The sequence below is a fragment of the Mya arenaria genome, chromosome 1 (genome assembly GCF_026914265.1).
Source record: "Mya arenaria isolate MELC-2E11 chromosome 1, ASM2691426v1".
Lineage (NCBI taxonomy): Eukaryota > Metazoa > Mollusca > Bivalvia > Myida > Myidae > Mya > Mya arenaria.
In genome coordinates this window covers 52,835,192-52,907,280 of record NC_069122.1, presented here as the reverse complement: position 1 = coordinate 52,907,280, position 72,089 = coordinate 52,835,192, and the positions used below count along the sequence as shown (strand labels likewise).

The following is a 72,089-nucleotide window of genomic DNA, read 5'->3' as shown; positions in this document are numbered from 1 at the left end:
TTATTTACGCAATTATATTTGAAATAAAAATACATATATGCGAAAACAACAAACAAGATATTTTGTACAGTAAGTCACATGTAAACAAAGCTCATAAGATATTTACACAGCACTGAAAATATAGATAACACATGAATAAAACATGAAGCACATCTGACTGTTGAAACATTTTAGCACTAAAATAAAATGCATGTTACCTGTTAAACTGCGTTAAAAATCACCATGCATGGAAATTACTATTGTAGTGAAACTATTAGGAAACTAGCTTTTTGTAATAGATCGAATGTCTTAATAAAAAACTGGTTGACGTAACCAATTATTTAAGAGGCAGCCGTTTGATTTATATGACAAATATTCCGTTTAAGCTGACAGTCTTGTTCCCTTAATACTTCAGGAAATTGACTATTCTTAATAACCCCCACTTAATTGGCTCTCCCGTATCGGTATTTATTGAAACATCTGGAATTGCTTGCTGTAATCCGTCAGTTTCAGAGAACCAATTTTAGAGAAATATGTCACTGGGGAAAGCCTTCTCTAAATTAAACTTTCAATCAAGTTGGATTAAGTTCTTTTCACGGTAATGCTTTGTTAGTAGAATTGGATGGCGATTATTTCTTTTTAAAAAAAAAGTCGCTGTCAAAACGTTTGTGTGTGTTTAACATGAATATTCTGCGAGGAAAACTAATTCAAACTAATAATACGTTAACATTTTATGTAACTGTTCGGAATTGTGTTGGTTTCCTTAACAACAAAAGCGATAGGCCGGGTGGAGTGAAAGATACTTTTCGAGCTTTAAATAAGCTATATAATGTTAACAATTATTGACTCAATGGAAATTTGGCGGATGAAATCTGCTTCATGGATTTTGATGTTTGGTCTCGTCGAAGCTCTTTTAAAGGATTACATGTGGAAATGTCCGGCGATCCTATTAGAAGAGACTTGAGCCTGAACACTAAATGTACCTATATGTATCATGGTTATACTTAAAGTTATATTAGAAATACCGTCAAATGAGTTGCTTTTTTTACTACGAATGGTCATTTAAGGCAAACATTTTAACCTAAATCACGCCATTAAAACGGTCGTAGGCCTGGCGTTGTTGTGTTTAAACCCTAGTGTATATTTCATTATTTAATTGCGTATCAAAAATTCGTTATTGATCGAGAGTTTCCGTCCGGTTCCGTACGATTTTCCGAACTTGCGCTCTCTGGTGTAAAAAAACGGAGTTGTTTTATTTTTTTCTTCGTGGCATGTTACTAAGTGCTTGCTTACATGTGATTTCAGGTCACTAGGAGAGCTTAGAGTTTCTTAATGATTTGTATACTCCTAAAAGAGCGACATGCGCATTAAAATAACAGAGTATAACAACTCCGCGATTAACTTCGAAAATAAACTGAATGGAATAAAGCATCAAGCAGCATGACCAATAAAACTTAACCCTACAGTTGCTCAGATGATGAATTAACATGATTACGAATGCAATAAAGCAATATGAAAATGTCAGAAAGCATAATGTTCAAGTCAGTCTGAACGCAATATGCGATGTTTGCTTCAATACCCTTCGACAGATTTCTCGCTTGCTGGGATACAAGCCAACGTCACCTACTGTGTTAGCCGTATCTATTAGTTACTCTCGAACGTGATAGATATCAGCTAAAATGCGCACAATGGAGGTTGATGGAACAATATTATTTCTAATTTTAATGCATGTCTATGTTTAACTCATTTGACATGTATGCTCAACACCAAATAGCAAGGGCAGTAATGGCAGGTGCGTCCAGGTTTCCTGGTTCATTGTGAAAAACGTCCTCGCAGAGAGATTTGAGGTACTTATCAAAATAACCCTTCTTATTCGTGTTATAGTACACATACATGGATTAGTAAAAAAAATGAGACGCCTTTTAATCGTTATTTAAGTGTGCCATAAATTTACCAGACTTGAGATGAACCTGGATTCTAAAAATGTACAGAATGAACCAGTAAGCATTTGCCAAAATGTGCCGATTTATCTCCAAAACTGGCGTTCTGCACTCGGACAACAATAACAATTCTTTTCGCTGACCAAATCAAGGTATCAGATGAGATTTTCACGAAAGAGAACGGTATAAAATCGTAATTTTGAAGAATAAAGTGCATTGAGTGAGTCGGGAAGCCATAAATGACAATAACTACCCTTGAATAAATCAAATGATTTCTGTACAAATAAAAAATGTAAGCGATATTTTGGCGCCTTTAACTGGGCTATTTATGGAAAAAAACAACATTTATATATATATATATATATATAAAGGCTTATATTTTTATCTGTACGAAATCATGTTTGTTTTTATTTGATCATTTATATCAAATGAATTATACAAACCAAAAAATGCATCAACCTTTATAGTGCCCCTTAAAGCTTGTTTTTATCTAGCTGAAATAAATGAGTTCAAACCAAGCAGAATGTAATTCATATTTTGATTTACACATTAAAATGTGTTAGTACATTTTGCCTTGTTAATCTGTTCGAGATGCCGCTTAGCCCAATACATAATTTAGTCTCCCTAAATTTATGTGACGATTGTGCCATTATTTTGATAATCCTACACGCATCCTAATAGCATTTCTATGTTGATTTTCCCTCGCTAATGCATAGGCGTAACTTTCGCCCATATTTATTTTATGGTGATGTTTGTGTGCATATATAGCCATTGCGCCAAGTAACGAGTGTTTTCACGTGTTTTCCCGCTATTACAGCTTCCCCAATGGCCAACAGCCGGTTGGAAGTTGCTTATTTTCCAGAACTTTATAAACGTGCTGTTGCAGTAAAACATGTTCTGTCAAATTACACACATTATCAATTACTAAAAATTTCATTTAAAAAGAAACGCATTTACAGAAACGTAATTGATTAAAACACTCTAGGAATTATAAGGGCGTACCGTCAGTGTATCGTTATTATTCAGAGTTTGCGATATACCATAAACTGTAGGACCCGGTATATAGTACGATAGAGAGACACCAGGGGAGGTATTCAATAAAAAACTTCATCTTAGGGTCTTACATCGTTGACTTCACTCACTTTATTTGTCAGATATAAATTACAATTACTCCGATTAGCTACATCGTTCAAAGATCCAAACAAGACCTGTTTTGAATACCAGTCCAGGCCGTACCCTAGCTCTTCCCGAATAGACGCCCCGAAAGCCACACTTAATTGATTACATGTTATATGGATGGTAGTTTAAAACAACTGTATTCCAATGAAAAATGCATTTTGCTTGTAATATAATATAGAAACAAGTAAACTATAAACCACATTTTGAGTTACCTGTAGTAGTAAAATTGTAAGTTACCTTTAGGCTTATGGAGGCTATTCGTTGCCAAAAGTCCAGACGTGTAATTCCCACAATGTGCTTCTTAATCGTACTAAATATCTCTTACATTTGTCAATGTAGACGTGCTATTTGTTGTTTCTATTCGTCAGTTTTTCCGTATTGATTTGTCATTTGTCATTATAGTAGCCAAAATGTATATTTGTCAGATCGACCCTGTATAAACTCACTAAAACATAGATCGTTTAACTTGCCTTTAACAATATGATGATGTAATTTAGAAAGCCGAATCATGCATATGTAAAACTGCAATCCTACAGTCGACACTCGCATTCGTAAAATGAACATTTGCAGTCCAACAAGTCCAGGTTTACAAAAGTCAATTGACAAGTTCAGAATTACAAAGATAGACAATTTCGCCTATACCTGATATGGTAAATGTCACCGAAAGAAACGAAGGTGAATGGGCGGAGCTAACGAATCAGATTTTCTTTCGTTTATTTCCGTCGAATCAAGCAAGGGAGATAACATATTCGCCTACCTCCTGTAAATTCCCGGTTGTAAGTCCGAGTACTCTCTCTTTATTTCACAATAAAAACTAAAATTAACTTCATCTTTTATTTTATTTTGACGATCAATGTTCCTAAATAGGTTATAAATCACCATATTATTTAGTCAATTGCAGTTGGGTGTATCTGAGCTTGGCTCACGGACACAGATTTATACTGCCACTGTCAGTTGTTTTTTTACTTATATACCCAAGTAAGCAAAAATTGTTCATTTATTTTATTTACAAGTGGACCATGGGCGGATCGTTCAGTGGGGGGGGGGGGGGCTGTAGGGCCTGTGCCCCCCCCCCCAGTTGGCCCGCAAGTAAACTTAAAGGTTTTTTTTTGTCAATATTTCTCAAAGAAAATACTTAATTACGCCATAATGCACCAATTCAGACTAAAAATATTTAAAATATTCTAGGGGGAGTACCCCTAAACCCCACTTCCCACATTTTAAACATATTTAAGTCATGCCCACTTGAGGGATCATGTCCAAAAAGTTGTGCCCCTAAGTAACGCCCCTCTAACGCAAGTCCCTGTTCAAAACCTGCTCCAGCAAACCCACTTTTGATGGACATCATAATGATATCCACCTAGTTTTTTCTGATGTTATATATTTACTATCTTAATAAGCATGTATGGTGTAAACGTGTAATTTCAAAACATCATTGAAACAAAATATCCATGTGGATGGAAGAACAGCCCTCCAACCCACTTGTGTCCCCCAGTTATGAATTACGGGATCTGCCACTGTGAACCATAACAATCAAGTGGGGGATTTCAAGAACATGAAAAATAGATATCGTGAGTCTTAGATTAGAAAAACAAATGCGCGATTTTTCCGCTCCAAAAGGGCTAGGTCCGCTTCACCTAAATGTGAAAAAAAGCCCTGACTGTTGAGTGTGGGTGGGGTATAAAAGGTAGCAGCAAGTAATAATTGTTTATTAGCAATAAATCATCATTAAAATACTTTATTAATTGCCTATAAAATAATATTCGTTACAGTATAATGTACGAGTTATATGAAGTTGTAATCTAAGTGTATTTTATCCATACAGTTCCAGCTACCTGGTAAGAAACCTCTGGGGCATCTTAGTGAATAATTTCAACTTAATGAAAATTTAGATTTTTTTCTTCGTAAATTTTATATTATCTAATATTACTTGCAATCTTAAACATTGCAAAAAGGCAAGAAAGTATCCTCTAATGGTAGAATTTAAAATAGTGTTTATAGTAATTTAAAGCTGCACTCTCACAGATTGACAGTTTTGACAACCTTTTTTGTCCCAGACTCGGCTGATTTTGGCAGCAATGCTTTCTATACAAATAATAAGATTTCTCACTAAAACAGATCTAAATTGTTTGAAAAACTGCTGACATTTTTCATTTTTCTTAAAACGTTACTGTAGTATCACTTTTAGCCATAAAACAACAATTTGCGAACGTAAAACTGAAAAACTGTATCTGATCTTTTGTCAGCAGTCTTATACCACTGGTATCCATACATTTACGCAAATTGGCTAATTCCAAAACAAAAAATAAAAATAGTTGTCAACACGGTCAATCTGTGAGAGTGCAGCTTTAAAAGAAAAATAAGACAATTGGACTTTTCATTCTTGAGGTATATTTTAATGCTAATGACTTACATTTTGTTGTGTTTGAGTCAAGTATCATTTTGCATACATCTCATTTCATGTCATATCTGCGTATTAATTACTATTATATAGACAAAAACATGTTGTAATATCATATATTATTTTATTCGACATGAAATAATTTATAATCCATCCTGTTTCCAAATCATAGTCCATAATGTCATAATATAGATGATTCGTAATGTCCATAATAACGTTCGCAATGTCCATGGTCCAAAGTATCCATAATTGGTTTAATTAGAGCCGAGTGATAGCGGAAATTTCCGAAAGACGTAAGGAGGAGTTAAGACATGGTTAAAGCGGAGTTAAGACACGGTAAAGGCGGAGCTATCTATAAATAAAATTAAATTCATCTCGTAAACATGTTTAACTGCGAATGAAAAGTCACCACCATACAATGTACTTTGTAGAACTACGAACTGAAATCTGTCTTCTACACACCGCAATGTAAAACTCAGCATGTGACTTTCACAGAATGAATCTGTTGAATAGATGCAACGAGAATAAAACTCCAATTGATACAATGAAAAATGAAAATGTGCAGTGTAAAATGTAAACATACAACCGATGAGTTGGCGGTTGTAAAATGTAAATTGGTAAATCATCAATGTTACAAACCTAAAATACACACATACACGTCTGGACTTTTGGCAACGAATAGCCTCCATATAGGCTTAACATTGTCGTCCGGCTTTTATATGTCATCGAAATTAAACTAAGCCTTTGAGGGCATTTTTGTTGGTAATAAACTAGTTTTGATTTATATTGGTTTCGCGAACTGTGTTTTGTTGTGACAGATCCAAATAGAACGAAAACCGGTTTTATCGTTTGTTTTATGAAAACCAAAACTGGCTTTTGAAACTATCGAAACACCTCCGGAGGCGGTTTCGTCGGTTCGTTTCATCCGAAACCTAGTTCACTTTGAAAAAACCAACATGGCAGACAGTGATCCAACACATGTGTTGAGACATCATTTAGATAAAACAGGAAAACGACCATCTACGGTATCATTGTTTTGAAGAAATTTAAAAATAATGTCTCAAGTTGTTGAAGTTGTACACAAAACCATGCAATTGTTACTTTAAGCATAACTTTCAAAACAGGTTTCCAGACCGCCCAAACCCTTGAAACCAAAACTGCAACTTTAGAGAAGAAATATGCATTGATCACAATGAATAATTGGCTTATGTCTTGCTGTAAAGCAGTACTCGTATTTATTCTGCAACATCTGCTGGAGAGCTATCCTTTAAACCCTAAGATGAAAAAAACAAACTCTCAAGGAAATCATATACGATTGATAAAGTTTCGTGATCTGCTTTCTTTAAATAATAGATAATTGTGTGTGATTGAAGTATGCCCGTTATCTGATATACTACTCTTCAGTTATTTTGAAAATGTTCTTACATAACTACATATATACCATTTTTGGTCGAGTAAAAACGTCTTCTTATAATGTTCAAACGGTTACCTCAAAAATGTTGAATCGATTTAAAAGAATAGCGATGGTGAGATGAAACACATTTACAATTTAACAGGCATTTTATCAGATATGGATACAAGATATCATAATCTTCTTTTAATCAGATGTATAATAATAATAAACATTAGTTCATTGAGCAATATCCAGACGTTTTAGTAACAATATATATTACATAAAATGGTTTGGCATATACATTATATAGCATAAATCATGATCCACTTTCTGTCAAAGGTAGATGAACATGTGTGGTTTTAATAAGCCCATATCTCATATTTCACAGATTGAGCACTAAAAGCTGTAGTTTACGAGTGGCATAGCTACGAGTCATTCGGAGCTCCTCGGCTATTCTTACCAAAAAAAAAAAACTCGGATGTATGCCGGTACATCAGTTGAATTAGTTCGTATTTTTTTTAAATTATATCACTAATTAAATGCAGTGTTTTAGCTTGAATGTATTCATCTAAGTTTAAATTGAATGCCAATGAAGTGTATTATTGAAAACATAATTAAGATTCCCATGAGTTTAGCCATTAAGTTTAACTGCTAAATTAAATTACTACGCGATCTACTTACATCGGACATACCGATTTCTAAGTATGTAAACCATCCAAATACATCCGAAGTTGTTTTCGATAGAAACTGGCCGAGGAGTTCCGAATGAGCCACGAGTGAAATATTTACTTGTGGTGTTCACAAGGGGAAGTTTCTTTTGCGATTATTTACTCTGGAACAAACAATATCGTTTCTTTTTTATTACATGCTTGAAAATGATATAAAATGACAGTTTATTGCAGTGTGTTTTTCCTTAAAAAGGGCACGCCAAATTGATGCCAATGGAACGTCCTTTACAAAAAGACATCGATATAGATATGTTCCAACCCTGCGCGCGCTATTTTAACGTTTGATTAGGTCTTTTGAGCGGGCTAGACTTTCAAAGCAGTAAAAATATGATGTCTCTATTAACCATCGGAAAGCATTTAATATATTTATATATATAAATTTAAGACATTGCAATAGTTCTGCAGAAAACTTAATCAATACATAGAGCCTTTAAATTTAGCTTAATATTGATCATGCAAACTAAAAGTCTGATAAGTGGTCACCAAGCCCCAATTTCTCGAAACTTCTTAAGCTTAGCAGGCTTAAGTCGCCTATTTCAATTAGCCAAAATACATACTGAAAATGGATTTTGATAAATGAAAAATGGTTTATTCTGATAATCATACAGATTTTTCCTATATAATTTCAAAAAAATCTTGAAGAAGTAAATATAACACATTTTATAGAACAACAAAAATAGTGAGATTAGCTTAATCCTGTTATAAGGGACTTAAGAAGTTTCGAGAAATTGGGGCAAAGCCAAACTAGTGGGGTTTTCATCGGGTACTGTTTCCCCCACAACACAAGACCACACTCTCGCGGACCATCGTGCCAATGAGAGTGATTAATATAATGTTGTAATAACTTGTTTCACAGCCGTTGATAAATAAATAAGTTTGAACTAAACAAACTAAAAGCAAGTATAATATAATTGTAGAAAGAATATAATATGAACTGTTGAATAGAACATATATTATTTTAATAATAATAATGTAAACGCCATCACATCATAATACACCATGTACAGAACACCTCAATGCGAGAAACAAACAATAATTATACAAGCAACATATTTACAGATAAATAATTTTAAACATAAACCCGGAAATAACTGTTGTACTCTCATTTGTATCGGTGTTTACTTACTGTACATTCATGTATTCGCCACAAATGTCAGTTGACAAGTAGCCAGTAGCGTTAGATAGACGTAAACGGTCAAGATTGGCGAGTAGAGAACTTTTCCTGTAGCTAGAAGTTGGATTTGAAACTATAGGAGTGCTGAGCTGAACGATGAAGAAAAATGCCTTTGGTACGGAAACATGTAGATTTGGTGAAATGAAAAATGGAGGCCCGTCATTTCAAGTTACCTGAATTGATAATGAGTTTAATATCAAGGTTCTTTTTTGAAAATGTCCTATTTGAAGTTTGTTTGATGGTATCGACCACAATTCCACCTTTTTTCATTTTATAAGAAACACCAAAATGCGACAATACCTGATATTTGGGTCCAAATTTATAATTATCATATGCGACAATTGAATAAGCTTGCATGCATATGAATTATACTTAAAGTGACATACTTGTTCCAAATTAATACATACACATTATAACAAACATAAATTTTGAGTGGTAAACCTTTAACTACTTACTAAATGGTGCATTTATGGAAAATATTAATTACTGATAACAATATTGTAACCGTATATTTAGTAGCTGAAAACACAAAAATATTAAATTATTGGTGAGTGCTAAAATATTTAGTACTATCTTCTGTCGTCTCATAAGGTAGAAATACCGTGTTTTCTGCACCTTTCTTTCAAATTAAGCACGGTTTCCTTCATAAGATCCCTTGTTTTCGATATTTAATCATGGTGTTTGGTAAATTAAAACAATTGTGGTACATCTTATTTGGGAGTAAGAATGCATCTTTAAAGCACACGCATGTCTGAATTAAATGAACATCTACTAATGTACATTGCACCCAAATACTTTTACCACACCGTTTCCACTATTTGTAATCAAAGAAGTACACCAACATTCAGGCTAAAAGTCTGTATTCCCTAAATGGCAATCAAATATGTCCCTTTATGTGAAAGTTTGAAAGATTAGTTTTTTTTAATTCAACTCAACTGTGCCATTCGTGTTCAATAGGAATCAGTAATAAGGTTTATGAAAAAAATGAATATTTACAGGAGTAATAAGCTTCTGGCAACATACTGCATACCGAAATGTTATTCGCATTTCAGTATGCACAATAAGTTAATTGTTGTTGTTGTTTTTCTCAAGTATTTATATAAACACTTATTCTATTTGTATGGCTGAAGCATTTACTCTCTGAAATGTTTACAGAAAAGAATGTTGTGATTAAAAGAATAAAAATAGAATGTTATAAAGCCCACAAGGAAATACAAGTAGATTGGTTAAGGAAAATAAACCTGTGTTTCGGGAAATTCCGGCACAAATCGGGAATTTCCGATCATGACGGGCCTCATATACCGCGTGATTACTTAAATCCATCCTTTCACTTCAACAAATACTGCACGAATCAGTAAGCGGTTCGACAGTCAACAAGTGAGTTGTATTTATTTATTCATCTATTTCTAATTTATTTTCATTATTACTTTATTTATTGTAAAGTTAAATCAATGTAGTTTATTTCGTGCAGGTATCATCTGACAAATGTGTATTAAGAAAACATGTATTTTTCAATTATTGTTATTGTTGAATTTGAGTTTTATTTTGAAGCTTTTACTTGCATTCAGAAATAGACTGTGAACAAAATTCTGTTCTATGAATATTTAAATTAGACAGTGTTCTAGCAATGATAGCGATATGGTTAAAATGTTATTTGCATAAATCCGAGCTATTTCTAGTAACACAGAACAGAACATTAATTTCCAGAAGGTCATAGACCGATCTGGCGAGATATGTTCATATGTACATACGCAATAGCGACTAAAAGTGACAACAACACAATAATCACAATATATGCGAACAATAAATAATAATAACAATTAATACATGATGATTCAGACACAGAGAGGTGCACTACACGTTTAATATGCCATTCATAAGAGTGCTTGATTCACTTAATTTAAACTATTTACAAAACTATTCAGAATACATGGAGTATAAATGATATATAACGTAGTGCATTATAATTCAAATGCTTTTAAAACAAACACTTTCATTTTCGATGGTAAAGAGTTCCTTAAACTGGACTCATTGATATAAAATCTAGCTCAACTCATTGCATTATTATATTTTACATGACCATGGTAAAAACAATCATGAAGTTGTAATAACTAAAATCCGTTACAACGCGAGAGAAATAAAGAATTCAATGTTAACGAGTCAGCAGCAAGTATTCCCATAACTTTCTTGCAACAAGAATTCGTTTTCTTTCTTCGAAAAGGAATCCATACAAAATTAATTTAAAACAAAAAAAGTGTTTCAGATAATAAACCCTCGTTCGCGTATGTAAAATGTTTAATATCAGCGGCACTTACAACAAATACTACTTGTTCTGAAACCTATAAAGAAGTTTCGACTAACTATATACAGTAATAAGCTGACGAAGGCATCTAACGTGCATTATACTGGCAAGGGCAAAGCAATTCAGTCTCATAATTGTAATATTAAAATGTTTGTAACATAGCCACTGCATCCGCTACGGCACTGACGTTACTGTGTTGTACTATGTTGTCAAGGGCAACGTTAAATAAAAGCGTACGGTTAATGTGTTTAGCATTGTTGTTTATCCATACGGTTATAACTGAACGGTTACGCGCTTTTTACTTGGCATTCTTCCGATATGTGAGTTAACGTGTACAGGAAAAACAAACAAAGAAAAATGTTACACTCATGATTGCTATATAATTGGTAATGTTGTTGTAGTAGTAGTAGTAGTTATAATTGTTGTTGTTAGACTTGCTGTGTTCCGGACTTCTGGCCCCAATTTCTCGAAACTTCTTAAGCTCAACAGGCTTAAAACAGGCGGTTATTTCAATTAGCCAAAATTCATACTGAAAATGGATTTAGATAAATAAAAAATGGTTTATTCTGATAATCAAACAGGTTATTCCTACATAATTTCTAAAAATTCTTGAAGAAGTAAATTTAACACATTTTATAGAACAACAAAATAGTGATATTAGCTTAATCCTGTTATAAGAGACTTAAGAAGTTTCGAGAAATTGGGGCCTGGTGTTTTGCCTGATAGTTTTAGCTACAGGAAATGAGCGTTTCAAGCATGTTTACACTAAATCCTATTATTGAGTAATGTTTTACAAAATTCATGTAGCTGTTTTTCTCCTTACCCAGAATGCGACTACTGGTGTTGGGCCTACTGGCCGTGTGCCTGATAGTCGGGATCTCCTGCCAGTATGTGTCGCAGGGGTATGGGCAACAAAGAAGCAGCGGTCGCACCGGGGGAATAAGTACGTAGACATGTTTTGTTGTCATTTCCGTGAGGTCATACTTAAGTATGATGTTTAGCGTCCGGTTCAGATATTAAAACCTGCCAACGCGGCAGGAAAAATAAAAAAGTGCTTAAGAAATAAAATCTTAATCTTTCGTGGGTTGGCGTATTTTTGAGTGAGTTAAGTAACAGAATTTATTTTTTATGGTATATATGAATAATTTCAAAAATAAGAGTTCCTCAGCATTCTACGACACTGGTATCTTTAGCAATTGCTTACAAGGTAGCTTATAGAAATTTCAAAGTATTTGAAATGCACCGACGGTCACGTTACGAAGGAAATCAGGAGACCAAAACAACAAGACCGGTCCCGACTTCCTAACATGCGCAGGGGCTGAGATATTTGCGACATTAACGTTCAATTATAAGGTATGGCAGGCCCCGTTGAAATTAATGTTTAGTTTAGGAGGCAATTTGCGCGTTAGAAACCGGTGACCCAATTACGCCCCAGGCGCCTCAAAGATCGCGTTACTTAGAGAGACCTAAAGAACAAGAGCTCTCTTGCCTTCCTAGCATGCGGGGTTCGAGTTCGATTAATTAAAATGTTGTTTTATATGTGCTCCATTTTATTATCCCATTACTTTATCAACTTACATATCGACATTTTCGGTTTTCATGCATGTTGTAGACTCTTCTTCATGTGTAAACTCTTTTTCATTGAAACTGTATGTAAACATTTTTCTTGGCAGTGCTATGATATGGATTATAATTCATTGTTAAACCCAAAAGAAAATAGAAACATTGTGATCGGTGGTATTGATCAAACATTAATAACCCTATCAGTGTTCGGTCAACACCGAACCGTTCATGACTTCTGAAAGGCATCATGTCTCGAAGATTGCTCATTTGAACAGTTTAGCTTACCTATTTGTTTTGGCTCACGGAGCTTGCTAAAAAACAAAGGACGCCATGGGCTCACTATATTGAGAACCAAAGTCAGTAAATCATGACAATGACAGTCACATTATTGACTGATCCCCAAACGTATGTACCGCCTTTTATCTTAAGGCCATATCGGATCAATTCAATTCGTATTCTCATTCTAAGGGAATCAGAGATACCAACAATTTCACTGTCCAATACGATAACCAAGCTTTCCATCAGTCATACGTCGTATGTTTATTGACTCCGATTTGAAAAAAAAGAACTTACAGTCGAACCCCGTTGGCTCGAAGTCCTAGGGACCGGCGAAATAACCTCGAGCCTCGGAAATTTCGAGCCAAGCGGGAATATTTACCTTCAGTACATAGAAATCGGTGCTTTACATCAAGTTCGAGCCAACGAGGAATTCGAGCCAAGCGAGTTCGAGCCAACAGGGTTCGACTGTATAAAATACAAAAAAGAGATATACTTTGCAACAACATGAACCCTTTCGTTTCAGTGGGTGCCATAGGCGCACTCGTGATCATGTCCGCCCTGTTTGGAAACAGAGGAACAAACTACAAGGTCGTGTTTGGAAACTTCACCACGCAAGACGTCGAGGTGTAAGTAAATCAGTTGTAAACTGCTTAATCCTTTTGCTTAGTCAAAGTTAACCGTTTATTGATGGTCAATATGTATCCAATTACTACTATAGTCTAATCAAATTATAGAAATGTGCAAGCTAAGAAAAAGATGAACAAAAGGGTATTACTCGATGGCGAGGGTAAATAAGCTCCACCCCCACCCACTCCGCCAAGATATCCTGTGAACAACTGAAACATTTGATTTTGACTGCAGTTTATGAAATGTCTAACGTCCGTTCATTGATAATGCAGCTACAATATATATATCTACATTTAGTGATCTGGGTCCACATTCACAAACTTCTTGAGTCTGAGTGAATCGGAAAACTGAACTCTTTAATATTTCAAAATATCGATAATTTCATTAGTGTTATCATACTTTCGACAAAAGATGTGTGTCTGATCAGATTATTTGTTACAGATACGGCAATTTTTATTATCTTCGCTCCTGTAATAGCAATTTTACAACAACATTAACACAAACTAAGACTAAATACGTTTATGAACTTGTATACAGAGCGATTTCAGACCTAGATAAAGAAAAAGTATCGCTCAATAAAGGCAACGAAAAACAGTCCCAATTTCAAATGGATTTGTTACTTATTCGGAAATGACGTTCCGTTCCGAACATCCGATTCTGAAATACTTGTAAGGACAAGAGGCCGTCCGTAGGATCCATAAAACCACATGTTACGTTGAGTTTACATTCATAAAACAAAATAATGATTTTCTTTTCAGGGGCGGCGGTTAAGAGATGTTCGGTTCCATGTACTCCTCGGTTATGTTATTCAGTCCATGCTTGAATTGTTCGTGAAGCAAGCCCATTTCCCAGACGATGCAGTAACGCTTTCCACTTGTCCCATGTTCCTTGTTGTTCTAATGATTTTATTTTTGCTTGTCTATCGGGTTATTGTTGATGTTTTATTCTTGTTCCTCATCCACGCTTGTGTCACATTGTTATGTAGTTGTAAAATGACTGTCTCCGCCTTGAAATAAAATGTTTGTCCTGCAGTCATAGTTTTTACAAAAAACAAACATTGGTGTTGTTTTCTTTTTATCCAGATACGTTCACTATATTACATCGTTTAAAGCTGCACTCTTAGAGATTGCCTCCGTTGTTTGACAACATTTTCGGTTTTTGTTTTGGAATTAGTCGATTGTTCGTATATGTCTCGAAACCAGTAATATAAGACTGCTGACAAATGATCGGATCGCAGTTTGCGTTTGAAAAATGATCGTTACTCACGCTTAATGAAAAAATGCTTTTTTTTCGGCAGTCAAGCAAACAATTGAGTTCTGTTCTATTGTGATTAATCTTATATGACTGAATTGAAGGTACATGTTCCAGATTGAGTTGACATCTGAGAAGAAAGAAAATTGTCAATTTGTGAGAGTGCAGCTTAAAAACAGTCACGTTCCATGTCGTCAAGGAGAAGAGAAGGCAACCATTTAAATGCCTAAATGCCCAAAATTCTGATCACAATCAATCAATACTGATCTTATCCTTAGACGTGCCTCAGGTATTCTATTCACCCTATTGGTCCGTTAAATATACAGGCAAATCAAAACACTTAGTTTTTAATCTTAATTTCAAGTTCAACCTTAGTTGCGTATTGAATACGGCCCCTTGCCAAAGTCAATGATTGGTACAACTGTCCAATCTAACTATCGTATGACGGAGATGACAGAGATGTTCCGATTGCGAGAAGCTTAGGGCTGGAATTCAATAGCTAACATAGGTAAACACTATGGCCATACATCATTGACTTCATTCACTCAATTTTTCAGAATTGAATTACAAATAATCTTATTAGCTACATCGTTTTGAGATCCAATTATGAACAATTTTGAATACCAGCCCTGGTCCCGGATCAGTCGCAAAGTTGTTTAAAGCTAACTAAAGTATGATGCTTTTTAAAAGGTTTTGACGGTAAATATGTTTCGAGAAAGTTGTTACCTGGGAAATTTGCGAAAAGAATGTTAAAGTCGGACAAGAATGAGTCAAATTGTTTCATCTTAAAAAAACTGGAAACCCGGTAAAATCTACGAGAGCTAACATAATATTTTTGATGCTTCAGTGCATGAAAGACAACTCAAATTGAAAATTCAGGAAGTTGACAGCAATTACGGTCCGATTCCGATCACTGTGTCGCATATGGACTTAGGTGAACATATATCAAGCAATGAGAAATTTAATATGCGCTCTGATTAATAATGTCTATTTCACTATTCTATATCCTGGCAGTGTTTTAACAAAATAATCATTAAAATAGTATCAAAAACGCATTTCAAGCTACATGTACAAGCCTACCCAAGTATTTGATTTTTAAGTGTGTTCTGGGGGATGCAACTAACACTGTAATTGAGTAAAGTATATTCATAAAGACTGAACGACAGCTTTTCATTTTGCGTATTATTAAGTTTTCTTAGTTTATTTTACAGGAAAGAGCTTTTACAGTTGCAGCTGATGTCAAAACGTTCAAAATGCTGTACAATGTATATTAAAAACGAGCGTGATAAATCCTTTCAGGTTTAATAAATGAAATCGCGAATTATCAAAGCTCCCCAAACAAGTGCAGGAAGGTGCTCGATAATTGTTATTGTCACATTTCATAATAATTTATCTATTCTGAGAGAGTCCACAATCTTAATATACATATATATAATTATACACAAAATATGTGTTCCACCATCGCCGACCTATGTTGGCTTCATCCATTGTAAATACTATACATTAATAATGGAACTAAAAGTAGAAGTAATCATTTTTGTTCTTCATCATTAAATCATAAACTGATATTACTGACAAAATAAATGTTATACAAAACTAAATAATTACCCAAAATGTTCTAATGACACGAATACATCCTGGTATAAAGATGTCAAATTTGGTAACACCAAAAATGCACACATTCTTCTTCTCAAAGCATTTACATGTACAAAATGTATATTGCATCAAAAATCGTGCACGAGAAATAAGTTCTGTGTATAATTGGTTTAAACAAGTTTCAAGTTTCAAGTTTCAACAATATTTACTGTATGTAGGTACATTACGCAAAGAAATAAAGACATATGTAAACATACATATAGAAGTTCTATCAATAACTATTTTACGTTTCCCCCTTGGTGAATTAACCCTGTCCATGAAACCAGTCATATTGGAGTGAATGTCAGCAAAGTCACAATAGGTAATCACAGGTATAAACATGTCTACATGCAAGTTGGATCTTGTGTTCGTTATCCGTGCATGAGTTCACTTTAAAACTTAAACAAAACCAACTCCATAGAATCACAGAATGGTTTGTATTGACAGCCAGCTCACATCTTGCTTGGCTGCACAGAATCGAGCCAGGAAAATGCCTGAAACAAATGTAATTGAAACATAATGAAATATCAAGGTTAATCTAGAATTACATTTGGCTATGAGCAATATGTAAAGTGCCAACATATACTTATAAATTATACTTTTAGGTGTCGAAAAAACGTTTGTGTACTTATTCAATATCTACAGTCTCAGTCATGGACATCATTATTGTGGAAAACAGTTCATTCTCAATCTTGCTGAGAAGATGTAAGATAAACTACTAAATTGGGAAATAAAGTCCCACACTTCATGTTTATCCTTGAATAGAAAAAATGAAAAGAGTAGCATGTATAAAGAGGATCATAAAATATAAAAGGATGACATTGATTGCACACTGTGGATCATAAAATATACAAGGATGACATTTATTGTATAATGTGGATCATAAAATATACAAGGATGACATTTATTGTACAATGTGGATCATAAAATATGCAAGGATGACATTTATTGTACAATGTGGATCATAAAATATGCAAGGATGACATTGATTGTATAATGTGGATCATAAAATATACAAGGATGACATTGATTGTACAATGTGGATCATAAAATATACAAGGATGACATTGATTGTATATTGTGGATCATAAAATATACAAGGATGACATTTATTGTATAATGTGGATCATAAAATATACAAGGATGACATTGATTGTACAATGTGGATCATAAAATATACAAGGATGACATTGATTGTACAATGTGGATCATAAAATATACAAGGATGACATTGATTGTACAATGTGGATCATAAAATATACAAGGATGACATTGATTGTATAATGTGGATCATAAAATATACAAGGATGACATTGATTGTATAATGTGGATCATAAAATATACAAGGATGACATTGATTGTACAATGTGAAATAAAAAGAGGACTTCACACATATAAGGGCAATGTTGTTTTTCACAAAATATAACTCAACACATTTCCATTATGATTCCAGTGTATGCAAATTCAAGGGGTATTTTGTAAGCAAAAGATGTTTGATTTTGCATGCAAGCACAACACTTGAGTGGAAAAAGTAAAAATGTTTTAAATGACTTTAAAATAAAGGCAGATACAACCCTTTCGCTTTCACCAGTCAGCACTGGAGAACCAGTGACATTCTTTACACACACATGCATAATTCAACAGTAACTAAGCTGTTGCATACATATGAAAAATGACTTTGTTGTTGCATGACTTTGATGTTAGGTAACCTTGACGTTGCATGTCTTTGATGCGATGTGACTTTGATGTTGCATGACTTTGATGTTATGTGACTTTGATGTTGCATAACTTTGATGTTACGTGACTTTGATGTTGCATAACTTTGATGTTACGTGACTTTGATGTTGCATGACTTTGATGTTGCATGACTTTGATGTTGCATGACTTTGATGCTGCATGCCTTTGGCGTTACGTGACTTTGATGTTGCATGACTTTGATGTTGCATGACCTCGTTGTTGCATGACTTTGATGTTGCATGGCTTTGATGTTGCATGACTTTGATCTTTCGTGACTTTGATGTTATGTGACTTTGACGTTGCATGACTTTGATGTTGTATGACTTTGATGTTGCATGACTTTGATGTTATGTGGCTTTGCTGTTACATGACATTGATGTTGCATGACATTGTTGTTGAATGACTTTGATGTTGCATGACTTTGATGTTGCATGCCTTTGTTGTTGCATGACTTTGTTGTTGCATGACTTTGTTGTTGCATGACTTTGATGTTACATGACTTTGACGCTGCATGCCTTTGTTGTTGCATGACTTTGACGCTGCATGCCTTTGTTGTTGCATGACTTTGATGTTGCATGACTTTGATGTTACATGACTTTGATGTTGCATGCCTTTGTTGTTGCATGACCTTTGATGTTGCATGACTTTGTTGTTGCATGACTTTGTTGTTGCATGACTTTGTTGTTGCATGACTTTGATGTTGCATGCCTTTGTTGTTGCATGGCTTTGATGTTGCATGACTTTGTTGTTGTGTGGATGAAAAAAGTGATGTGAAAAGTAAAAAGTTTTGCAGGGAAAATATTTCAGTAAAAACCACTCACCTGCTGCCTTCTATCAGCCATTGTGCTTATCATGATGTTAACCATGGAAGCTTGTTTCTTGTTGGCCATGGATTCTTTCAACGCTTTCTGAATTTCTTCCGGGGTGTTCACAAAGTAACCGTTGCCTCCAAATGCCTCTAGCACTTTTTCATACCGGGCATTGGGTGATAAAACTGTAGGCGGATGACTGTAAAAGGAAGGGAAGTAAATTATCAGTTTTATCAGGGGGTGTTCACAAAGTAACAGACACCTCCATGTAGCTCTTTACATAACTAGAGGCCAAATGGCAAAATTTTGAGCCCATTGGAAGACCCTTTCATGCAGGAATAATGCTCTTCCATGCAATTGCAATACAGAATAACTTTGAGGTTGAATAAAACATTGAACCTGCGACACTACGCCTCAGCATGGTGTACCTCCAGGGTAAGTATTTTGAAAAATTGAATTATGCATGGTAAAGAAACCAATCAGCAGTACTCATTTTGAAATTTAACTTTCTAAGTGACCTTAATCTTTGAGGTACAGACCTGGGTCTTGTGTGTGACATGCTGCCTCATCATGATGAACCTTCATGGCAAGTTGTTTTGAAAATCCTATAATGCATGTTAAAGATACAGCCCGGACAAGGATCATTTCAACCTTTGACCTCTAACCTTGACCTTTGACTTAGAGACACAGGTTTTGTGCATGACACACAATCTCATTACTGTGAACCTTCATGGTAAGTTAATTGAAAATTCTATATGCATGGCCAAGAATCTTGAAGATACAGCCCGGACAAATTCAATCTGGACACAAGCACAAGCACTCATGCACATCACATACATAGAACAGCCATTGTGACAAAAATGTCTTGCTCACCGCAGGATTGCTGGACAATAAAACAGTTGCAGAAAGCTATGAATGTTGCTCTCTGGACATTTTTATAGTTGCTTAAAATACCTATAATCTGTAACGCTACAATACATTGCCAAAACAGACATCAAGATATATAATTATTCATCTAATCTGTTGCATAGAAAATTTAGGTTTACAAATTAAGTGTTTGAATGCACTGCGTAAATCAAAGCCCATAAAATAACTAAATACAACAGACATATTTTTTGGACACCTTATTTACATGTTGTATCTTGACATCTTCTTATGGTATCAGCTTTAAAAGAATACTCTATAATTACAATTATTTAATGCCCAAGCTAACATAATAAAAAAGTATCTAAACCCTCATGTGTTTTACCTCAGAAGCCTGTCAGTTTCTTCCAGACTGTTGAAGACCTCTTCACCAAAGCTCTTACTGATGCCGTTGTTGTTGATGATGATGAAAACGATTGGCAATCGGTACCTGAAAGTGACAATTTATTTTTGTTAATTCTCTTTTACCTTTGTTTTAATAACAACAAGCACAGTTCAGTCAATTGCTTTTGACATTTTATTTTTTTGATACCATTATTTTGCCATTAGCAAACTAAGATTGATATAAAGGGCACTATAAATTAAGATTCTGTTAACTAACAGAACACAAGCCCGACAAATTCCACCCTGGCAAAATCCCTCCTCCTCAGAAAATAAAAAACTTGTTCACGCAAATGTAAAACCCATTCTAAACAATCAAACCTTACATTCAAAACAGCTAAGATAATGTCAGCTACCATGTCCGTTAAGATTATGTCAGCTACCATGTCAGCTACCATGTCAGCTAAGATAATGTCAGCTACCATGTCAGCTACCATGTCAGCTAAGATAATGTCAGCTACCATGTCAGCTACCATGTCAGCTAAGATAATGTCAGCTACCATGTCCGTTAAGATTATGTCAGCTACCATGTCAGCTACCATGTCAGCTAAGATAATGTCAGCTACCATGTCAGCTAAGGTAATGTCAGCTACCATGTCAGCTAAGATAATGTTAGCTACCATACAAAATGCTGCCTACCTGCACACTGTTTCCACCTCAAATCCAGAGAACCCGAATGCGCTGTCTCCTTGGATACAAATCACCCGTTTGTTTGGAGCATAGTCCCTACAGTACACGGCAGCCGCGATGGCAAACCCCACTCCCACACCCATGGTACCGAATGTGCCAGCATCCAGCCTGCAAGAAAGAGTTATCGTTTTCTGTAAAACTTTAAAAAAGAATACACCTAATTACAGATATTTGTGCCATTGTAATTTATTACTCCCTTTTGTTTCTCTCCCAAAGGAAGATGTTACCCATCTTCCATCGCCTACCAAACCGTTGAATACACAGCGTAGGCTGCAAACATTTCCTTGCAACAAGAATGATTCTGGGACCAATACAAGTTCCTATGACGATAGCATTACTCCCTATGTGATTCGGAAACGTAGGATCACCAACGTCGGATGAAACCAAATCTTGCATTAGGGACGGAACCAAGGGACTTTCCTGTTACACCTCAGCCTGCCCCCTCACAGACTGTCCAAGCTGTTATGCCCATCAGACTCGACGCAAGTCGTGAAATCACAGCAGGGACTTCTGGCAAACCATCAGGGTCGATGCAGCCCCTACAGGGCAATTCGCTTGAGGAATCCACAGATCACTCTGTGCCTCCACCACAACCGGAAACTGCTGTATTATCACTGACCCACTAATGTAGCAATCTCCTAGTCCGGCACATCATAGGAGACCCCCTGATCGCTATGGAGAATGGGTTACGCAATGTTCTGTGCAGGATCATGTTTGTTATGTTTAACTTATATCAACTGGTTTTAATATTTTCTGCTTTGTTTTAGGTTGTAATGGATAAAAATATGATCTAATGATTATATTTTATTACTCACATTTGATTGATTTATTAAACATTTAGTTTTCTGAACTTTAATTGCTTTAAATTATGTTGAGAGTTAGTTCCTTTTTTTTAACTAAGATATATGCAAAAGCGTATATTAAACATATAATTTAGTATTTGTAAATTTTCTATTTTAACTAGGCATTTTGCATTGTTTTAATTTTCATACAGTGTAAGGGAGACAACTTGAATAATACTTCATCGGTTGGCTTGTGATGAACATGGAATTGCCTTAATGTTGTTTATTATTATTATTGAGTAATTTGTTTCTTGAATTGCATTTTAAATAAATCAAAAACGAACTTTCACTTATGGTGGGAAGATGTAACAGAGTGTTATATTCATCAACTTATGTTTATTTATTATCATTGTCTGCTTGCGTTCAGATTGCCAGTTCATCATTATAGAGCGAGTGTGATATTGGTCAGTGTGTACACGCATCATAGTGGTCAAGCAACTTTCAATTTGTTAACTATTATTAGAGTTCAATTATGCATGAAACCACCTGTAACATTCCGGCCATTCTATCTCCCGTGCATTATGTCCTGGCATTCGTTAGGTTTACATCTTAGAAACATCTCATCTTTATGCATTGTTACAAGACAATACTCTTTACACCGTTGGCTTTTTCTCCTTGTGATTGTAAGAAAAAGAATCAGACCCAGAAAACCTGTCATACATATTACCCCGGTTACATCTGGCATCATGTGCATTATGTTTAATTTACATATCTCCAATGGTTTAGGTATAGGTGTCAGCCTCTCACCCAATATGTTGTGGGCTAGATCCCTACCAGATGTACTTTCTTTCTTTTTTATAGCCTAATGTGCTTTAGTCACAATTAATCTAAAATAAGACCAAAATATTACCTGTGCCTGGGGAGTGAATTTGGTATACAGGTTCTACTGATGTCCATTGTGTTGGCTCCTTCACTGATGACTATAGCATCCCTTGGTATTATTTTGTTCACCTAGACAGTAATACAAAAAAAATTACAAATTTGAAGAAGATGTTATTATTATATTTTCATGTTTGATAAGTACTATTTAACATGTAAAGATATTAAGATACAAACCATGGAACAAGAGTGTCATGGAGCAACCGTTAATGCTCGCCTGTTTTTGTTATTTTTGTCCGAAATGGTGTTTTACTCGTCTATTATTTAAATCAGACTTATGGGTTTTCCAGTTTCGAATGAACATATTGAACAGATGAAGAACTATGACTAAGATTAAAGCTCTAAACAACAATAATGCTGCAGGTAACGACATTAAGGATATCACATAACCTTGTCTCTTTTTCTTTAAGAAACAGTTAAGTACAACATGGTTTCTAAGCATGGAAAATTAAAAAAAATTGGTTTGCAAGCAGAAACAATTTCTCTTATTTTAGGCGTTACCAGTGCCCACGTTAATTCAGCAATTTATAAGACTAACCTCATCAAATGCAGCATAGTAGTTGAGCGGCACAGTTTTGTCCTCGGAGTTGTTCTGCACACTGATCCTATTCTTCTCAAGTTTCTCGTTCAGAGTTTTCCACCAATCAGAGCTTGAACTGAACACAAATTTCGGGGAGCGCCTAGATAATTCCTCGTTAAACTGGAAAGAGATCGTTGTTTCGTTAGTGAAATAATCATAAAATGTGAAAGATCAGAAGACTAAACCGTTCAAAAAGCCATTCTTGTGCTAGCATTGTATGGAAATGAAGTGTTTTCTGTGGTAGTCTATATAAATAAAGCCTAAGAGGCTCCTGTTTCTTGCCCATATCTTACACATCTTATGAGATGATGGCAATTAATGGTATGGTTTTTGCACATTGACAACAATGATTTTAAAGACGGCAACATCATGGTTATTGAAATCCTTCACATTTTTAAGAAAAAGATCACCTGAAGCATGATATTCTTACCTGTCCAAGAACGGATTTCAGATCGCCGACTAGACCCACTGCGGGGGGAACATTGTTTCCTATCTCTTCTGGGCAAATGTCAATCTGAAACAGTAATTAAAATTAAGAGATGTTGTAGCGCCTGAATAGGGTCTAAGGAATCAAAAGCATACAATAATGTATATGATACTACAAGTAAATTAGAATTTTGCAAACCAGATGTGTCTCCTGTTGGGAGTGCCCATCTAACAAAAATCACCATGACATTCACCTTTGACCTGGTGACCCCAAAGTTTAAAAAGTTCATGTGCTGACCATGACCAATGGGATTACCAACTTTGATAACACTGCATTTAGTCTTACAAAAGTTATTGGTCGGATATGAAAGTGTGACGCTGACACTGACACCTCAAAAGTCACCGGACAACATTTTCCCTATATGTTTGCTTTGTTTTGCAGGCAACACAAAAACATTTTTGTTCATATGTTTATAAGGTGCTTTATAAAATTTAATTTAAAAAAAAGGATATACTAAGTTATGCATATGTAAACATATCTTAATTATGTTAACTGTTGATCAAACATCTTTACTGTAATAGTAATAAGTATAAATAAAATGCACTCGGAAGTTGTACAAGTGTGGCAAATTGTCACAAGGTATGCTCTTAAAATCATGTCTGTGTATTACTAAGCTTGTGTAATTTAAGCAATTCAAGGGAGATCACTCTGAAGTGACTGGGGCGCCTGTTTGATGAAAGGTTATCGAACATGGTCAAGATATTCTGCCCAATCATATAATGTCTTCGTTTAAAGGGTGATTGGACAAAAGCTTTTCAAGTTTGATCTTTACAACTAAGTGGACGCTGCCCAGCCTCACACGGCAGATGAATCCATAATCTGTCTAGTGAGGAGCGAATGAAAAGAAAAAAAATCCACTAAAAAGCCTTCCAGGGACATGGCATGTATGTATTATTAGTGTGAATATTTCTATCATACATGTATTTTTTTAAACATCATGTTGCAGATATTAAAAAGCTAATATGTCATCTTAAAATCAAAATCTTGAACTCTGTTGAAGGAAAGTAGACTAAGTTTAATAAGAATTATTCTACTGATATACCTGTATGATCTTGACATCTGGTCTAAACCTAGGGGGAGCCCCAAAATGCAGGATCCAGTTGAGCCTGGCTCCTAGAAGTAACACCACATCCGCATCCTGTAGAGCCCTGCACAAAATGAAGAATATTGTGTTTATTTGTTAGGAATTAATACACCAACATTATCCTGAAATACTGCCTTTATAGTTCCTTGTTTATGTTTTATTTTCAAGCTGAAGACATCTTAAAGCTGCACTCTCACAGATTTACTGCTTTTAATTAACTTTTTTATTTTTTGTCTTGGAAAGAGCAAATTTTGCCTAAATATCTGCAAACCAATGATAAAAGATTGCTGACAAAAGATCAGAGCGCAGATTTGCATATTTCCGTTCGAAAAGTTAATATTTTATGGCTTAAACCGTTACTAACGGTTTAAGAAAAATGCATAAAACATGAATTTTTGAACTTAAATATAAAAATCTGCGATCTAATTTTTTGTCAGCAATCTTATATATCTGGTTTGCATGGATTTGCGCAAAAAATGGCTCGTTCCAAGACAAAAAGAGCAGCTATAAGATACATGTAAGTATTGTATTTGATAGAAAGTCTACAGCATATCATAAATGTTCAATGTGATATTTTCATCAATTTTATTTTTACCATTTATGGCCCTACCTTTTATAAATCTCAGTTAATACTATTTTCTTTAAGCTTGATTGTGAGGCAGGCTGGTACCTTATAGAACTATGATCAAGACAGTTTTCAGGGTAGAAACCAGTATTCAGGTATACATTTTGAGAGACCAAAGAGAACATACACCTTGTTGCGAATGGAACCAACAACCTCTAGGAAGAGTGGGTTGCACCTATACCACTTAATCAATCTGACCTGGCCTTGTACTTTCCAAATTTTACACAGAAAGCCAAACATAAAAACAAGCAGCTTATTGTTCATAACAGTGCCAGCAGTGTTTTAAACTTTTTATTGTAGATTTTCATTTCTGACACTTAGCCACTAACAATTTGAGACTCAGACTCCCAAAAGCAAAATATTCAATGTAAGATAAAATATTAAATTGATAGTTTATTTTGGCAAAATGTGTATAAACAACAGTTTACTATGTAACATATTATCCTTAAAAATGTTTTCAGTGTTTTCTTCCATCACAACTCTTCTCATAGCAAATTTAACCATGTTAATTGTAATTAATGTAATGTAATTAAGTAATGTAATTATTGTATTGTAATATAATGTAATTAAGATAAACAGTTTTGAGTTTTGTATTTCAGACTTAATTCAAGATGTAAGTGAAAATGTGCCCTGGGTTGGTATTCATAAAACATCTCAAGTCATTTCTTAACTTAAGTCAAATATTATTCCTAAACTTTTCATAGTCAAATTCAAAAAAGATCAGATCGCAGATTTGCATATTTCAATTCTAAAATTAATGTTTTATGGGTAAAAGCATTACTAATGGTTAAAGAAAAATGCATAAAACATTAATTTTTGAACTTAAATATAAAAATCTGCGATTTTATTTTTTGTCAGCAGTCTTATATGACTGGTTTACATGCATAATTGGCTCGTTCCAAGACAAAAAAATAGAAAAAAGTTGTAAAAAACATTCAATCTGTGAATGTGCAGCTTTAAGATGTTCTATGAATACTGACCAAGAACTGACTGTTAATATATCTTAATATATATACACATGTTAAATGGAAAACAACCTTCAGCTACACAATGATGAATAAATCAGGGGCGTACCTCTAGCATTCTGAACTGTATGAATGTGCACACGAGCAGGCTATCAACATGCGAAGGTTTTTCATAAGTTTGGTCTCAATATGTTATATTTATTCAGGTTTGTAGTTGCGTCCCTTCCCTTAGGAAATTTTAAAGAATCCAGCCAAGGAAGAACTATTTACAAGCACTCCCAACATTCAGCTCATTTTTTTTTGAAATAACAATAAAATATGTATGTGGAAGATTAGTTCTCTTATTCATTTTGAGTTTTATTCAATATGCCTTGCTTAGTTGTTCAGATATACACGCCCTCCATCTTTGTTTTGTTAACCTGTCTCAGGATTTAAGTACTTGCTGGTTTGGGATTTCCAAATTGAGGTACCCACAATTGATTGGTACATGTGTGCACACTTGAGCATGCCTAGGTTAGCCCCTTTTAACATGCATCAATGATCTATTCATCAAAAATATAATAATTCTGATATAATATTTGTCAGTCTGACAGTGTACTGAAATTCCATAGACATTTAGCGTACAAAAGCATATAAAAGTTAACAAATTAATTGTAGAAGCTCCTCCACAAACAGTTAAATTTTTGAAGCTTGCCCATGTTTTAGTGGGCAAGACTCAGATAAAGGAATATCTTATTTTGTATATCATCAACAACATATCGAGGGGTGAAAGCCTCTATCTTCTTTATTTAATGTCACTTAAAACCTTTCGCAATCACCCCTATATATATATATATACTTTACAGATATTTTAATATGTAGCAGATATTTTTTCATTTCTGAAAACTGAAACAGATTTTAAGGTTGAATTCTTAAGCTTTAATTGACTGCTGATGCTTGTTGGGTGTTAGTCCAACTACATGAACAAAAAGACTCCATTAAAACCAATTAAATTGAAATAAAATGTGAGAGTTTAAACATTTGTGCTAATATTTAGTCAACTAACAACCGACATAATAACCTTCAACTTGCCAGTTTTACATTATAACCCACATAAAAGTTAACAAGTAAACGTTCTTTGAGATAAGCAAAAGTTAAAAACAAGGATTGTTTACTATAGAGGTTAAATTCTAGGCACCAAGAAAAACTCTTATAAAAGTCCATGTCAATATTAGGGATTTCATATAAAGCCATAGCATATTATTTTTATCTTAATGTCAAATATTAGAATGTGGTCTTCAAGTCCTACAATTGTGACACAAATGATAGACACCGTCTATGTTATAAAGTAGGACTTGCTCTAATATTTACATGCTGTGATTTAAAATTCAATAGGGTAAAATGTAGAACTTTTCACAAAATTTTAGCACATGTAGATATGATTATGCAAACAATAGAATAAAAAAGCTAAACTTCAAGCAGTAAAGCAATCCTCAAAAACTATAAGTCAACAGTGACACAAGTCAGACTTATGTGAGTGTAAGGAGGTTGAAAGTAGGTTATATATTTCCACGACTAAATGAAACCACTATTCAATAAAAGAAAAACATGATACAATTTCCTTAATTGGTGCTAATTTGTCGGGACATCGATATTGAGAATTTCGAGCCACTTTCAACAAACATCCATTTAACTGACAGGAATGCATGTATCTTCACCCTAATCCCAAAAAATAACAGCTCATTCTAATAGAAGCAGATACTGCTTTATTGCATTAAGGTGTCTGTACGTTGATCCATTTGTGTAGCCATTTAAATAGAAAAGAAGAAAGATGGCCATTGCACTTCACATCTTCCCATTAACACATATAAATATAAGGCCTAAAAAATACATTTAGTTCAGGTTACCTGACTCTACCTACGAAAAAGGCACTGACCCTACCAGTTTTATAGTCAGCTAGTAAAAAAGCGCGTTTAAAGAAGTAGTTTTAAACCTTTAAAGCTTTATACAGACAATTACCTTATCACCATTCTCCATTGATGACAATTACGTTCTTATATAAAGCCTAATAAAAAATCCTACCAATCCTACCTTTTTTTGAAAGGATGTAACCCTAACTAAACTATTTATTTTTTTTGCCTAAGACCCGACTCACTTTGACCTGGCCGGAGCCACACACAATGGATGTTCATCTGGCAGGGTTCCTTTTCCCATTGGTGTAGGAAGAAAAGGGAGCTTACACCCTTCAACAAGGGTCTTTAACTCTGCTTCACATTGTCCATACGCAGCTCCTGGGGTAAGGGAAAATATGAGTTTCGAGTTAACATTATGTAACATGTACAATAATTATTTGACTGTGACAGTTTTCTTTCGCTCATTTTTGTTGCTGGATAAGGGATTAACAACCTACAGACAAACTGGTTACAAAATGTATGTTTTGTTTATCATAATATTTCATTTCTGAGGATTATTTTTTACAATTCCTTTTGGGGTATTATCTTTATTATTAGCCCTGAGGACTGTCCTAAAAGTTAAAGGTTATTCTTCTCGAAGGTCTAATACTCGTAATTTATTACAAATTGGTAAGGTTTGGAATTTAGAACCACTTAAGAAATAATAGTTTCCAAATGATAAAATAATGACATTGCAAATTTGAAAAAGAGCATCACTGAGCTAATGCCAACACTCGTATGTTTATTTTGAGTTGAGGAAGAGGAATAACTCGAATGGTTAAAACCAGAGCTATAGGCCTTGTTTTACGTGTGTGTTTCATCTCTGGCAACATGTTTACCAAGTTTCATATGAATTCCGTGAACTGCTTTTGAGTTATGGCCAATGTTGAAGTTTTGCCTATTGACGGCAAGAACCAAACAAAGCCTTCGACAATACCTCAACTTTTTTTTAAAAACAGGCCAGCCCGAATGACCTCACAATATTAAAATAAATCTACAGTATTTACCTTTCCCTACAATGACAAGAGGACTTTTTGCAGTTGACAACAAATCTATTGCTCTCTTTACATCAACGCCTGCAGCACACATCCTCGGTGGTGGTGGACATTGTGGGACGTAGCGTACAGTCTTCTCTGGCACTTGAGCCATAACCATGTTCCCGGGAATGTCAATGTATACTGGCCCTGGTCTACCATATATGCTGTTTCTGTAAGCCTGAAAATACAGGAAACACCTGGATATTACTTTAGTGGAAATGATAATATACGAAGCTTGCTCTATTGGCCTGGAAATGAACACTACATAATTTATTTATATACACAGGTGTTTCATAAACAACTTTCAAGTCTTAGAACACAGACAGGGCCTTTAGGGAATATATTAATGAATTGAGGAAGGGTGCTAATGGGGCTTCTTGTGGCCCTTTAGTACCTAAAATGTACAGAAAAATGTTTCTCTAAAGAAATCATGCAACATCTGCTATTTATAAAGTGAAAATAATTTTTTCCCGGAAATAAGCTAACAGTATTGAGTCCAACCAAGACACATACAAAGCTCCCAGAAAAATACTCAAGATAACTCTTCTTTAAAGTTGTTCAAGGAGCATATGTAAAGAGCATTGTAACCAGTGTAATAGGTTTTGCATGCATGTAAATCCTGACAGATGACAACAGTGCCGACATAATGGCAAAGATTAAAACTTATTATTAGTTACTACTCTGCAAAATCTACTTACGAGATTTTAAAAACAAAGAAGATAAGATTATTCAAATAAACTATTTACCTTTTCAACATAAAATGGAATTCTGGCAATACTGGAGGGTTGGCATGAAAACTTGCTGTATAGTCTGGAACACTCCACCTGAGGGTACTCTTGGAATGCACCCATCTTGTCCTGTTCCCTCTCTGAGGACCCACCTATCACTATCATCGGCCTGAGGTAATAAGGCTTTATCTGAATATGTGTGCATTGTTTAACCAGCATGTACATAACAGTTTACTCTAACCCTTTGACAGCTACTCCAAATTCATTGTAAAAAGGAAAACAACAGCACAGCAAAGAGATGTCATTCATTTTCCCCAGCCAGTCAAAGGGGACATCTCTTCAATTTGTAAATTTTATGCGACATGTAAATATCTTTGTTTTTGAGTTATAGTTAAGATTTAAGTTTTTACATGCCAAAACAAATTATCCAAGCTATAACCTATGACAATACCTTAGTTTATTTGTTTACTGCCAGCTAAATGTCGATTAATAATTCACATTTTATTCAATATCTTCTGTTTATACCAGCAGTTTTCCATGGCGTTGGACATTCCAGCAAATGCATGCACAAGGCCTGGTCCTGACACAACTAGGCATCCTGCGGGTCTGAAGTGTATATCACAGTTTATTATATATCCATCATGTATCCACACGCAATACATATCACAAAATATGGTAGTCAATATTCCACTCCAGTGCAATACAGCTGTATTCCACTCTTGTGAGGTCATGTCATAACAAGAATAATTGCACTTTGTTAAAATGACACCATAAAAAAAAAATAGTGTGTCATTAAAATGACATTTATAATGAAAACATGTGGCTTTTAACTGATCTTACCAGTAACGTATATAATAGAAGGGTTATTAGTACTGCGTTTTGATCCGGTTTTACTGGTAGTACGGGATTGCGGCTTTCGCCTCTTGAAATCTGAATCTGCAAAAACCCACTCGAGTCAAATACAACCTCCCATACTACCAGTAAAACCAGTAATAATAACCCTATTTTATTACACACTAGGTTAATGTTAGTTCATACAAACATTTTAAGCTTAATTATGAAGACAGCTTAAATCTGACATAAATCATCCTCGAGTCGATTTTCTGTTATAAGTAGAAAGGCACCGGAACTGGAATCATTTCTGAAAAATTAACAGAACTGGCCTCTTGTGGTGCTCGAACCCAGTACTTGTTGGATGAAAGGCAAACAAATATAATTCTACCTCACTCCCACCTTATCTTTTCCTTACAACATGTTTTCAAGAGGGACTTTTTTGCATTTCATAGTTAACTATTGTAAGGAATTGAGTTGACAGTTTGATGTTTATAATATAATGCAGCCTTACATACTTACTTGCATGCTAACATTCTTACTTACAGGCTAACATTCCTATGCACAGGCTTACAACCCTACTCGTAAGCTAACATACTTACTTGTATGCTAACATTTTTCCTGCAGGCTAACATTCTAACCTGCAGGCTTACACACATACTTGTATGCTAACATATTACAAACTTGTAGGCTAATATACCTACTTACAGGGTAACATATTTACTTGCGGGCTAACATACTTACTTGCAGGCTAACATACTTACTTGCGGGCTAACATACTTACTTGCGGGCTAACATACTTACTTGTGGACTAACATACTTACTTGTGGACTAACATACTTACTTGTGGACTAACATACTTACTTGTGGACTAACATACTTACTTGTGGACTAACATACTTACTTGCAGGCTAACATACTTACTTGCGGGCTAACATACTTACTTGCAGGCTAACATACTTACTTGTGGACTAACATACTTACTTGAGGACTAACATACTTACTTGTGGACTAACATACTTACTTGCAGGCTAACTTACTTACTTGCGGACTAACATACTTACTTGCAGGCTAACATACTTACTTGTGGACTAACATACTTACTTGCGGGCTAACATACTTACTTGTGGACTAACATACTTACTTGCAGGCTAACATACTTACTTGTGGACTAACATACTTACTTGCAGGCTAACATACTTACTTGTGGACTAACATACTTACTTGTGGACTAACATACTTACTTGTGGACTAACATACTTACTTGCAGGCTAACTTACTTACTTGCAGGCTAACATACTTACTTGCGGACTAACATACTTACTTGTGGACTAACATACTTACTTGCGGGCTAACATACTTACTTGCAGGCTAACATACTTACTTGTGGACTAACATACTTACTTGCAGGCTAACATACTTACTTGTGGACTAACATACTTACTTGCAGGCTAACATACTTACTTGTGGACTAACATACTTACTTGTGGACTAACATACTTACTTGTGGACTAACATACTTACTTGCAGGCTAACATACTTACTTGCAGGCTAACATACTTACTTGTGGACTAACATACTTACTTGTGGACTAACATACTTACTTGCGGGCTAACATACTTACTTGCAGGCTAACATACTTACTTGTGGACTAACATACTTACTTGCAGGCTAACATACTTACTTGTGGACTAACATACTTACTTGCAGGCTAACATACTTACTTGTGGACTAACATACTTACTTGTGGACTAACATACTTACTTGTGGACTAACATACTTACTTGCAGGCTAACTTACTTACTTGTGGACTAACATACTTACTTGTCGACTAACATATTTACTTGTGGACTAACATACTTACTTGTGGACTAACATACTTACTTGTGGACTAACATACTTACTTGCGGGCTAACATACTTACTTGTGGACTAACATACTTACTTGCAGGCTAACATACTTACTTGTGGACTAACATACTTACTTGTGGACTAACATACTTACTTGCAGGCTAACATACTTACTTGCAGGCTAACATACTTACTTGCGGGCTAACATACTTACTTGCAGGCTAACATACTTACTTGCGGGCTAACATACTTACTTGCAGGCTAACATACTTACTTGCGGGCTAACATACTTACTTGCAGGCTAACATACTTACTTGCAGGCTAACATACTTACTTGTGGACTAACATACTTACTTGTGGACTAACATACTTACTTGTGGACTAACATACTTACTTGCAGGCTAACTTACTTACTTGCAGGCTAACATACTTACTTGCGGACTAACATACTTACTTGTGGACTAACATACTTACTTGCGGGCTAACATACTTACTTGCAGGCTAACATACTTACTTGTGGACTAACATACTTACTTGCAGGCTAACATACTTACTTGTGGACTAACATACTTACTTGCAGGCTAACATACTTACTTGTGGACTAACATACTTACTTGTGGACTAACATACTTACTTGTGGACTAACATACTTACTTGCAGGCTAACATACTTACTTGCAGGCTAACATACTTACTTGTGGACTAACATACTTACTTGTGGACTAACATACTTACTTGCGGGCTAACATACTTACTTGCAGGCTAACATACTTACTTGTGGACTAACATACTTACTTGCAGGCTAACATACTTACTTGTGGACTAACATACTTACTTGCAGGCTAACATACTTACTTGTGGACTAACATACTTACTTGTGGACTAACATACTTACTTGTGGACTAACATACTTACTTGCAGGCTAACATACTTACTTGTGGACTAACATACTTACTTGTCGACTAACATACTTACTTGTGGACTAACATACTTACTTGTGGACTAACATACTTACTTGTGGACTAACATACTTACTTGCGGGCTAACATACTTACTTGTGGACTAACATACTTACTTGCAGGCTAACATACTTACTTGTGGACTAACATACTTACTTGTGGACTAACATACTTACTTGCAGGCTAACATACTTACTTGCAGGCTAACATACTTACTTGCGGGCTAACATACTTACTTGCAGGCTAACATACTTACTTGCGGGCTAACATACTTACTTGCAGGCTAACATACTTACTTGCAGACTAACATACATACTTGCGGGCTAACATACTTACTTGCGGGCTAACATACTTACTTGCGGGCTAACATACTTACTTGCGGGCTAACATACTTACTTGCAGGCTAACATACTTACTTGCAGACTAACATACTTACTTGTGGGCTAACATACTTACTTGCGGGCTAACATACTTACTTGCGGGCTAACATACTTACTTGCAGGCTAACATACTTACTTGCAGGCTAACATACTTACTTGTGGGCTAACATACTTACTTGCGGGCTAACATACTTACTTGCGGGCGAACATACTTACTTGCAGGCTAACATACTTACTTGCAGGCTAACATACTTACTTGCGGGCTAACATACTTACTTGCGGGCTAACATACTTACTTGCGGGCGAACATACTTACTTGCGGGCTAACATACTTACTTGCGGGCTAACATACTTACTTGCGGACTAACATACTTACTTGTGGACTAACATACATACTTGCGGGCTAACATACTTACTTGCGGGCTAACATACTTACTTGCGGGCTAACATACTTACTTGCAGGCTAACATACTTACTTGCAGGCTAACATACTTACTTGCGGGCTAACATACTTACTTGCAGACTAACATACTTACTTGTGGACTAACATACATACTTGCGGGCTAACATACTTACTTGTGGACTAACATACTTACTTGTGGACTAACATACTTTCTTGTGGACTAACATACTTACTTGTGGACGAACATACTTACTTGTGGACTAACATACTTACTTGTGGACTAACATACTTACTTGTGGACGAACATACTTACTTGTGGACTAACATACTTACTTGTGGACTAACATACTTACTTGCAGGCTAACATACTTACTTGCGGGCTAACATACTTACTTGCAGGCTAACATACTTACTTGCGGGCTAACATACTTACTTGTGGACTAACATACTTACTTGTGGACTAACATACATACTTGCGGGCTAACATACTTACTTGTGGACTAACATACTTACTTGTGGACTAACATACTTACTTGTGGACTAACATACATACTTGCGGGCTAACATACTTACTTGTGGACTAACATACTTACTTGTGGACTTACATACATACTTGCGGGCTAACATACTTACTTGTGGACTAACATACTTACTTGTGGACTAACATACTTACTTGTGGACTAACATACTTACTTGCGGGCTAACATACTTACTTGCGGGCTAACATACTTACTTGTGGACTAACATACTTACTTGTGGACTAACATACTTACTTGTGGACTAACATACTTACTTGCAGGCTAACATACTTACTTGCGGGCTAACATACTTACTTGTGGACTAACATACTTACTTGCAGGCTAACATACTTACTTGTGGACTAACATACTTACTTGTGGACTAACATACTTACTTGCAGGCTAACATACATACTTGCAGGCTTACATACTTACTTGCAGGCTAACATACTTACTTGCAGGCTAACATACATACTTGCAGGCTTACATACTTACTTGCAGGCTAACATACTTACTTGCAGGCTAACATACTTACTTGCAGGCTAACATACATACTTGCGGGCTAACATACTTACTTGCGGGCTAACATACTTACTTGCAGGCTAACATACTTACTTGCAGGCTCTCATACATACTTGCAGGCTAACATACTTACTTGCAGGCTAACATACATACTTGCAGGCTAACATACTTACTTGCAGGCTAACATACTTACTTGCAGGCTAACATACTTACTTGCGGGCTAACATACTTACTTGTGGACTAACATACTTACTTGCAGGCTAACATACTTACTTGCAGGCTTACATACTTACTTGCAGGCTAACATACTTACTTGCAGGCTAACATACATACTTGCAGGCTTACATACTTACTTGCAGGCTAACATACTTACTTGCGGGCTAACATACTTACTTGCGGGCTAACATACTTACTTGCAGGCTAACATACTTACTTGCAGGCTAACATACTTACTTGCGGGCTAACATACTTACTTGCGGGCTAACATACTTACTTGCAGGCTAACATACTTACTTGCGGGCTAACATACTTACTTGCGGGCTAACATACTTACTTGCAGGCTAACATACTTACTTGCAGGCTAACATACTTACTTGCAGGCTAACATACTTACTTGCCAGTCATATAGCCAATGGCTGAGGCAGCATAAGAAGCCTGAATAAAAATATGAAATTTATAGAGATAAACTTAATAATACTTTTTGTTATTTCAATTCAGATTCAGAAAAAATAAAAGTATAATCTGTAATCAAGATAGATACCATGAAAGTTATAGCTGAATGATACACATAAGTGTATTGTCATCGTAAAACATTACTGCAATACATACAATTTTTAGGTGTCATGATGATGTGTGCTATTTTTTTATACTTTTTTCTTAAATGATTTGGTATCTAACCTATGGCGATTGTCTAAGATTTTTTTCAGACCACTAAAACCCAACAATGATGATGACAACATAGCATTATTTTTGAAACAGAAAAACTATAATTGTTGAAGAAAAACTTACAGCTTGTTCATTCCTCATTCCAATATACTTGATGCCTTCTTTTTGCATGGCCATAGCAAGCTCAATGACCGGGATTCCAACGATTCCAAACACATACTCAACACCCTGAAAACATAGTCTCATACAGGCAAAAACATTTGTACAAGAGAAGATATCTATGAAAACATACATTTAATGCTATTTTCAGACTTTTCAAATGAATTTACATGTACATAAGACGCATCTGTGGAAAGCAAACTTGACACTTTACCAGTGTTATAGTGGATTATTTTCTATATTGAATTGATTTGACCTAAAATGATTGAGGAATTTCAGGTATTTAATTAAAACATGTACAAAGAAAAACATTCAGTTTGAAAGGATCTTGTTTTCCCTTTACAGCCAACATTCCAGCCAATTATTTAAAAAAAAAAAAAAAAAGTTTATTATATGATGGCATACTGGGTGAGTACCTAAATCAGAACAGTACCTAAATATGGAACACCTGTTATAAAAGTGTTTTTCCTATCTGATCGGTTTATTTATGATTTTAATCGATGAAGATGCTTGCCTTAGATACAAGTTCCAAAGAACACAATTCTCCAGTAAGTATTTCAAATGCTGCTATCATTTAAAAAAAAATTCATGTTCAAATGTTAATACATGGCAGTCTGGGGAATAACGTTCATGCATACCACTATCACAGCATACTGGTACAGTCTGTATTTTTTTTACTTAAATCATCAAATTTTACTGACAATAATGACAAGAAAAAACAAGCTGTAAATGAAATTATTATTAACTTACAAAAACAAAACATGTAGCAATAATTTTAAAAGGATATATACAAATAATGAATTAAAACTGTTCCATATTTAGGTACAATGTACTCCGACAAAAATGGCAGTCCTCGACTGTGCGGTTAATAGCGTACTTTTCATGCAGATTGGTAGTGTCTTCAAAAATACCATGTATATCAACCAATTGGTCTTGAATCCTAGTATGCTGAAGGCAAATTTTGTAGTTGTGGTGTAAGACTTACTAAAATTATTTTTAAAAAAGTGCAGAAAGCAGTCTTCCCGAAATTGTAAAATTTCTGCCTGTCCACTTTAGAAGTTTTTGCCTGTCCGAAAAAATATTTGCCTGTCCGAACAAATATGTTACAGTATAGTATACATAAAGAGTAAAAAAATGATTGTCAACTGTTTTTAATGCTTTCCTGATTTAGTTCACAAAAAAAAAAACATATAAACTTTACATTGACATGTCGTTTAGTAAATAAAAACACACTTGGTGTCGCAAAAAAATATTTAAACACCGCCGCCATTAGGGTGCTTTCTGGTTTTTCAGTTGTCCGGTAATTCCACCAACCGCCGCCATTTTGACTGCAGACGAAGTATATTGAGTGCTGACGATTTTGATTGTATTTTGTTGCAAACCAAGAACCAATCAAAACTGTTGTAATAAAATGCCTTTACTGACGAATCGTATTTACTCGTTTATCCCCGGGAATCAAGATCATGATCGCATATCGGAAATCCGAAATGGCCGACTTTTGGCGATGTTATGTGACGTCAATATCAGTATGGGATCGACTAACTACTGCAAAGGCAAATAATCAAATACCTTTTCGCTATTTAGTCGTCTCAAAATATGTCAGTCATCCGGACCGTTATTTTCAGAAGATCTGCCGGACCTGTACAAAATTTGCCGGACATGTCCGGCAGACAGGCACATTTCGGGAAGACTGAGAAAGTGTTCTGATACTCACCAAGTATATTTATGTTTGTGCTCCATAAATTTAAGAAGAAAAAGAACACAACCAAATATATTTGATTGATCAGCTCGAATTTAAACCCAGTAAAACAATTCCTGCAGTATTTATACGTCCCTGAGTAAACCAAGAATGTAAGATATTCACGGATAAAAAAATTACTTTACAAAATGTAGTGTAGTTGCAAGACAAAGTTATCTGGTATTATGACAAAATATGTTCAAGTCATTTAAAAATGAAAGAAAATCATTATAAATGCAAACATATCAGTTAAATTCAATCATAAAGATGTGACATTTACACAATTCAAGCAGTTTGTTTCTACAGATGTGCAATTTTCTGACCATTTAAAAAACACCTTCAAACTTACACTTACATTGCATCCAATGGACCACAAATAGGAACTTTAATTGAATATTTACTCTGAAATTCGTATAAGTACCCAACAAAATACCACTTCCAGACAACTCGTGAGTTTCAGTTTCTAATTCATCAAAAACGGTGACAATATTACTCGTCCTAAATCATAACCCCAATCTTTTCTGAAAACAAAGTTGAACAATCTAATATATAGAAGAATGCAACCACTTTTAATTACCTAAAATACAATAAAACGATATATTCTTGTGTCGATTTTCTTTTGAAGATGAAGTGACATTGGCTCTTACCTGATTTTTCAAAGATTTTGCGAAAACATCGCATCCCTCAACTACTTCGTCTGCCATTTTGTAGTCATGTGATCAAACTAACATCTCGATGGCCCAAGCGCTTTATTTATACTAATTTGGTCAAGTAGCAAAAACTATTCAATCGTTACAGGAAGCTCGGATGTTCTCCCTTTGCAGTGAGTAAAATATTATATTGTTATACATGCACAACAACCATTATCTAAAATAAGGTCCTTTAATTCAGCGGCAGTCTAAGGACCCGGGATCCATTCCGGGACCCATATAGTGAACTATGCCTTGCGGGGTTAGTCTTAGAACAGTGCTCACTCGTGACCTAGATATTGGTGACTGTCAATTTCGATCCCGGGTTAGGACTAATAACATGTTTGCATGGAACATCACCACCTGGACTTCGGGAAACGTGTTGAAGGAAAAAAACATCCATACTGTGACACATTCCAAATATGTTTTAAAGCACATAGAAAACAAAAATGGTACGATGATTAAAACAAACATTTCTCCTTTGCTCACCTGTCCAGACTCGAGCGTCTTGCAGGCAAAGCTTGAAGCAATAGTTGTAAGTGCGTCCAGGTATAGACTATCAGAGTAAAAAATGCCCAACATTTCCACAGCATATCTGGAATAAATAAATAATGCAATTTGACAACCTGATGCCCATTACGACACTGAAAAAGTTTTAACAACCACATCATTCAACTGCTGAGAATTATCGACAATAACAATGATATTGGCTTGCGTGCATGCACTGTTCGTGTAGGCTGTAAGGGTGACGTCAACGAGAGTGTGACTTCCAATATGACTGACTGACATGTAGCATTACTTTTTCTTTGTTGAATTGTTAACCTATATATGTCCATACTGACGATTTAATGAATTGTTGAAACAAATGCTCTGCTTCGCGAAACCAGGTTAAAGGGCAAGTTCGTGTTTTTGTATTTTCAACACACATCTTGATCAGGAATGGTTAAGAAACCTGTCATTATCTCGATTACGAAGGTGTAACCCCTTCCCCCCAGCGTACGAGTATTCCTACATTATCCACCCGAATACTGCGTTACAGCATGTATGAAACTATTTGCGAGTCTGAAAATATGACACTGCCACTAAATACCGCGTATAAAAAGGCCGTGTGGTGGAGGCTTGACGCGTCGGGGTGGAAGCCTCAATGACACTAACTCTTCATGTTTTCGTGTTTTACATTACTGTTTCAGATATGTAAACAATTAGACAAGATTGAAAAATCAATTAGGCGCCTTGCTTTCTATAAAAAATAAACCATTATTTTATTACATGTATTTCAAAACATTAAATCAGTGCTAAGTTACACACCGAACTCATGTTTTGACAGGACGTCAGAAGAGAATCCAACCGTAGTATTCCTTATAAGTCACTAAAACCATCCATAAATCACTGAAAGACATACAACAAAATCTCTTTACTTACTGCAATTTTACAGGGGGGGGGGGGGTACACGTATTCGGAATCTGCAAGGGTTTAAGTGAAGTTTTGGAGCTTGTTATGCAAGATGGCGGCGAAAACATGAAGAAATAGGATTTTCGGAACCTGTTTTCGCCTGGTAAGTAGTATAAAGTATATATTTCAAAAATACCATGACGCGCATTCGGCTCTACTATTACCATGCCTCACTCGGCTTTTTATTTCATGCTTCTAGGTTACGGAATAAAAAAGTTATTGAAGGAAATCCTTCGTAAACAATCCTGTTACCCATCATTTTTAATGTTACTATTTTAAAGCACATTCAGACCCAAACAAACTCACGCATAGCTCTTATTAAGCCTCCACGGTGCTATAATGCTCACATTTTAGCAACCCAAAGGCCATTCAGAGCAAATCAAACTCGTGTTTATTTCTAATGAGGCCTTTTCAGTGCCAAAAACTCAACATTTTTGCAACCATACGCCCCATTTGGAGCAAAACAAACATGTCGGCAGCTGTATTTAAGCCTAAGTCAGTGCCAAAAAGACTATGTAGCCAATATAGAGCCATACAAAGCCATGAGCAATTCTAATTAAGCCAATATCACATGTTTGCATGCAAGAAGACCATTTAGAACCAAACTAACTCATGCCTAGCTCCAACCATGCCTAATTTGCCCAAAACAAACCAACTTGGCAACCATAAACCTATCCTATACAAACCCAACGAAGCGTGTGTATTTCTAATAAAGTATGTTCATTGCCCCAAAACTCCTATTTGTGCAACGATAAACCCTCTTCAGAGCTAAAACACAAATGTTCAGCTTTTATACAGTCTAATCAAGGCAACAGTTTACAGTTTGGCAACCATAAAGCTAAGTCAGAGCCCAACAAATCCATAATTTTATGCAGCTCCAACTAAGTCTACTTAGCGCCCATTTGACCATATCTTGGTGACCATCGAGCATATTCAAAACCAGAAAAGCTCATGTGCAGCTGAAAATAAGCATTCTTAGTACCAAATAAACCACATGTTGGCAACCAGTCAGAGCGAAACAAACCCATCAGCATTTCATTAAGCTTACTTAGCTCCAGACAGACAATCATTATGCCCAGCCAGATGAAAAGAAACCCATGTGCTTCTAACATTACGCCTTCTCAGTGCCAAATTCTACACATTTTTGCAGCCATAAAGCCAATTCAGAGCCCAACTAATCCATGTGCAGCTGAAAATTAACATTCTAAGTACCAAATAAACCACATGTTGGAACCATTCAGAGCGAAACAAATCCACCCGCATTTCATTAAGCCTACTCAGCGCCAGACTGACCACATTTCGACAATGATTTTGCCCAGCCAGTTGAATATAAACCCGTGTGTTTCTTACATTAGGCCTTCTCAGAGCCAAATTCTACCCATTTTGGCAACCATAAAGCCCATTCAGAGCCAACCAAACCCATGTGCAGCCTAGTACTCGATACCAGGTGGTGGCAATATTGGATTTGGTTGGCATGTTTGATATTTGGTGAGTGGGTCCTTACCATTACCACAGTACTTAGTCTACTAAACTTGTTAAAGTGACACTCTTATTCAACATCAATACATCGATAATTATAGCATACATACATTTTGACTGATAAACCTTTAACTTCTTACTAAATAATGCATTTATGGAAACTATTAATGACTGATAACATGATTGTCACCGTGTATTTAATAGCTGAAAACGCAAAAATATTAAATGATTGGTGAATGCTAAAAGATATACCTTGTTTTAGGCAGATTTCTTTCAAATTAAACTCGGCCGCTTTCATAAGAAACATTGTTTTCGATATCTATTCACCCATTTTGGTATTTTAAAACAACTGAATTGATTGTGTTAAATCTGACTTGGGAGTAAGAGTGCATCTTTAACAATGAAAGAAATGTTGTAAAGAAATATTCTGTTTATGATTATGTCATCACATATTGAATATAAATGAATTTGCATTAGCAATACTACAACTACAAACTTTTAGAGAAAATGTCATTTTTGTACTATGACCATTATGTGTCATTGACTTGACCTTGAGGTATAGGAATGCAACATATTCATTTAAGAAACATTAAAACACATGAGCAAGTTACATTGCGGCCATCTCCAATAATGTTTAGCATTATGACCCGACTATATATTATATATATAGATTAATATGAATTCATTGTACAACGATTGTGAAGAAATTAATTTATATTATTATGCCTGTTACTTTCGAATTCGTCTAGATATTTTCAACAATATATAATGTTATTCATGCAAGAACTAGTTGAACAAGATATTATTTAGATTTTAAGGTCAAATGGTTATATTTGCCAGAAAAAGTCGGGCAGCCTACATGATGACAAAACATTATCTACATTTGTAAAGGTGTCGTACCAAGGTGTTTTATTTGACAAAAGAGTTCAATAGTATGCCCTTACTTTTAAAATGTTGATGTAGCGGTACTGTGACGGTGTTCGAAAAAAAAACACCGTACTCGTGCTAGGGAGAAGGGATTTTTTTCAATGGACTTCACGTTAAATTATTTGGCCAGTGATATCATTCAGTTCGACAAAGAATAATACTGAATATTGGATTGAAAATGGTCCAATGTTGAAAACACTTGTGTTGTATTCAAATATTTTAAATCACGAGTGTATTGTTTATTGAAATTAATTATATGACTTTAGCTAGAACATTGAGGAACACTACACAATTTCCGATATTCGTGAAAAAAAAACACTACAAGTGCGAAGTGGTCGCATGTGTTGTGAAGTACTAATCTTAAGTGTTTTAATTCATACATGATAGAACATATTCACATCTCATATTTTATAAATATACTATCTAATCAATCATAAAACAATATTCAAATCGACGGCCACATCAATAAAAAAAATTTACGGCTCGTGTGTTATCATTTTGAAAATTTGGAAAATATGATGGAGGTGTCTGGTAAACGGCTGAGCTCTGAATTCGACCAAGCATCCGACGAAGTTTGTCATCCGTGCCAGCCATGTCAATATTCAGGAACACAGACGAATTCGAAGGGTTTTTGCAAAGAATGCGAGGAATACATTTGTGGACAATGTATTAAGTACCACCAAAGTCTGAAGGCAACAAGAGGTCATACTATTTTGGCAGAAGAGGAAGATTTTAAACCTCTAGGACAATTCCAAAGCAAAACTTGGAGCGTAAATTGTGAAGTACATGGAGACGAGAAAGTAAAGTTTTTTTGCCCAAATCATTCAAGGCTTGGATGCAACGTTTGCATGGTTTTAGAGCATAAAAGCTGTGACGTAGCCTATATTCCTAACGTTGCTCAGGATTTTCGGGCAAGCGACACTTTCCGCAAATTTTCAACTCAAATATCGGATTTCGAAACTGGTGTTGAAACGCTAAGACACACACTGAACAAAAATGGAGAGAACGTAGAAACTTTTGGTTTGCAGGAAATAGAAAAGCTGAAAAGGTTCCGAGATGAAATCAATGCTCTTCTTGATGAAAAGGAAATCGCTTTGCTAGACAAAATAAAGATTTTGAAGAAAAAAAATGAAAGCTCAAAGCAAGGTTTGCAATTCATTTGGTCGGAATTTCAAACACTAAAGAAGGTGTTTGATGTTAAAGAAAAGGATAGCAGCAAGTTTTCATATCTTACCATTTAGCGCACGAAAATCTAATGGAGATGCAAAATGACCTGCACAGAATTTCATCAGAAAGTGAACAGCTTCAAGAATATCAATTTGACAAGGATGCTGAATTGTTACAAATGTTAAAATCACCGACAGCATTTGGAAATATATCATTGGATGAAGATGGAACCTTGAAAATTTTCAACATGGTAATATTCTTTTTTTGGTGCTATGCGTTTATCATATATATATAATTGCTGCTCTTCTATCTGTTTTATATAGGTCGCTATGCTAATTTATTTATGTACTGTTTTTATTTTATGGTTTCAGATTTGTCGTTAGTCACACGCAACAAAGCAAAAAACAAAAGAATATGTTTTAAGGCTCAATGTGACGTATGTGACAAGTTCATCGTTGAGCCATGCTACAATTGCTACATCACTTGTTTTAATTATGATTTGTGACAGGATTGCTTTGATGACAACATGCATGCTGAACATGGCATGAAGCAATTGAAGTATCCAAGCGTCGCCTACAATGGTCGTTCACTTAATTGTAAGTATATATTTAGGATTTGTCACGAGAGGACATAGATAATACACAATTTTATTCAGGAAATAAGTTGGAAAGCGAACTTTTGGCAAGCTTATTTACATTTTTCCTGGACGAGTGTTTTAAAATCGTTTTAAATCTGTATATAAAAAAATTGCGTACTAAGATGATACCCTGTAAGAATCACAACAAAACACTACACTTTTAACCAACTTAACTTTCCTTTAGGTTGTGACGTCATATCAGGTAAGATGACGTCATAATATATTCTGTTGTATGTTATTGACGTCATTTTCTGGAAACCACATTACCACTGATCGGCTTTAAAAAGAATCAAGAACTCAAGACGTAATATCACGTTTTCCTCTTAAGATTTAGATGGAAAATGTACTCATGTATTCAAATATGTTTTTAATACCAATAGAAAAAGAGAAACAAAAGTAAGGCTTGCTATAATGCTGCCAATTTAGTACTTATGCTAATTACTCTGAACTGTGGAGTGATATATTTTCTGAGCATTAGCAATAGAGCAATGTTATATTATACGTGCGTAACACAGAACAATATGTAATGGCGATAATAAACCGGAAACAGGGTAATGCATGAGATAAAAGTTTATAATAATTTAATGAATAATAAATACATATAGTGGTTCACCAAGCATTATTTATGACTTTTAAAAATAGAAATAGCTTACATTATTAATGTTGGCTATATTTGATTGGCTGCTACGGCATAATTGACAGTATACAGGCGCGTAGCTGTACGCAAATACGCTGTGGCGTAATGACATTTTGACAGGTCGAAGATTTTGTTATACCTAAAACCCTAAATCTGAAATTAAAACCGAAGGGGGTCGGGGGTGAAAGGGTTAATATGCTGTCCTTCATCAATCTGCGTAATCCCAAATTGGCCCTAGCTACGCGCCTGAACTATACCTTTAAATTGCTTAAATGATCTTTAAATGTACCCATTGTTTTGTTTCGATTAGTTAGACAATGAGTCTAGTAAATTATGTTATCTATTTAAGCTCCACAACAATGGCTATATATGTTTGTCTTCTTGATTGCAGTAAACTTTGTCCATCGTGGGATTGGCTGTGACGGCTGTGAAGTGATACCCATCATTAGAAGTCGTTATAAATGCAAGACGTGTTTTGATTACGATTTGTGTGACAGCTGTATGAGTTCCAAAATTCATCCCAACCATAAGTTCGAAAAGATCACAGGATTCGTAAGCAATGTTAATTCTTAATAACTTTTGAATAGACTGATGTCATGTTATTTAAGGATTTAAATGAAGCCCGTTTAAGAAAACATTCGAAATATCAAAGAGTAGATTGGACCATCTTAGTACCAAATTATTAAGTAATACATCTGTTTATTTTTAAGTTGTCTAATAATACAAGTGAACCATTCTAGACTTAGCAAATTTACTTGTTAAAATAGGAAAAAAGAGCCGTGTTGACAATTACTATCCGTGTACCGTCAAGTCTATTTCTATTTCTACCCCTGTCACATTGTCACGACACTTTACTAGCCACTGGTCAAGAGATGCTGATTGCAATTGCTTCCCGTCTACAAGTTTAAAATGGCCAAGCGTTATCTGTAAACGATTTTTTCTGATGTTAGTTTGGTCAAAGCGTTGAAAATGATGCTCCTTTAGCCTCTGTTTGTACGAATTTCCCTTGATTTCCTCGAAAGCAGTGCGATTTTGCTATGGGACATATTCATCATCTATACGAAAATGATAAAGTTTTTTTTAACAAAAGTGCGTGATTGTACGAATGAATTCATTGGAGGCTTCTCGAATGTACGTACGGGGTTGGATGCTATTGCGAAAGTAAGACTTCTTAATTGGTTTTGCATCGATATATTTCGAGTTCGAAAATTCATTCGTGGACTGTTCGCATTATTTCGTGTGGTCATACGGAGTACAAGAGGGGGCACAGGTAAATCAATGAAGCGCATTATTAATAAGTAATATATTTTGCCTCTTATTGTTAATAATTGTTCGAAGAAAGTTTATCGACAATGAACGTTTGTATAGAAATAACCAATACTTGTCATGTCGTATACACCATTGGTTAAATGACGTCGTGCTAAGTCGGTCAGCGCGAAAAACTGATTATTATATACAACGACCCAATCAAAACCCCATGCGTATCGTGCAAAAATGAATATAAACGTTTAATAGTTCTCTATGTAATGGACAAGGGGAATATCGATACTTGCTTGTTTTTACAAAAACAATATCAAAATAAATCAAGTGTGCCGCAAACCGAACCGAACGGTAACGTGTTTTGCTTTCCACTCATTTAAGGGAAATAACTCGACAACTTATTTTTAAAAAAATCTACAAAAATGCACAAGTGAGTCGCGTAACAGAAAAACGATGCTGAAAATATTACTTTGATAAAAATTCCCACGGGCACTTTCCGACAATATGCGTGAGTTCACTAAAATACTCAAAGTATAATATATCGTCGACTTCCCGATAACATGACGCGAGATATGAGCACTCAGCAACTCGCAGCAAAGTCTGGGCAGTTTGACATGGGTATTATAAGAATTTTATTTTATATTGAATAAGAATTTTCCTTTTTCTTTTTCTTATAACAGGAGGACATCAAACAAATGTCAACAGGATCAGCTAAAAATTGCTAAACGTATTTTGTAAAGGCAAACAGCAATGACGAGCCAAAAAGAGCAACATATCATTGCTGTTCACTAATTACTACTGTTAACAATGTTGCACTTGGCATTGTAGTTCATAGTGTTGAACTTATTATTGATATAAACAGTGTTGCACTTATCATTGATCTTAACTGTGTTGCACTTATCATTGCTGTAAACATAGTTGCACTTATCATTTCTGTAAATAGTGTTGCACCTATCATTTATGTAAACAGTGTTGCACTTGTTATTGCTATAAACAGCGTTGCACTTATCATTTCTGTAAACAGAATTGCAATTATCATTGCTGTAATAAGAGTTGCACTTATCATTGCTTAAAACAGAGTTGCACTGATCATTGCTGTTAACAGTGTTGCACTTATCATTGATGATAACAAGGATTTATTTATCAATGATGCAAACAGAGCTGCTCTTATCATTGTTGTTAACAGAGTTGCACTTATCATTGCTAAAAACAGTTGCACTTATTATTGTTGTAAACAGTATTGCACTTATCATTTATGTAAACAGAGAGCTTTGCAATTATTATGGCTTTAACCAGTGTTGCACTTATCAATTCTGTAAACAGAATTGCACTTATCATTTATGTAAACAGAGTTGCACTTATCATTGCTTTAACCAGTGTTGCACTTACCATTTATGTAAACAGAATTGCACTTATCATTGCTGTAAACTGTTGATAGATGATAACCTTGGAAAGACAACTCTCACAGTTGCACCATGTTGATTACTTGCAGTAATCAAGATTTGTGGATAATATAAATTTTATTATACGATGATTATTTCAGTAATATCAGTAAACCCAATATATCTACTTTCACTTCGAATCACCTTCTTGCAATTTTGACCTTGACCGCGCACTCGGCTATGACTTAAATACACGAAGCGTTTTCATTAGACGGCTACCATAGACTTTCCTTGTTTTAATGACGTAACTGGAAAAACATTCAAATGTTATCCAAAGTGAAAGTAGAAATACTGCAACAAAAAACGTTCGATTTGGATAAATACGCGTCTTACTCAACGAGTTTTTAACGGTAGGAATGATATTTCAAGCTTCTCTTTGTAATGCATACGAAAAGTTTGCATGTCAGTCTGTTTTTAAAGTGTTTTAGGGGGGAAAAATCCGTTGTTTTTCAACCTCCCGGTTCTTTCCTAATGGCGAATTTCAGCTTCTGGTCGGTGCATTTTGTTTGAATAATATGCCGTAAAGGTCAATCTTACTAGCATAAAAGTTATATTTTTCTTGTAGATGGGAATCTTACCTTATCAGAACAGTAACAATTATTAGATTATCTCAATTATTTTAGGATCTATGCTCTATTGATTAGGTCCGTTTGGAATTGATGATTTTTTGCACATGTTTACCTTATATTTATTTATATATTTTACTAATTTTCTTTCATGAAAAATTGTGTTATATATATATATATATATATATATATATATATATATATATACATATATATATAAATATATTAAAAATAAGAAAATATGAATTAAGTATGTATTACTGTATCCAGGCAATGTGACGAGCACCTGTGGTTCACACACTGTCACAATCACTGATTCCACATCAAATCCTATTTTTTCTGGTGGATTTTACATTTATGATGTTTCGATTCACTGAGGTAATGTCCTTGTGCACATCCATCAAAATGACCAAAATCCATGCTATAATCAACCAGCTATAAAGCGATTTAGCACTATTGAAAACGACTGTGACGTTGACTTATGTTCTTTTTAAACCGCCAAATGACATGTACACACTCGTGTGATTACTAATGACGTCACGCAGTTATGACATTGGTCTTTTTATTGATTTGCTTCATTTAAATGAATTGAAATATGTATTTTTGTTGTTTTTAAGTAAATCCTTCAAATATCGGTTGATAATTGAAACATGATTTATGTGTTTTATTGTTAATAAAAAGTTTGTATGTCGGGCTATTTTCTCGGCAGGGCCTCGTTTTTATCGTTTTTAAATGAACTCGTTTAATAAATTCGATACAAAATAATTACTCATTTGAGATCCTCTATTTATACGATGATTGTAGTCTGGTTCCCTGCTTACTGGTATTTATACTAATTTGGTCAAGTAGCAAAAATTATTCAATCGTAACAGGAAGCTCGGATGTTCTCCCTTTGCAGTGAGTAAAAATATTATATTTTTATACATGAACAACAACCATTATCTAGAATAAAGTCGTTTTATTCAGCGGCAGTCTAAGAATAGTAATATGCGTCGGGACCCGGGATCCATGTCCGGACCCATATAGTGAACTATGCATTGCGGGATTAGTCTTAGAACAGTGCTCAGTCGTGACCTAGGTATTGGTGACTATCAATTTCGATCCCGGGGTCAGGACCATAACATGTATGCATGGAACATCGCCACCTGGACTTCGGGAAATGTGTTGAAAGAAGAAAAAAAATCATCCATACTGTGACACATTCTAGAAATATTTTAAAGCACATAGAACACAATAATGGTACGATTATTAAAACAAACATTTCTCCTTCGCTCGCCTGTCAAGACTCGTGCGTCTTGCAGGCAAAGCTTGAAGCAAAAGTTGTAAGTGCGTCCAGTTATAGACTATCAGAGTACAAAAATGCCCACCATTTGCACAGCATATCTTGAATAGATAATTATATGCAATTCGATTGCCTGATACCCATTATGACACTGTAAAAGTTTTAACAACCACATCATTGGCTTGTGCGCGTGCACTGTTCGTGTAAGCTGTAACGGTGACGTCAACGCGAGTGTGACTTCCAATACTACTGACTGACATATAGCATTACTTTTTCTTTGTTGAATATTTAACCTGTATACTGTTCATACTGACGATTTAATGAAGTGTTGAAACAATTGCCCCAATTGCATCCATAAAGCACCGGAAGACATACAACAAAACCCCTTTACTTACTGCAATTATACTAAAACATACTTTGCACCAACATCCCTGAAAACTAAATGGTAAATATGAGCACTTTAAGAACAAATAATAACTCGACAAACACAATTAACTTTTTTTTAAGGAAGTTGATCCACGGTTAATTCTAAGAGGGCTTATCTATTATACAGTGAAAGGGGCCCAACTGCCCTTCTTCGAACGCACATGCGCATAGGACCTATACCCCAGTTGACTAAATCCGGCTTGCCACTGCGAGAAAAGTTCAAGAACTAACACTCAGTTGGAGAACTTTTAAAGAACTTCAGTCTTTCTTCCGAACTATGGTTCAAGAAATACATAAATTGTTCTTGAAATTGACCGAAAAAAACTATTATTTGTCAAGATTAATCATATTTCTTAAGATAAGAATACAACGGTCTGAGTCCTCAAATGGCTCTATAAAGGATGGAGAAGATATACAGTCGTCTATATGTCATTCTTCAAAATTGCAAAGCAAGCTAGCTTCAAAAGTGCTTTATGACCCACCTCCTTCAAGCTTTTAGTGGTAGTTACCCCTGGCAAAAAAATGGCATTTAAGTCGTACTCGAAATGCATCTGGGTCAGGCCATACTTCCGCCATATTAGCAGGCTGACTATATACCCACTTGTATATCCGCTAGCTTGTAATTCGAACCTTAGTCATTGAATTCAATTTGCGCTCGAAACAAAATCTAATGTACTATTAATGGTCTATCATATTAATAAGTGACAAAATAGCCCATATTACCAAACATGTCCAACATGTGTTTGATTCTTAAACTTTTAGTCAATAACACTGTACAACATCCTCCAACACTCGTATTTGTAATCGATACAAACACATTTATAACAAACATAAATTTTTAGTAATAAACCTTTAACTTTTTACTAAATAATGCATTTATGCAAAATATAAATAACTGATAACAAGATTGTAACTGTGTGTTTAATAGCTGAGGATGCAAAAATAATGACTGGTGAATGCAGGTGAAGGTTTACAGTTATCAACTATCATAACATGAAGCAGGAATATCGTGTTTTTGTTCTTTTCTTTCAAACTCAACACGGTTTCCATTATGAGATTTTTATTCATTATGTTTGGTTAGTTAAAAAAAAACACAACATGAATTGTGATATAAATCATTTAGGAGTAAAAGTGCATCTTTAACTATTGACATGTTGCAGGAGATGCACTGCCACGACCAGTTGTCTAGAATGTATTTCTGCCACCTGACTGATCGTCTATTTTTCATGTGGAATCTTTTTCTGCATTTTCTATTTTCACAAGTAACTAAACTTAATAATCGACGAATTCTGGCATTTCAATTGAACAGAATAGTTTTATTTTGAAAGTCTTATGGATACCAGAAAACGCTGCCGATCGCGACTTTGAATTTTTTTTAGGAAACAGATATGTTTTTTGTTTTTTTCTAGACGGCTGACTTGATGTTCCCTCATTTCAATTACAACGAACTAGACATTTGTATTTACATAGCCATTCATAAAACAAAATTCAACAGAGACACCATAGTCATGTACATTTGGTTGTTGTTCGGAACTCGCGGAACTTCATTTGCTGAGATTTGTTACTTTTATAAATTTGTGTTAGTTGTATTTCATATTTCTTAAACAGTTGGAGATTCATTGCAAAGTTCCAGTAGACAAATCAAATATATTCGGCTAAAGTTGTTAACGTAGCACGAAGCATGGGGACGTATACAGTAATAGTTTACACCTATAACACATTGCATAAATAGTTTACACCTATAACAAATTGCATAAATTAAAACATAATGTTTATATATTGTATATCAATTTTGTTACATGTAAAAGCAAATGAGATTGTCAAATTAGTATAACATACATCGGCAACACAATCCGCAATCGTAACAACTCGGCCATCTCCGGCAAGCTTCGAGATAGACCTCGTAAATAGTAGTAAGGATATACGAAAGTGCGATGCGGCTGCCGGCGATTAACACCGTTTTCAATCCGCGTAAAGAAGGCCCATTGTAACAACAAGGAAATGGATTGTGTTAAATTAAATGTGCTTGTTTAAGAGAAAATATTTATTGTAACCTCAAAGAATGTTCGTTTTATGAATATTTAGATGTTTCCTTATAGTTGAAGCACTCTGTTTCCTCTAGAAAAATCGTGAGCACAGAGAAAATGTACTTGCCAGTCACTGAAATGATCATACGGTTCATGGCATGCATGAATCATTACATCGGATTAAATGCACGCATGGACTAAATGTCAACATTTTCTCAACAGTTATAGGAATACCCTATGCAATGTAAGTTTTAAGTCATACTTTGCCGTGTTATTTCTCACACCATGCCTTGCCATTAAAACAACATTACTATTCTGTAAAATCATTGATTGCATTGTCCAGAGTTTTGAGGGTTGTGGTAGGATGGTTGTGAGCTTGGCACCCAGTCAGCTTTACCAGCTGAAATCTATGCATGCCTTTACTTCAGCAATATTGGGTTTGGGCTGCAGATTTTTTTGTGTAAACAGTTCTGTGGGGTTGGGGTGGGGCGTTGACTATCCACGCAGTAAGCTCAATTGTTAGAGTACCAGTACAACGTTCATGTGGATATGCACCAGACAATTGTAACCACGCCCCCCCCCCCAGGTCTGGGGAATAGTGGGGACTTTGACTTTCAGTACAGCCAACCCCGGCTAAAATCCCCACCCTGCGCGGACGATCCAAATGCCAAATGCCCCCCACACCCCAGGGACTCTAGATAAGGTCCATTCCCCTCTATATTTTAAGCGAAGATAAAACCACCTCATTCACCCAGCACTGCAGGGCCACCTGATAGGTAAAAATACGGCCCATTTCCCCGGGTTAACCCCAGTATTCCCCCGGACCTGGGGGGGGGGGGGTTACAATTGACTGGTGCACTAAGTTGACAGAACTTGTCTTAAAATTGTATTTGTTCAAGGCAGATCATGCTTCACTTTACCTCCTAGGCTGTGGATAAAACCCACTCATTAGAAGTTTACTTACACATTATATTTGTCTTAATCTATAATTATTAGTCTCAGTATCTTTGAGTAAATTGTCATTTTTTATTAAAAACAACAACACCAAAAGAGTAACTGATAAGATTCTCAATTGATTTATTTTTTTGTTAATAAAAGCCTTAAACAAATATTTAGCCAGGTTATTAAGCTTTTCAGCAATGTATACCAGACTTTTTTCAATAATACTTTTAAAATCTATTTTGAATAATTAGCCTTTAGATCACTCCACCAAATGACTCTTTTATGTCCAACTCCATAAAATGCATACAAGAATAATTACAGTTTGGATCAACATGTCTCTTAATTTTATTTTTAATATTAGTAAAGTAATAACAGAGCCATCTGTATGCAATCCAATGTAAAATTAATGATAAATTAGGTTTTGCTCCCATTTTTACTTTCATTTCTGTGCCAAGCCCTTTTAAGTGCATTGAGTCGTTTGGGAGACTTCACAATATTTCTGGCATTTAATCCCCATATATGGCTTTAAGTTGCCATACAAATTTAAGTCTTCATTACAAAAAATACTGTATGTCTCCACTTTAACCATAAACACACAATGAGAGGACTATTTAAAGCATTACCATGTGTCAGAATTATAGATCTTTCTTTGCATTTTATTTGTCTAAATATATTACCGGTCTCTTGAGCAATATCCTTGTGCCTCTTTGAGTACTTGGCTTGACAGTTTGGTTTTTAATACATTGTTTTGAATGTTTTATTTGTACACAACAATGATGATGATAATGATGACACTATGCTATGCCAAAACCTCAACATTTTCTTCAAACAAAAAAGGACAGTCATTCAAAATAACTTTTATTACATCATTTGAGAAAATAAACTCATACAATCAACGAAATAAACATGCATCTGTAAAATCACAAGTCATGTTATGTGTTCGTTAAATTTAACTTAATAAAGAAAATAACTATTGGTTGCAGTAAGCAATTCGCATCACTTCTAATAAACATTCCAACAGACTGAAAAATAAATTAACACAAATGGAAAAACTGTTTGCAAAACAGCTAGTATCTTATTTTATGCCTTATCAGATTGCTATGCAAGCTGGAAGCTTACAAAATCACTCTGAAGTCTGTTGCCTAAGTAGAAACAAGTATGGGCATCCTTTTCCTGAGGTCAAGAGAAAGTATCTTGGAGGTCTTGAACTCACAACATTGAATTTGAGACTTATCCTCTAGACCACTTTCACTTTTTCACTTTTTTTTGTAGTTATCTTCCCTCCATTATATAGGAAAAACACTTTAAGGGTAGATGAATCCTTTACCATATTACCCTTTTAAAATATATGTTCGGATTTATTTAATAATCACGGACCAACAGATGACTTTTATCTTCAACTTCACATCAGTATGTAAGTCATCAAATATTTGAGATGACAAGATGTTCCACTGAACGCTTTGTTTCCATCTTGCACTCATTTTTCCAAGGTAGGCGTTGCAGTTGTGTTAAATGATTTCCATGCATTGCAGGTCAATCCTCATACAATGGCATTTTTGATTACATTCGGATTCCAGTGCCTGAAATAGAAAACAGAAAATACAACAATAATAGGAATTATATCTTCAGATCAATTATTTTAAAAGCCTGTACAACAACAGAAAAGTATTCACAAAACATTAACTGCAACACCAATTTAAAGCTGCATCCTCACAGTTTTACTGTTCTGACACCTTTTTTATTTTTGTCTTTAAACGAGCCAACTGGCAATTATTGTGCAAATGTAGATATTAGACTGCTGACATAATATCAGATCACAGTCTTTCACAAGTTTGAAAATTTGGTAAAAATTCCTCCAACTAGTCATATAAGGTCACACATAATATAACAGATTACAATTGTTTGGAAAATATTTTTTTTCTATTGCTTTAAGCCATATAATTAATTATATGTGTAAATTTAATTTAATTACTCCTTTGGGCTTTTGAAGAATGACCAAGAAGAACTGTCAATCTGTGAGAGAGCAGCTTTTAGCTCTGGACTACTGGTAAATGTTTAAATTCATCTACAATGTTGATATTTTAATACTGTCAATCCTTGTTGGTTAATTGTACAAACATGCAGGTACTTTTGGGCTTAAACCAATAGGATACTTGACTGTTAAATTATTGTCCGAATTTCGAAAATCGCACAACCATTACCTCATCTGCCTTTTTTCATTAGAACAAGCTGGGAATCAAGAGTCAGCTGCACCCCTGGTACCATACTCTTCTCTGAAAATGACAATAAGATTAAAATTTAAATGTCTGCATTTCATTGGCACAGTAAAAATGTCAGCATTTTTCAATGTTTCTGCATCACCACCACTGGTGGATATCATAGAATTTAGTCTTGAAAGAAATGTGTGCTGGTTCATGCGTTCAAACTCATTTTGTTAAACCAATAGAATGAAGATCTAATTTATTTAGAGAACTATATTAGTGAACAGGGCCGAGGCATTCAATTGTGCCATTACATTAAGTTGTTCGATACCAACACTCACGGACATATAAACCATACATCCTTGGTTAAAAGAATGTAAATTTAAATTATAAAAAATTAAAGTTAATGATATGAAATGTATGAGATAAATACACTGAGAAAGAAAGTCTAACCTATTATCGATCTAAGTAAAGTCAGATTCAGACTTATTTGTTATTAAAAAAATCAAATAGAATATTTGTTTTCTTAATTTTTGCCACTGATCAATGGAGCTTCAAAATTGTTATTTACTATATTATAATCTGTCAAATAAAAGAAGACTTTACCCCACCCACTAAGAATTAATGACATTTCCAATTAGTTTCTCATTAGGGCTCTTTTAAAACTATTTTTATATTTTATTAAAATACAATAAGTATAAAAATAACACTTACACACAAATAAGTGGTAAAAGTTCGCTCCTCATTCTGTCTTTGGACTAACATATCTCTTGGTTGTTTGAACATCTTCTTGGTCGGCAATGATGGACTATTTTCTTACGACCCGTATTATATCCGAGGCCATATCTTGATACTAGCCGAGGAGTTCCGCTTGCACAATCCGCTGCCTGAGGCCATATGTTATAAACCGGGAATTATGAGACCGGATGAGACCGGATTTTACGAGGAGAGACCGGGAAATAGTATCGCCCAACATAACCGCTTATTTGCACGAGTACCGCCCTTTGTTATAAATTGGCCATTTGCCTGATAAAGGTTAGTTTTATATTTCAGACTTATTTATTCCATACAAATATTATTTGTAGTATAATAGCAACAATACTAATTCAAACGCCCAGCAACCGATCAGACTATCGGATGTAAATGAGATATATAAGAGAAGTGGCTTATCAGTTAGGGTCAGTGCCTGTGAAGTAGCTCAAGAATGTACTGGATAAGGTCACAAATGGGTGGTGTTCAAAATATTAAAATGAGGCAAAAGTGTGACATAGGGGTTGAACATTCAAACCCAGTTTTCATGATTGTCACCTATTTTACATGAAAGTAAATACTTCAAATTACACAGAAACAACTTTTGGAAAGTAATAAAAAAATAGTTTGACCTTAAATCCAAATATTGCGAATATTTCTTACAATATGGTTGATTTATAAAAGTGTCTTATGACAAGAACCTTGCATAAATCATATGCTTTTTCTGAATTGTATAATGTGTAATTCGTACCTGTGTGTAGTCATGGGAATAATAATTCTGTTGTTAAAGAAAAAAAAATCAACACATTTTGTCTAAATTTGAAACCAAAAATGAATTGTTACCTCACAAAGTTTTTGCTGTAATTAAAACAAGAATCAAATAAGGGAAAAATCTACATTAACTTCACCTTATGCATCTTTATAGACCACATACCAAATTTCAAGAATGTATTGTAACTTAAAATTGACAAATTTTTCATTTCAAAATTGACCTTTTTTTTGGTGCACAGGGGACACATATTGAAGGCCAATATAATATGCATTATTATTCACTTTCATGCTAATAAAATAATGATTTGTGATCAACTTAAGACATTTCTGTGTTTATGATAGAGTGTATTCCTCAAAATGTCTTCAGTATCACATTTTTCACAACAATTTCCTCAAAATTCAACAGCATGTAATGATGGAAATGGAAAATAGTGGCTAAGAGAACAACTTACAGCAAACAATCACATATATAACATTTTGTACTTCATATTGAGTCTAAAAATAAGAAAATATCATCAATGGTAATATAAAATACTAGAATTCATACATGTTTAATACTTTGTTAAATAATGGAAAGGGTGCATAGGGGACAAATCATAATGCAAGTAATATTTTTTAAATATGTAATTATTTTTGTAACTTAACTTTTCCTGGTAAACCTTTTCACAATAAGAGGAACTGTACTTTCAGTAAAGCTTGAAACACTACTGTAAATGTTTGAAAGATTATATTAGAGCCTACAAAACTAAATTTCTAAACAATGGAATAAAATATGTCCACAGAGTGGAATAAAGATTTTGGTCTCAATGCACCTGTTAACATTTAAACACTTATAAATGTGAACATGTCTAAATTTAATTCACATGTCTAAATTTAAAAGATGCCTCTTTGCCTTTGTCATCCTACTCAATAGAATAGTATCTTTTTATCAGGCATTATTTAAGAATTAAATTCAAGAAAATTCTCAACTTTTGGTTTCCACAAGGATTTAAATTCACCTGGCTTTGACATGGTCTTACTTTGGTCCATTTTTAGGCGCTCAAATTGTCAAAGACTTTTCTTGCAACTCCACATATTCTTAGCATTGCTTGTGTATACTAGCTGCCTTTTTTCCTGATTTATAGTTGGTTTGCCTACTTTTCTTATGACTATGACTGACAGACATCACCAATTGTGTAATTTTCTACAACATGACTTATTTTAAGACCTTCACTTTGGTGTGGCATTCTTTACCAGACGGTTAATTCCATGAAATCCCTCCAAAGGGGATGTTTTGCATGTTGTGCTTTTTCAGAACTGATACTGCTTCAACTGTGTGTATTCATACCTTCTCGTTTTAACCTTTCTCCTTTTATTCTGTCTGTCATTTTCTGGACTTTTGTTGTTTCCTCATTTCGCTTCATTTTATTTCTTCTCTGCCCCTGCTTCTTTAGTTTCTCCTTTTCTTTTACTCGTGTGTTATCATTTTGAAAATTTGGAAAATATGATGGAGGTGTCTGGTAAACGACAACTCGAATGTATGGTTCTCTCTTCAAATGTTCGCCTGATTATTTTCCATAGAGCGATTGGTCACTGACTATATGTTGAATTATTAATTGACTGACAAGTTTCGTTTTTGTTATTTCATAGATTTGGTAAATACTACAACTTAGTACCACGCCTATTGAAATGGCTTTCTGGCTAGTAATCAGTAATAGTTTACATTCCATCCAACAACACTCGATTTAAATTGTACAATAAAAGTAAAAACATCCATTATACTTGAATATAATGTTTAACGTTTCTTAAAAACCAAAACAAAATATTTCGTTTGGCTGCGCTCTCACTTCGGGTTCTTTTGTCGAATATTTACGCTAACCTCAGTTTTGTGTCACTAGTTTGTCCAATGGAGGTGTCTGGAAGACGAATGCGCTCTGAATTAGAGCTAGCATCCGACAAAGTTTGCCATCCGTGCCAGCCATGTCAATTTTCAGGAAAACCGACGGTTTCGAAGGGTTTTTGCAAAGAATGCGAGGAATTTATATGTGGACAATGTATTAAGTACCACCAAAGTCTGAAAGCGACAAGAGGTCATACTATTTTGACAGCAGAGAAAGATTTTATACTTCTAGGACAAGCCCAAAGCAAAAATTGGAGCGTAAAGTGTGAAGAACATGAAGAAGAGAAAGTTAAGTTTTTTTGCCCAAATCATTCAAGGCTTGGATGTAACGTTTGCATGGTTTTAGAGCATAAAACCTGTGACGTAGCCTATATTCCAAACGTTGCTAAGGATTTTCGGGCAAGCGACGCTTTCCGCAAATTTTCAACTCAACTATCCGAATTCGAAACTGATGTTGAAACACTAAGGCACACAGTGAACAAGAATGAGAAGAACGTAGAAGCTTTCGCTTTGAAGGAAATAGAAAATCTGAAAAGGTTCCGAGATGAGATCAATGCTATTCTTGATGAAAAGGAAATTACTTTGCTAGATAGGATAAACAATTTTAAAAGGAAGGATGAGCACACGTTGGAACATTCAAACCAATGTTTACAAACGATTCGGTCAGATTATGAAACACTGCAGAAGATGTTTCATGACGAGCCAAAGGATGACATCAAGTTGTTTGTATCTTGCCATCTAGTACAGCAAAAACTCGAGATGCTGCAAAATCAACTGCAAAACATTTTCTTAGAGAGCAAAGAGATTCAGGAATATCAATTCAATAAAGATGAAGATTTGTTAACTTTATTAAAGTCACCGACTGCATATGGAACAGTAGCGTTAAAGACGGAGGGTATTGATCGAGAGTGGCAGGAACATTTGCTGAACAATATAAAGCAAGGTAATATACATGCATTTTGTATTCGGTGATCATTGGTGAAGTCATATTATTTGTTCGAGTTTATTTTTATTTTAACAATAAAAGATACACATTTTTTTCCTTTTTCTTGTGTTTTAGGACTTGATTCTGTCTTATTGCTCGAAGAAAAGGCAAAAATAAAGCATGGTGCTACTTGTGACGGATGCAATATGCGAATTGTCGGACTACGTTACAACTGTATAACTTGCCCGGATTATGATTTGTGTCAGGCGTGCTTTGACAAAGCAGTACATATTGGACATGATATGAAGCAAATTTCCTACCAAAGCCATGGTATTGGACGTAGCCTTACCGGTATAACTTACATTTTACTATTTCCGGTCATTTTTTTAACAGTTATGCTAATCATAAACGATTTACCGACATTATGACAGGAAAACACACACCCAAAATCCCAATTCTGAAATTTTTGAGTTTTATAGATTCAGGAAGAAGCTATGACCCCTGTTAAAATTGTGCTCAAAGCCATTTATATTCATTTCAGGGTGTAATGTAAATGCTCCCAACCACTAAACACTCTAAAACTGTAAGCTTTCAATTCTTATTTTAGCATTTATCCTGAATTTTATGGCTGTATAATAAATGCTATACGTTGGTTGTCTCCACGTCCAGTCGACGAATGTATCAATACTTTTAAATGCGAACGAATTGTTTCCCTTAATGCAAGCTATATAAAGAGCCGTGACGCGCGGGTTAAGTCATACAAATGCAATAATCGTCGGTTAAAGATGCTCGTCGTTTTCGTCACAAATAAAAAGTACTACCTAACCAGGAATGATAAAAAATGTTTCATGTTTATTTTTGTTAAAAAGACAACTGAAATAAACAGTTAATAAGACTATCGATTTCGTCAGGATGCTCATGAATGCAAAACTATACATTTTCTAACGCTAAGTATCCGATGTACAAAGAAATGCAAAATTAGGCAGTAGGTCGTGTGTCGCGGCTCTAACAATACTTGTGCAGTTTTAGACTTTTGGAAAATGTGTCTTGTAGCTTCCCATCATCGACACTGTTCCACATGACAGTGGATAGCTACTATATATCTAATAGTTGTAGATGTTGTAAGTGTCTTGTGCCGATATGAGGCCCCTGGCGGCTTTGTTGTGCCGAAATGAGGCCCCTGGTGGCTTTCTTGTGCCGATATGAGGCCCCTGGCGGCTTTCTTGTGCCGATATGAGGCCCCTGGTGGCTTTACATAAACAATTTCCAATGATATCCGATTTCTTCTAGTTCCCTCTCTAAGTTGAGTCGTGTTCGCTAAAACAGGTAGACGACATTTAGCGTAACGGAATGACAAAACTTGCAGAAATCAGCAAAACAATAATATTTATAGTGTTTTCATTGTTATTGCATTGTTTAATCCAGGCAACTTTGTGCATCGAGGGCTTCATTGTGATGGTTGCAACGCAACACCAATTATTGGAACTCGTTACAAATGCATGTCGTGTTACGATTACGATTTGTGTGACGGTTGCATGAGTAAACGAGTTCACCCTAACCACAGCTTCAAAAGGATCACAGGATTCGTAAGAAATACTACTTTATTTGTCGTTATGACATGTATGTCCGTTTACACCATTAAGAGTCAACCGGTACAATTGGTCAATATTTGAAACTGTAACATTGACTATTTTTGCATAATATTTAGAAGATGTATAGGCCATTTCTATTGCTATATTGACGAATTGATATCATTACAAAGGCTTGTCTGAACGTCGATGTTACAATTCGACGTCGCGAACGTCCAAGTCATGTCCCGCATACCTTGGTAATAACATTGTTTTACCAAAAATAGTTTGAAATTTGTGTATCTATTTTTGTTTATCAATGGTGTTGTTGTCATAAGAATGGTCAACGTATTTTCATCATATCACGTACAAAATTTGGTTGAAAACTCGACGTAAAATACATTTTATTGTATCTTGTACACGACTCCATGAACAGTCGGTGCATCCGATCCTCACATTGGAGGATTGTATCTGTCAGTTAGATAAAACGTAATTTTAACTATAAAATGACAATGCCTGTCGAATGATAATAGGCATTATTAAATGTTGACCCAGAATTGCCACGGATGTAAAAAAAATGATTGTATATATATATGTTTCAGGAAAAACTGACTACGCTACAACAATCAGAGTTTATGGGACTGGGTATTTCCCATTCGGCTTCAACACTTAGGGGGAATATGGGAAGAAGACCCAGACAGAAAAGAGGTGGAAGACCAGGGTTTTTCTACTGAAGTTGTCAAAAAGATCATGTAGGATCTAAACTATTTGCAAGCCACATAATTGTGTCGGGTCAATATAAAATGAATCTGCTTCCATCAATTGAATCCTTACTGTATTTTTTGTTATCCTCCATACTGCAAAACATCAACGAACCTAAATTACTTCAAACATGTATTATGATTGTTTTGAAATGTTTTGCCTGTTTGTTTGTTTTGATCATTTTGTTCAATTTCAAAATTTCTTTAGTTGCGTTTAATTGACACAAACTGTGTTTAAATCATTGAAATAAGTTTTCTAAAGAAGACAATTGTATTTGCTAAATTGTACCGTATTTGTGAAATGTGAAACTGAAAGTTGTTACATTATAATGTTCTTAGTCATTTATTGGGATGCCTAACGAATGATTACCAGCAAAGTTAGTTGCTTAATTACACTTTATAACTAGTATAATCAGGTGTGTGTGTGTGGGGGGGGGTCAATTCAGCACGCATAATGCGAAACAATAAGTATAATGCCTAATGATCAAGAATGATTCATTAAGATGGCCACGTCTAAAATTTGCTCTGGACTCGCATAGTTTTATGGATTTTCGCAATTATTCTGTTAAAAAAGGTGAACTATTTTGGGAATATGTGTTTGTGGGAGCTGTGTTTAGTGAGCTATGGGAAAATCTGGCAGGAATAAAGTGTCTAAACGTAAAAAGGGTAGCAGTACGGATGAATAGTTTTTAACCCCGAGTAAAGTGTTCAAAATCGGAAGCCCGGTAGATAATAAAGAGGGTCAAATCTCAGTAAGTGAAATTTTGAATCAAACAAACACTGTACTTTTTGATGAGTCTGCTGTATTTAACGAAAGCAATTGTGAAAGTTCAAGCGCTTCAGATAAAATCATTAATAGCCCAATTGCTACGATGGCCAGTAACGCGCCTTCGGTTATTTCTAAACATTTTTAAACGTGTTGGAGAAGTTTCAAGGTCAAATTAACCAAATCAACGTAGAAGCCAGACTAGAAACACTAAATACTATGGAGAAAAAGGCTGACGATTTTGTTAGAGATTTGAAGAAGCTATAGACCTTGGTGCATGATTCAAATACACGTTTGATGAGAAAATCAATACCATTGATGAAAAGGTTGAGCATCTGGACTTCCGGCAATCGAAAATACAGTCAAATGTAGAAGCTTTAGAAAAACAAAATTTAAGGATGAAAAACGAGATAGTTTATATGAAATCGCAAAGCATGAGAAACAATTTGATCTTGGGTGGAATTGAAGAGGGTCCGGAGGAGAAACAAGCTGATATAGGTTCGTGAATTCCTAAACTTTAAACTAAATCTGGCACAGGAACTGGTTACTGCAATGAAGATTGAACGTGCTCATCGTATCGGTGCTCATAACCAGAATGGGGGTAATCCACGTCCTCGCAACATTGTGTACAAATTCACCGAATTCAAGGATCGCGAAACGGCCCGAAAGCAATGTCGCCAGCTGAAAGGCACAACTTTCTTCTTAAGTGAGCAGTTCCCTGCTGAAATCATGGAAGCACGACGAAGGCTTTTACCTAAACTAAAGGCGGCCAAGCAAGCTGGAAAACGGACCTGGCTAGTGTATGATACGCTATACGTTAATGGGAGTCCGGTAACATCTGACTAGGATACATCGGAGAATGAACTAAAAATACTTGTCTGGAATTGTAATGGTCTAAAGGAAAATAAACTGTCTGACGAAGATTTTCTTAAGATATTTACAAAACATAATGTTGTAATTTTATCTGAATCATGGACTAATTCTGGCTCTAGTTTAAAGGTTGAAGAGTTTAAGTGCTATAATGTTTTTAGAAAATATAAACATAAAAAGGAAAAAAAAAACATAGTGGCGGCATAGTTATTTATGTAAAATATAAAATAAGTAAAGGAATATCAATTGTTAGGAATTATTTTGACACTATTATATGGTTGAAATTTGATAAAAAATACATTTTATTGGATGATGATATATATTTATGTTGTCAGTATTTATGGGCAGATAATTCACCAATTAACTCTGTATATGAAGTAGATTTGTTCAATATTGTTAGTGATGAAATGTATCATTTTGAAAATTAAGGGAAAGTCAGTTGCTAGTCGGAGACTGGACTTGTAGAGTAGGTGATTGGCCAGATCATATTTTGCACGATAAAGTAGTATCCGATCTAGACTCGGAGGACTATTTACCTAACAAAACTAGAGTACGGGCCTCTCAAGATAAATTATATAACACACGAGGGACTCGCATGCTTGATTTTTTGTAAGGCCACTAATATGCGCATTGTCAATGGGAGATTTGGCAAGGATAATAACAAAGGGTCATACACATATTTCAGTCGTAATGCATGTAGCACTTTTGACTACTTGGTGATGAGAAAATCGAGTTTCCAATCATAAGGCATTTTAAAGTAGGTCCGTTCAATGCATTCAGTGATCATGCGCCGTTATTATTTGAAATTCGAGTTAATGAACGTAAACTATATAGAAACCCGCGGCCTAATATTGAGACAAGCCATGCATATTATAAGTGGTGTGAAAACAATAAAACCCTATTTAGAAGAGATTTGATAGCGAATCTAAATACTATCAATATTATATTCAACGATTTGCACTCTTGACGGCCATGTGACATTGATAAATTGGTCAAAGAGTTTTTGTCTGTAGTGCTTAAAAGTGCGGACCCGTATTTTTTAGAAAATGTATTTATGGCAAAACAATAGTAATAGTTACAATAATAATTCCTAAAATGCCTGGTTTGACCACGAATGCTTTACGGTCAAAGAGGCGTATTTAGAGGCATTCAATAACTTTAAGGTATATAAATCTGAATTAATTAGATCAGTTTTGTGTGATAAAAAATGTGCATTTAAAATGCTTGTTAAAAAGAAGAAGAGAGCGTGTAGGACGCGTTATGCTCAAGATTTGTACGAATTGACACCGAAACCTTTAAGGAATACTTTGCCGGTCTGTTCAATGACACTCCCTCTACACAAATAGACGAAATAGATAATTTTGTCAACGATACTGATTTTAATATCGATGATACCATATTTAAAGCACTTAACGCTGGCATAACTCCTAAGGAAATTCGTCTTGCTGTGAAAGGTATAAAACGTAATAAATCCTCATGTCCGATAATTTACTAAATGAGTTTTTTAACGATACCATAGATATTTTAATCTGTCATTTAACGGACTTATTTAACATCATTTTCGACGGAGGTTATTTCCCTTTGTCTTGGTCATACGGTTTCGTCGTACCGATACATAAGGGTGACGTTAATGACCCCAACAATTATAGAGGCATACCTTAGTTAGTAATCTAGGAAAAATATTTACAGGTGTACTCACTAAAAGAGTCGAAAACTGGTTCGATGAAAATAACTTGCTGTCGGATGCCCAGTTTGGTTTTCGAAAGGCGAAACTTAATATTCTATACTTGCATCTGCACAGTACGTTTTGTATGGCTGAATATTTTAATTTATTATATAACAAAACTAATAGAAAATACCTCACTCAATTTCGTGTATCAGCGCAAAGGTAACGTATTGAAACTGGTAGGTACGGAAAAAAACAGACTGCCAAGAAATAAAAGATTATGTTTATTATGTCAAATACAGGAAATTGAAGATGAATTTCATTTTGTTATATGATGTGATTGTTTCAATGACCTCCGTTCATTTTTTATTTAAAAGTATTTTTATGTAAAACCCAGCATGTTTAAATTTACTCAGCTAGTTAGTAGTAATAACAAAACAACTATTGTAAATATATGTAATTTTTTTTGTACAGGCAAATAATAGAAGAAACCTATTAATCAATGATAATGTTTAACTCATAACCGTAGAATCACTGTTGTAACCACTAATCATCTGCATTTCCATAATGTATCTAAATAACTAGATAAACAGCTTCTTATATCTATTATTATTCACAATATTGTTATACATGAACATTCTCCATATTTCTTGAGCTATTCTTGGATTGTTATTGATATTGGCTACCTTGTAACGATGATCACACGCATGAATATTTTATTTAATTGTATGTATTTGTTTGACGAGATGCTTTGTTGCATAAGTCGAAACAAATTTCTATTCTGTTCTGTTCCTAATGCCAATTTATGTGAAATATGTTCTTGTTAGAAAATCTTTATTATACCAGTTTGAAAAAAAGATATATATGTTGTGTGTGCATAGTTTCAATTATAATTTCCAAATATTACCTTCAATTTTTAATTGTCATTTCATATCTCACGTTTTTTAATGGTTGGAATCATACATGCATAAGCTGAAACAAGTAGAACCTATTTAAAGATGAGATTATTTATATCTAGGATTCATCCCAAAAACAATGAACATTAAGTTCCGGGAAAAAACGGTTTTGCTGACATGTCAAAAGAAAACCCAAACATTTATTAAAAAGCAAACAATTCATTGATATAATTGAAGCTGTGATCTTGTTATATTTTAGGACTGCTTCGGGCTTGTTTTTCAAGTTTAAATTTGTATGTTGTTTTTAAATATACCATATGCGTGTACATAATTTGTGTTTGTAAGAATATTCCGATTAGTGACGTAATGAACGGAGGCAAGTCTGTCAACTCTAAAATTATCTTTAAACATTGAAACACCCGTCCATATCTAAAAAAGGAATTAAAACATTTGGGAAAATAATCAAGCGATAATTCCTTATTATGTTTTATAACATTTGGAAGCGTCGACATTTATTTCTGGTCGGATTATTTCGTTTGGACCATTTTTGACAGCAACATAAAAATACATTATGTATAAAAACTCACATTTCAAGCATGATTTAGAATGTCTTATATAAAAAAGTGTTTCGTTGTTTTCAATAATTATTTTGATCTATATTTATATATCATTGAGGTACACCGGGTAATTCAGCTTTTTGGTGTTCTTCACCCAAATTCACGAACATTAACCTAGCATTTTTAAAAGTTCTCCAAAATCCTTTTGACATGATATTGCAACACCTGTTCCCCAACACATTCTCCGAGTTTCAAGTTGCCTTAAACATTTAATGTATATAGTTAGTTTGTGGCTACTGGATTTAGCCCCGTTGTTCATAATTTGTATTTGTATCGCACAGTAATGCTTATCATTCTGTCGCTATAAACTGTTGAACATGACTACTCCAGTGTAGAAATAAACCCAAATATATATTGTATTACCTTGCTTTTATCATTGTTCAATAAATAATACTGAATTCGTAGAACTCATTTTGGATGCCATATTTTCAAAGAGCAGATATATTTAGAATCATATTGCTCTGTTATCAAGCACAAGGCGTTAATGTAAATTACTTTGTCCGGAAACAAGTTTTTATCCTGTGGTCTAACTGCCTTGCATTGAAATATAACGAAACGGATTGAACGGTAAATGTGTATTAAGTGGAACATTGAATGATCTTTGGTTTTGCTCCACCCAAATACACCAAGTGAAATACGAATTAAGTGAAAAATTTAAAATCTGTCAAACACCTTCAAACATCAGAGATAGCCGACTTCCAGTAGCCGCGATTGGGCGTATTCTTTTACATTTCAACATGGAACTTACCATAAAATGACGGGCAATCATTGGAGCCATTACATTTTGTCATGTTTTGAAAATGCTCCAACGCATCTTCCGTTATAGTTCCAATGAGTGAAATATGGATGTAAACAATGAGTATGGTTTCTTATTTTTCATTTTTATAGGTTTATAAGAGTAAATTAAAAAGATGGAGAAAGTAGTAGTAGTAGTCTTTACCGCTCGACTGTGTAACAAGTGTTTCGTATCACTATGAATGCATGCTAATATCGGAATTTGTCAACATTACAGCGAAGTTTGTACACATTTAATTGTTAATGCTGAACAGTTTAAGTGAACATAATTCTGATCCAGATTATCTTTCTGACGAGTCGTTTAGCGGCTATCTGGAAGAAGGTTTATAAATGCGAAGCATTCATTATGCCTGGTTAATGCAGCCAGTAATCTTTTCGTGAACATAGACAAAAATATCGACCAAAGCCGAGCGTTTAGCTTATATCTTATTTCTGAAAAATATGTTCAACTTTTACCATTATTCTTTTAACGAACATTATATTCTCAAAAATCAAACATCGATGTTTTCCCGCTTCAATTTATAAATAGATTTATTACGCATGTAATGGTACAACGTACTTCCCTCTACGAGGAATATACTTGTGTTTCATTTAAAAGGTATTTTTATCCTTATACACTGTATTTATAATTAAGACATTACTTATTATGATAATTAATGATTAAGGTACAATTTGATGTATTTGAACTCCGTAATAAAAGGTGTATTTGGGTCATGTTTTATGTGATTATTTATTACCGTGTATATCAATATAGTAAAACGAAAGTGGGCTGAACTTTGTTTATTTTGTATTTGGCAAACAGCTAGGATAAGTTAACATTATATAACGTTAATATTCAAGCGCATCGGTTGTCTGATAGTCAGGTTCGTGGTTCAAATCTACGATAAGATGTTTGGTTATGTCATATTCCACGAAAAAATGTTTTATATATAGAGCTCTTATCAAGAAATGATTTAGTTTCCTTGTGGATCTTGGGCGAACGATAAACATGCAAGATAATATCATGCAAAATTCTCTACATGATTCATGTTCATCATTAAAATCAACTATGTATGTGGTCAAAACTTTAATGGCTTGATTATTTATCGTAAGGTATAACTAAAATTAATTTTATAAAATGAAATCGGACTCGATACGGCAGATTGTCTCGATGTACTAGCATTGTCTGAAACCGCTACACCACAACGACTGACGTATATATGTCCAATTGTGTTAACCGGCATTTGTATCAATCTCATATTGATCCAATACAGTTGAAAAAACAACAACAAAAGGTACTAATATATTGATAAACGTTATTGACCATGAATTGTGATCTTATCAGCTGAACTTATTTAACCTTGCCTGGTATACAATTATTAAACGATCAGAAATATCAGACTGTAATTGCATGTCGTTTTGCCTATTGAATAAGTTTGCAAAAGTTTTCCTCAATTTATGATATATGAAACCTTGCTTAAGCAATGGTTAAATACGTATAGAGAAGAAACCCTACACCCATATAACCTGACCTGCAAGATCAGTTTAACGACAAGGAAATAAACTTTATTGCATGAATGTTTAAGCCACACTTGCGAATGTACACGCTTATGTCTTAAGTATAGAATTGACATTTGTTAAGCATCGTCGAAAGTTACGGTATTTTCTTCCGTTACAGTTCATACAAATCTTTAAATCAACTGACAAAATCTTTAAAACAATGAATACATGTATGCATGAGGCAGGGGATACAACTTTTCTTCCAATAAAAACGTATGTTAAAATTAAATGCATGAATTCTTCGGTAACTCTGTATTGTCAGTTTTCTCCGCAGGTGAGTGGTCTATGTGGCTGTTTTCATTTTGTAGCGATCAGGCGCAGTTTAATTCGAGCTTTCGCCCGGATATTTTCTGAGCCAAATCGCACACGGTGCACAGCGAACGATAGCGCACTTGTGTATCGGGGTTATCAAACGATGTTGTAAAGATAATTTGTTTGGATAATATAATTTTCTGCCCAATGTTTATTTGATAGTGAAATTCAAATATATCATTATTTCCATATAGTTTATACTTATTTAGTTTTAATCAGATGATAGCTAATCAAATCAGACTCTAGTCTAATACCTTGGTTGAAACCAATACTGAAATTTAAGAGGCCATGAGAAAGTTCCCCGCGGAGATCGATACGTAACTTGTTAGGTGATAGCCGGACACCTAAACCAGAAGAACATTTTCACCATACAGTTATGGCCTGCTTTAATAGAATGGAATGAATTAGAAAACAAGAAATGTTACAAAGACACTCAGATGCAATCAGTCGTTACTGTGAGATCAATTTCAATTAAGATCCTTTAACGGTAATGATAAAGATGGAAAAGCCAAATCTGTGGTCTTCTGTGTGTTGCGTATGGTATTTAGAAATACGATCGTCCTATTAATGAAACTAGCAAGAACCTTATTGAGCACGATATTGTATACAATATCTGTGTGTTTTTTTTTAATTTAGTCTACTATAATATGGATGAAGGTAAAACAAAACATGTAAATGGTTACAATTCATTTATTAAGGCCGGTTTACAACACAGATCATTCCTACATCTGATATATTGATACTGTAAAAATCGACGGTTACACCAATTAGTTGGTGTATGGACTAATTTATCGGACGATAATGGTTCTCTCTTCAAATGTTCGCCTGGTTACATCCATAGAGCGATTGGTCACTGACTATATGTTGAATTATTAATTGACTGACAAGTTTCGTTTTTGTTATTTCATGGATTTGGTAAAAATTGCAACTTAGTAACCACGCCTATTGAAATTGCTTTTGTGGCTAGTAATTCCCAGGGCACAGAGCTAACACGCAATTGTATTGTTTAAATTTCACCCAACAACAATTCACCCGGACTACACTCCATTGTACCATAAAAATAAAAATATCCATTAAGCATAAAAAAAATATAAAAAAATATATTTCGTTTGGCTTCGCTCTCACTTCGGGTGCTTCTGTAGGAAATTTACAGTGACATCATTTTTATGTCACTAGTTTGTCCGATGGAGGTGTCTGGAAGACAAAGGCTCTCTGAATTAGACCTAGCATCCGACGAAGATTGCCGTCCGTGCCAGCCATGTCAATATTCAGGAAAACAGACGGTCTCAAAGGGCTTTTGCAAGGAATGCGAGGAATACGTTTGTGGACAATGTATTAAGTACCACCAAAGTCTGAAAGCAACAAGAGGTCATACTATTTTGGCAGTAGATGAAGATTTTAAACCTCAAGGACAAACCCAAAGCAAAAATTGGAACTGTGAAAAACATGCAGAAGAGCAAGTAAAGTTTTTTTGCCCAAATCATTCAAGGCTTGGATGCAACGTTTGCATGGTTTTAGAGCATAAAACCTGTGACGTAGCGTATATTTCAAACGTTGCTAAGGATTTTCAGGCAAGCGACACTTTCCGCAAATTTTCAACTCAACTATCGAAATTTGAAACTGATGTTGAAACACTAAAGCACACACTGAACAAGAATGGAGAGAACGTTGATGCTTTTGCTCTGAGGGAAATAGAAACTCTGAAAAGGTTCCGAGATGAAATCAATGCTCTTCTTGATAAAAAGGAAACCGCTTTGCTAGACAGAATAAAGGTTTTGAAGAAACAAACTGAACACATTTTGGAAAGCTCAAAGCAAGGTTTGCAATCCATTCGGTCGGAGTTTCAAGCATTCCAGAAGGTGTTTAACGATAAACAAGAGGATAGCAGCAAGTTGTTTATATCTTACCATTTAGCACACCATAAAATCTCGGAGCTGGAAAATCAACTTCATAGTATTGCTTCAGAGAGTCAACAGGTTCAGGAATATCACTTTGAAAAGGATACTAAATTGTTATCAGTTTTAAAATCATCGACAGCTTTTGGAAGGATAGCATTGAACGAAGGTGGAACCGATGGAAAGAAAACAGGGGATACCAATGTTGGTAATGTTCTATTTTGGTCCTAATCGTATATTATGAGCCGAATTCAGTACTACCACTCTCACTCCCTCTCAATGAGTTAATCCTCTGTAATTCCATAACGGCTCAGATATTTTCGCATGAAAATTATATCCGTATTCACAGGTGTGAGTGAGATTCGAGTGTTTTGCGTGATTGGGAAATTTGTGAGTGCTCGGCTAGGCCACTTGAATCGCCCTCGAGGATTCGTTATGAATACAAATTGAATGACTTTTGCAAATGTTTACTTTTTATTAACCAATTCTTTTAAAATGTAAATTTCAGGTTTAGAATAATACTATCGTTTGTTTGTCGCCATTTCTAAAAT

The 72,089-nt window shown here is 34.9% G+C and overlaps 3 protein-coding genes and 1 long non-coding RNA gene across 4 annotated transcripts in view; 3 read left to right on the top strand and 1 right to left on the bottom strand.

The window, feature by feature from the left end:
• Nucleotides 1-16,104: 16,104 nt before the first annotated feature.
• LOC128241824 (2-hydroxyacyl-CoA lyase 1-like) lies at nt 16,105-39,113 on the bottom strand. Its single transcript, XM_052958955.1, has 15 exons — nt 39,042-39,113; nt 36,621-36,725; nt 36,226-36,266; nt 30,676-30,756; nt 30,169-30,319; nt 29,393-29,600; nt 28,589-28,724; nt 24,823-24,928; nt 23,724-23,807; nt 23,252-23,413; nt 22,685-22,785; nt 20,942-21,100; nt 20,247-20,351; nt 19,010-19,196; nt 16,105-16,945 (listed from the first exon to the last, which is right to left on the bottom strand). The coding sequence occupies exons 1-15, from the start codon at nt 39,096-39,098 to the stop codon at nt 16,904-16,906; spliced, it is 1,725 nt and encodes a 574-aa protein (XP_052814915.1). The 5' UTR covers nt 39,099-39,113; the 3' UTR covers nt 16,105-16,903.
• A 4,273-nt stretch (nt 39,114-43,386) lies between these two features.
• On the top strand, nt 43,387-48,749 carry LOC128236414 (uncharacterized). The gene is made up of 4 exons (XR_008261347.1): nt 43,387-44,358; nt 44,480-44,704; nt 45,774-45,934; nt 47,323-48,749. It is a non-coding gene; the product is annotated as an uncharacterized LOC128236414 (long non-coding RNA).
• A 7,802-nt stretch (nt 48,750-56,551) lies between these two features.
• On the top strand, nt 56,552-64,034 carry LOC128218655 (E3 ubiquitin-protein ligase TRIM71-like). Its single transcript, XM_052926354.1, has 5 exons — nt 56,552-56,563; nt 58,927-59,871; nt 59,989-60,204; nt 61,279-61,439; nt 62,024-64,034. The coding sequence occupies exons 2-5, from the start codon at nt 58,935-58,937 to the stop codon at nt 62,153-62,155; spliced, it is 1,446 nt and encodes a 481-aa protein (XP_052782314.1). The 5' UTR covers nt 56,552-56,563; nt 58,927-58,934; the 3' UTR covers nt 62,156-64,034.
• Nucleotides 64,035-68,349: 4,315 nt separating this feature from the next.
• The window catches only part of LOC128218820 (transcription intermediary factor 1-beta-like), a 14,647-nt gene continuing 10,907 nt past the window's right edge, over nt 68,350-72,089 (top strand). Inside the window, exons 1-2 of the mRNA XM_052926578.1 lie at nt 68,350-68,390; nt 70,820-71,746. Coding sequence (XP_052782538.1) covers nt 70,828-71,746 — 919 coding nt within the window. The 5' untranslated portion in view covers nt 68,350-68,390; nt 70,820-70,827. The remainder of the gene's footprint in view (nt 68,391-70,819; nt 71,747-72,089) is intronic.

Coding starts and splice junctions, on each gene's coding strand:
- LOC128218655 (XM_052926354.1), top strand. CDS start 58,935: ATGGAGGTGTCTGGAAGACGAATGCGCTCTGAATTAGAGCTAGCATCC. Junction 59,872..59,988: donor GCTGAACAATATAAAGCAAG/GTAATATACATG, acceptor CTTGTGTTTTAG/GACTTGATTCTGTCTTATTG. Junction 60,205..61,278: donor TATTGGACGTAGCCTTACCG/GTATAACTTACA, acceptor TGTTTAATCCAG/GCAACTTTGTGCATCGAGGG.
- LOC128241824 (XM_052958955.1), bottom strand. CDS start 39,098: ATGGCAGACGAAGTAGTTGAGGGATGCGATGTTTTCGCAAAATCTTTG. Junction 29,601..30,168: donor TTCCATTTTATGTTGAAAAG/GTAAATAGTTTA, acceptor CTGTATTTTCAG/GCTTACAGAAACAGCATATA. Junction 28,725..29,392: donor TCTTGTCATTGTAGGGAAAG/GTAAATACTGTA, acceptor CCCTTACCCCAG/GAGCTGCGTATGGACAATGT.